At 35.4% G+C, this 72089-nt stretch overlaps 3 protein-coding genes across 3 annotated transcripts; 2 read left to right on the forward strand and 1 right to left on the reverse strand.

Moving 5' to 3' along the window:
- The first annotated feature begins 5996 nt into the window (after nt 1-5996).
- Nucleotides 5997-8431, forward strand: LOC137810696 (transcription factor MYB1R1). Its single transcript, XM_068612095.1, has 3 exons — nt 5997-6810; nt 6934-7142; nt 7484-8431. The coding sequence occupies exons 1-3, from the start codon at nt 6540-6542 to the stop codon at nt 7904-7906; spliced, it is 903 nt and encodes a 300-aa protein (XP_068468196.1). The 5' UTR covers nt 5997-6539; the 3' UTR covers nt 7907-8431.
- Nucleotides 8432-32886: 24455 nt separating this feature from the next.
- LOC137810697 (uncharacterized) lies at nt 32887-36312 on the forward strand. The gene is made up of 4 exons (XM_068612096.1): nt 32887-33085; nt 33232-33376; nt 34121-34429; nt 35996-36312. The coding sequence occupies exons 1-4, from the start codon at nt 33000-33002 to the stop codon at nt 36110-36112; spliced, it is 657 nt and encodes a 218-aa protein (XP_068468197.1). The 5' UTR covers nt 32887-32999; the 3' UTR covers nt 36113-36312.
- Nucleotides 36313-46091: 9779 nt separating this feature from the next.
- On the reverse strand, nt 46092-50387 carry LOC137810698 (serine/threonine-protein phosphatase PP2A catalytic subunit). Its single transcript, XM_068612097.1, has 6 exons — nt 49641-50387; nt 48256-48370; nt 47453-47561; nt 47301-47378; nt 46672-46863; nt 46092-46556 (listed from the first exon to the last, which is right to left on the reverse strand). The coding sequence occupies exons 1-6, from the start codon at nt 49891-49893 to the stop codon at nt 46383-46385; spliced, it is 921 nt and encodes a 306-aa protein (XP_068468198.1). The 5' UTR covers nt 49894-50387; the 3' UTR covers nt 46092-46382.
- Between the last annotated feature and the right edge of the window lie 21702 nt (nt 50388-72089).

Here is a 72089-nt window from a genome sequence, read left to right on the forward strand (position 1 = left end):
TAAAAAGAAAATAAATTAAACATGTGAAGAGAGAGAATAAAAATATATCTTAATTTTCTTTTCCAGTACATTTCATTAGTTTTTTTATTCTTTATTATATTTAATTTTATATTTTAATATTTATTAAAATTAAAATTAACTAAATTATAAACAAATGGAAATCTTTTTACTTTAATTCCCATGAATTCTTATTATATACATGCGCAAAATTTTAAAAGTTTGGCGAACAAGAAGACCAATGATCCCTACAATTCTCCTACTCTCCTCTAACTATCATGGCATGTTGAAATTCTACAATAATTTTAAATCATCATTAAGTTTCCTTTTCATTAATATTTTATATTAATGAAAGTTTAGAATAGTTGTTCAAAACTTACTTTAATTCATCAAGTATTTAAAATACATTGTATTTTGTATAAGAAAATATCTTAAATATTAAAAAATTATAATATATATATAATATACAGTGTGAAAAACATAAGAGTGTCAATATTATATACGAGTAAATTACATAAATTTTGTTGGTGTGAATTAATCTTAAATAATTTTTTTTCTTGTATAGACTGGGAAAGATATCTTCGTCTTTATCTTGTTGATCTAGTTTTCCTACTTGTTGATTTTTTCTCAAGCCTCGATCGAAGTGGGAGTACTTACAAAATATCACTAATACTCAAGTTAGTATTCGGTGATTGGAGTATTCAATGCTATAAAAAACGTAACTCTTACCTGGTGGTTTCAACCTATTTAGAGAGTTGAGTGGGGTACCTTTTGAAGTTAACCTGAATTAACACAACTCTCAAGGTGAACCATGGTTTAATATGATAATACATAATGATTTGATTATTTTAATCGGTTTTAATCATTCTTTATTATTTGTTGTTTTAGGTCCTGGATATGTGTTCGACGAGGTTTTTCGATATAATTTTACTACTAGAAAGTCATTAAATATTAATCAATTTTAGAGACAAAAAATAATTAGTTGTTATGTTAACTAAACTAGATACTATTTTAAAGACTAAAAAAATTGTTGGTATTTAAATTATTTTTTATTATTGATAAATAGTTTCTAAATTAGTATCTAATTAGCTACCTAGGTTTTAACTACCAATTATTTAGATTCTAAAGTTGGTGGATAAAATCTTGGTAGCTAACTAGATATCAATTTAAAAACTATTTATCAATAATAAAAACTAATTTATATATCAATAATTTTTTTAGTCTCTAAAATAGTATCTAATTTAGTCAATATAACAAGTAATTAATTTTGTCTCTAAAACTGATTTCTATTTAATGATTTTCTTGTAATATTTGGTCGTGTTGCTCTTAGTGTGGTTCGTCGAGATGACGTTGGTCAGGCATGATCTTAGTCAAGGTCGATGGTGTCGAATATTAATGGTTTCAACCATTTAGTAAACTAGCCCCTAGGCCTGATGGGATTGATTTTGAAAGTCTTAATTGTTTTTTAAAAAAATTACATTTTTCTTTGGTTGAATAATTTGGTTGATTGAGATATTCACAATCATCTCACCTAGACCCTCAGACTCAAGATCTTATACCGAAGAGTCTTAGAAGGGGTAGGCATAATTAGGGTTGTGATGCCTCCTCCTCTTTCATGATTCATGCTCGATGTGATTTTAACCATTAGTTTGAAAAGATATGACGGTTGGGAGGTGATGGGGTGCGTTGCATGGGTTCCCACACTTCCACTTCTATAAATAGAGGTGAGTCCTTAGTAGTAGGACCAATTGCATATTTTATTGATTCGATAGGTGTAGAGAGTTTGCATATATCTGAGACTAGTGATGTCTTCCTCTTTAAGTGTATCGACGTCTTCGAATGGGTGATCCTCAAGGAATTATGGTTAATCATTCATTATTGTAGGGGGGAGTTTGGCCTATGGGATAGTGGAATATCACGCAGATACTCTCAGTCGAGATAAGATCTTGCTATTGAGAAAGTCGAGAGTGATTTCCCTCTTCAGTTAGGCTATGAGTGGGTAGATACATGAATCACCCAATATTTTTTGAAATATCGGTGATCGTTAATGATATAGTCATATGCGTGAGCGGCCCCATGCTCAAAGGAGATGCATAAGTGGACATAGTTTCTCTTTAGTGATGTGTTGCAATTTTGACAATGTCTGTCATGGCTGGGAGGAACGTCATCTCAGTTCTTCTATATGTAGATGAGTTTACCATGGGTGTGTTGCGCATCCTTAATGTCGCCCCTATGCAAATGCATCCAAATTCACGGGCCTCGTTGCAAGTCTTTCAGTTGGTGTGCGAGATGTTCGACTTACATTCCTTTACTCAAGTATTCCTTCACTATTACAGTGCTTGGCCAATCATCTGGTTGGTTGGGTGTCCCTTGTGGGTCATCCAAGGTCATGTTTGTTTATCCATTATACCTCGTCCTATAAATTTTTTGATCGTTTAGTCTTTATACCTTAGGGAGAGGGAGTGAGTTGAAATATGTGGAAAACTAGTTCACTAATCTTCTAGTATTCCTCTTGTTGAATTTCTGTGAATTCCCAATGATGTTAGAGATCAGGTAACGAGTTCTTGTTGGCGTCTTATCCAATAGTGCTCCTCTACTTGCTCCATCAATAACATTTCTCTCCTTTGGTAAAAAAAAAACCTTTATAACAGTATTGAATTATCAATTGTTCATTTATTTGATGATTTGGGAACATAGCATATATCTTGTTGAACCTTTCCAAATATTCATATAGGTTCCCATTCAGTTGTCTTATACCACTCATTTCTTTTCTGATAGATGTTGTCCTTGAAGCTAAAAAGAATTTGTCAAAAAAAAAGTATTTTTATTTCAGCCCACATGATTATTGGGCTTGACTGTAAATAAAGTCAATCTTTCGCTATGTCATTCAACAAAAATGAAAATTCCTTCATCTTCACCAGATCCTCAGATACATCAGGTGGTTTCATGGTTGATCGTACTACTTGAAATTTCTTGAGATGTTTGTGAGGGTCTTCTCCAACTAGGCCATGTAATTTTGGAAGCAAATGTATTAATCATGATTGGAGTTCATGGTTAAAATTTCCCTCATGCATGATTGGCACCTGAATGCATAATGGTTGATAGCCAACATCTTGGTTAGCAAGCTCTTTCAAGGTTCTTTCTCTGATCACTACCATTGATTCTGGTTCAAGGTGTTCAGAATCAGAGCTTGAAGAAGTAGTATACAAAATTAGATGGCAATCCTCTATTAATTTGTTCAATCTTTTGTAGGTCCTTTCAATATTATGGTTTAAGGGGTATAATATATTTTGTCTATTTCTAGTCATATACCTCATTCACATTGTTCAATCAGTACTTTGTGACATAATTGTTTGGAAAAACAAATATCAAGTAAAGTGTAGGGTAATTATTTATGAAAAAAAAAATCAAATTAAAACAATTTTTTTCACGCAAAGATTTTCAGTTGATACTTTATCTCCCCGACAACAACGACTCTATTTTGATAATTGTTCCGTCGCGTTCAGTTTTTCAAAATAGACATATTAAGTTTTCCCCTAATGTAATATAGGGTCAACCTAGGTCGAATCTCAGAGAAAATATGTTAATTGAAATCCATTGTTTAATATTATGTTTTTAACAAATTAAAAGGGGGGAAATTTGATTTAAATTGCATAATTTAAAGGAAAGTAAAATGCAATATAAAGTGTACACTAGACCATCTAAGAAGACAATTGTCTCATAGTCCATTTAATGACATCGAAAATGTAAATAACTTGAAAGTAAATGGTAAAACATAAATTTAAAGCAAAATTCAGATTATGAATTGGTGGCGTAAACGCAATGAACAGAAACTGAAATTGCGGTTAAGAAAATTCTATCTAAATATTTAGTAAATGTTAAAACGTAAAGAAATGTAAAGTCATAAATGAAATCAAAAGTAAGCTTGATTTTAAACAAAAAAAAATGTAACACAAAATAAAATTTGTAATAGGCTTGGAAACTTAAAACACAGAAAGATAAGTTGAAGAAAAAGTAAATTGCATAAATGTAGAATCTATAAACGTAAAACACGGCATGATGAATTGTAAACTAAGAACGTTTTAGAATGTATTGAAAATGAAAGGGAAATTTAAGCTTCATAAGTAAATGATAGAAATGTAAACAAACATGAATTGAACAAAAAAGCAGTAAAGCAAAACAAAACTCATTTCAGTCATAAAAAATAAGGATCAGAACCATGGTTCAATGTTTTTCTACTTCAAATACAAGGGACCCAAATTTAGATTCCTTGAAAATGAAGAAACATAAAACCATTCAGCTCAAATGTCCTTAAAACTCATTTTCAATCGAAAACATAATTTTGTAAAGATTTTTTAAGAGAAAAATGCTAAAACAGAACATCGTCTGACATGATGTTTGAATCACTGAAACTCATTTTCATAATTGAATTCATTTTGAAAGAAGAACTAAGAAAATGCAAGAATGAAAGAGAAGAAGAAATGCGAATGAAGAAGAACTTGAATAGATTTCTTAGAACTTAAAACGTCAAAAACATAAACCTAAAAAACAAGCGCAGCAACTAACTAAGTATCTTGTATAAAGTAACTAAGTATTTCTATTTATATAGTTTCTACATTGGGATGGATTTTAGCTTTGACAATTAATGAACCTCAATTCTCTCTTATATCCTAACTAACTTCTGCAACTTTCTCTTTTCAAACATTGTTGACTGTCTACTTTCCTATTTACAAGGAAATGTTGACCTTTTAAAGTCCGTTTTTTTTAGTTTTTCATCTTTTTACACCCAATTTTCAAGTCTTCCTTCTTTATTATCTTCTTTCATGATTTGTAGTTTAATTCCATCTCCAAATCACCTCTTCAAAAGGTTGAAACCATTACATTAGATGAATCAAGAAAAATATAAGCTAAAAATGTCAGTTTTAAAACGTTTTTGTATTTTTTTTAGAAAATACAAATATAATATAAAAACATAAAATAAGAAAAAAAAATGCAATTAGTCTAAAAGGTTTCTTCTCAAGATATCAGTTGGAGTAGGAATACTTGCAAAATGTTTCCAGCACTCAATTAATATTCAGTGAAATATTTAATGCTATCAAAAACGTAAATTTTACTTAATAATATCAACTTATTTATAAAAGATAAGTTGAAGTAGGATTATAATAACATAACTCTCAAAATTAACTTTATTAGTTTAATGTAACAATACAAATTAATTAATAGTTTTAATCATTTTTTAATTATTTATCGTTGTAATTCCCCAATATGTATTCGAAGAAGTTATTTTTAAATATTTTGATTTTGTTGTTGCTCACTTATTCCGCCAAGATAATTTTGGTCAAACATTATCATAGTCACATCAATAATCTTACATATTAATGATTTCGATCATGTATATTAATGAATTTTTTAAAGTGCGCAACAAACCATCTATTTGACTGTTAATAATGTGTAAAGAATATTATATCTATGAAATGACTCGACTAAAACGGAGATTTGATTAAGAGGAAACGCGTGAAAATGTTTTAAAGCAACTTAGAGAATATATAAAAAAAAATTGGATAAAATTTAGCTTCAGTGCTACTAGCTTGTACGTGTTAGTAGTACTTTAACCATATCAAAATATACGCTTTATTTATTTCATATCAAAGAGGTAAAATGTGATTATTAGTTTATTCAAGGATTTAGGTGAATTAACAATGTGGTTATTAAAAAACCATTTACAAAACTTTAAACAAAATGAAATACTTAAAAGTAAACTAAAAGTAGCATGAAACAGAAAGGGTAATTAAGACACTAAATTATTTTGTATATAATAAATACATAGGTATATTTTGTTTTTGTTGACAATAATAATACGAAGAAATTTGATGTAATATTTATAATTTTTGGATTACTTAATTTTTTTATTGCATCACTTAATTTATTACGTGTTTTATTTTGTTTTTGTCTGGGTGTGGGAAAGAGTATTTATGGATAATTTTCCTTTCCAGATTTGCAGGGTGTCCATAAATATTATGGGAAATATATTAAATGCTAAACGATGGTAGCACACACGTTTAGGGTCGTGCTTACCGAGGCAAGCCAAACATAGCACAGTAATGGACGGTCCTGATTGATGGATTGTGTCTCCCCAACGAAACAGCACCACCAATACCAGGACGACACCAATCAACGTCCATAATAATTTCTAGTGCCAAACACCCCCCCTTTGGTTTCCCACCGTAGAGTATTAGCAAGTAATAGTAGTAAGTAACCCTAGTAGTAACTTTAGTGTACGGCAGCGCCTACCACAAACACAAACACCAACACCAACACCAACACCACACTTTCAACACTTAAACCCTACCAAAGCAAAACTCTCTATATATCACCCAAACCTCCCTATGTCTCTTTCTTTCTCTCCATCACAAACACAAACACAAACTCAACACCCTCTCATCTTTCAAACCTTTTATTTCTTCACCTTATATCATCATATCCATTAATCTTACACACACACATATATATTGTTAGCCATATTTATTGCATGGACTGTTGAGATGTCTCGCACGTGCTCACAGTGCGGGAACAACGGCCACAACTCACGGACATGCACCGACGGTGGTGCTGCTGTTTCCGGCGCCGCGTCTCCCCGGGAAAACGGCTTCATGCTGTTTGGCGTCCGAGTCACCGAAGGAATTTCCTCCTTCAGGAAGAGCGCTAGCATGAACAACCTCTCTCAGTACGACGCCGAATCCAACGCCGCCGATGCCGGCTACGCCTCCGACGACGTCGTTCACGCCTCCGGCCGCACGCGCGAGCGCAAGCGAGGTAATTAGTTAACAGATTGACAATCATTAACGGATTGTTTAATTGTTCTGATAACTACTTGGCGCTTTTTGGCTTGAGAGACTAGTTAATTGATCGATTGAGTTTTTGGATTGGTTTACGAAGGTGTTCCTTGGACGGAGGAAGAGCACAGACTGTTCCTGCTAGGTTTGCACAAAGTCGGAAAAGGAGATTGGAGAGGAATTTCAAGAAACTTCGTCAAAACTCGCACGCCAACTCAGGTCGCTAGTCACGCTCAGAAGTACTTCCTCCGTCGCCACAACCAGAACCGCCGCCGCCGGAGATCTAGCCTCTTCGACATCACTACCGATACGGTACTTTCAATTTCATTTTCTTCTTTTGCACAATAATGATTTTTTTCCCTAAATTTTGTCACTAAATTTTATTGGTCTAGAATTAATGACAAATTATGTCATTAGATTTTATTACTAATTTATTTTAAATTAAACTACTCAATTGACAATTTTTAAAAACGATCATAAACTAACTCCAATTTAAATCATTAATTAAAAACAAATTTGAGATTCAATTAAATATTTTTAAAATTTGAGAGTAATTAATTAATTTTACCTTTAATTTAGAGAGTAATAAAAATAGGAAATTACATTTTTGCTAATAGGTCTAATTTTAATAGATTTTTATTTTGGAATTTCAGGTGATGGAATCTTCTACAATAATGGAAGAAGAACAAGAAACGGCGGCGGCGCCTATCCGCGCAACATATCCGCCGTCGCATTATGGCGGTTTCCCTGGCGCAGGTTTTCCGATGGGTCTATCTCCAGTTGTCTTGCCGGCGAGCGGTGAGAGGCTAGCCAAGCCGATCAGGCCGACCCCGATTTTGCCGGTGCCACCGTCTTCGAAGATGGCTAGTTTGAACTTGAAAGAGAAAGCTTCTCCGACAAAACTCATAGAGCCTTTACCGTTGTCGTTGAATCTGCCACCGCCGACGCCTCGGTCACACGAACAGTCGCCGACGAATAGTGACCACTCGTCGCCGTCGTCATCTTCATCGGCTTTTCAGGCGATTTCTGCAGGGAAGTTCGGCGGTGGTGGGGACAGTATCATCAGCGTTGCTTGAAATGAAGGAAACCTAAAAATATTAGCGTCATTAAGTTAATATTAATTAAGTACGGTCGTGGATAATTTGGGTATGTAAATTAATTTTACAAAAATTGTTCATGTATCCATTAGGGGGAAATTGAAGATATGTGTTGGAGATTTATTGATTACGAAAAATATCGGTAGTAGGAAGGGGATATTTGAATTAATGAGTACGATCATAATTATGATTTGAAAAAAAAAAAACCAGAGTATGGTTAGGTTATATATATATATATATATATTGGTAATTAGGCATTTAAATTGCTGGTTTGAATTGAATGTACAGGTTTATAAATGAATTAGATAGATGGGTTGTCATATTCTCCAGCTGTCGGGGGATTCTTGTTTCTATTTGTATGGGGGAGTGTGACATTGAAATGATAGGGCACCGGGTACTCTTTATATGCTATTGCTCTCTCTCTATTGCACTGCCATTGGGGTCATTAAAATATCACTACTACCTTAGACAAAGGAATATATATGCTCACCTTTCAATTCTTAACCACATGACACTCATTCATCTTCTTTTACTATTTTTTACTACTTTCTTTCTCTTTGCCTTCCTCTCTTGAGTCACTATTTTTGCTAACTCCCCAATTCCACTTTTAATTACACCCTATGTTTAGCCCTGGGAATCCAACGGAAGAATTACTGCCACAAAAAGCTGTTGCTAAAATAGGAGATGATGTTGTAATATAATGGGAAAAAGAGAGGCAAAATGCCTCATTCTCATATACAACTCTTCTTCAAATGTTTTACTTATCTCCTCTTTCAAAAAGTTAATCCCATATTATGTTAAGGATGTTCCAAACTTAAATATAATTGCTAATGCATAGTCTTTTAAGAAAGATAAAACTAAAAATGAATGCATTATACTCTTAAATATATATTTTAAATAACTATATGATCAAGGTTTATGATTTAATTGAATAGCTGACCTCTTTACTTTTAAAGTTGCAAGTTAAAAATAACAACATTAATAATTCTAGTATTGAAATAACTTTTGGAAAAAAAAGGGGGGGACGGAACCATGTAAATTCGTCCCTCTGCTTGTATTATAGAATAAAGGTGTAAGGAATAATGTGTCATTCAACTTTATTATTACATTACTAGTCTTTGTTCGTAGTTATCTTGTTTACAGAAAATTAGGTGAATTTTAAAATCCTTCCTTGTTGGTATATATTAAAGGAGGGAAATAATTAATGAGGAGAGTAGAAGAGAATAATACTTTTGGTGTTTGGTCAGAGAAGAGAGTACGTGAGGGAATGAGTGAGATCACGAGAAAAAAAAATGTTTTTCCAAGGTAAATATAATTGTTGGATAATCACATTATTGGTATAATTTTATTTAATTTATTGATAATTATTTATTTCAAAAGATATAACTAGTTAAGCTTAAGAAAATCTTGTATCTTAGTTATATTTGTATTGAGAAAACTTTAGAAATGTAGTCTTAACGCTTTGTGGATATATTGTTGAAGGCGGTGATTTGCAAATGAGGCATGTGATTGTAGTTGAAATGCAAGGAAAGTTGTGCGTGACCCATAAGCGTGTATTTCTTGTTTGAAGGGGTTAAATTTGGTGAGAAAGTGAGATTGACTTGGCTGTTTTGCTTTTTCCAGTTAAAGTAGGCTTTAGAATGGAAGAGAACACTTGTGCACTTTAGATACCTTGCTTTTCTCATCAACTCCTTCATCCCCACAACCCATCTCCACTATTTTCAATACTTACATAATTCACTATAAGTATGTCCCTTGCTTAATCGATTACGTAGTTTCTAATATCAATAACACTTGTAACTTTAAGCAATTCGAGATAGGTTAAAAGTTCATTTTTTTTATTTTATAAATTGTATTTATACGATGAATTATATCTTTACTAAAACTATTTATGTGAGTTATTTGAGATTTTTTTATTAAAATGTGATAACTTTATATGTTAATTATCAAAATGGATAAAATTTAAAAAAAAAACTATCAAAATGGATAAAATTTTAAAAAAATTATCAAAATAGACAAGTCGTGTAGAGTTTACACAAATTCACTATGAATAAGTATTGACAAAGTGATACAACTTTAGTTCAACACTTAAGTTGTGTCAATGTGATATAACTTTAATGTAATTAGATTTCAACTAAAATTGTGTCACATTGATATAACTTTTGTATTAGTAAAAATCTTATTACATTGAAATCGTGTTAAAATGGTACGATTATTTAGTAATTTTTTAAAATTTTATTTATTTTAATAATTAAAAATAAAAATTATTCTAGTTTGGTAAAAAAAAATTGTTATTTAGACTAAATTAAACTAATTAAGTAATACATAGTTGATTATGAGTTTATTCTAAAACAAAATTTCAACAACTTTGAGGCAAAGAAAGATAGTTTAAGTATTGATATTTAACTTACCATATAAACTTATTTGAATATAAAGACAATATGTTCATTGCTAATTTTTTTCAAATCAATCATATACCTTTATAAAAAATACTTGTTTTTTTTAGTTTTTAATTTTTTCACTTAATACAAACAATCTTCTTTTTCATTTTTTTATTTTTCATTCCTTATTTTCTATTACTCATCGAAACAAATAATGAGTTATTAAGTTTCTAGATAGTTCTAACACATGCATTTATAAAACAAAATTTAACTACTCGGGTTTCATTACATAATTATCATCCATATATATCTAGGTTTTATTATGATAGGAAATTTTTGTTCATGGAACTAATATATTTATTAGAAATTATAGATAAAAACTAGATAATACTTGGAAACAAATGGTAGCCCATAACGAAACTATTACACTTCACTTAATTTGAGTTAGTCTTTTGTTATTATTGGAAATTAGTTGTATTTGAATCAATAATATATTGGTTAAGGTGAGAGGATTGAAAAAAGAGGGAAAAAAAAAGGGTGTGTGTGTGTTTTTAATTATTCTAATATTAAATATTACAATATAACAAATACAAACAATTAAATAAAAAATTTAATTTATTTTTTCTTATAATTGTAAGGATCTAGAAAATTACCTTAGAATAGAATAGGTATATTTTAAATGATACCTGAATATTTTATTATTAAAATGAAAAGAACATATAAATAAAAAATTCAGTTATTCCAGTTTCATTTCAAAAGAACCACCATCTCTCTAGAAGTTTCATTTTCCTTTCCTCTCCCTTTTCTTTAAGATTCTAACTTTCTCGCGCATCAATTTGATGATCAGAGTTCGTCATTAGACTCCTTGAAGCGAAGACTACAAGATTGCCCGATCAGAATCTCTGATAGAATAAGTTCAATTTTACTCTTCTCTTTGAGTTAAATTTTGAACTTGTAGATCTGTCTCGATCTAAGTTTATGCATGTGACCCTTTTAGCTTTAGGATTAGTCTTTGTTAGCTCATAGTCCTAGCTAGTGGTGTTAAGCTACTCTTGAAGTTTTGGGTAGGTTTGAAGCTCTTAATGAGAATCTGCTCAAGTAAAGGTAAGGGAAGATAGTTTAAATTTTCAATAGTGATATAGTATGACAGATGCAAATCTCTGAGTCTAAGTCAACACACGAGTATTCCGGAGTGTTTATGTGTTGTGAGTCAGTAGAAGTTTGACATGTGAAAGATGGATTATGAAATTTAATAGACACTTGATGGGTTGAGAAATTGTATGAGACTTGATGAATTATGTTTATTAATTTGAAATTGAAATTATATAAAAAAAATTATATAGCTAGCTTACACTGTTATTTGTTTGTGTTTGTTACTTTATCTGTGATGATCGTGTTGAACACGGATGGAAGCATAAGAGATTGCAGGTGATAGAGCTTCTCAGTAAGCAGCTGAAGAATGAGATAACTTTAATTTGAATACGTTTGTTTTGTTTTTAAAACTTTTTATGTATATATTAAAATTCCTATGAAGAGGAATATTTTTTTTAGATAGAATTATGAGATAATTGTATATATTCATATGTTAATTAGATATTGCTTGTTTTACTTTTATTTTATTATATAAAAAATAAAAATTAAGAATGTTACAATAATTATCTATCCAAATAAATCATTTGTTTGTTAATTGTTCTCTTATACTAATTTATAGTGGAAGATTTGAGTTAACATAGTCTCTCATATATGAAATAGTTGTATTTCATTTACATGTTACCTTTTAATATGACAAAACTAAAAACCAGTCAAAAAAGAGATTACATTTCATTTACATTGAGCACCGTGTCCGTATAATTAAGAAGAAAAAGCTTAAATTATCTGTATGCTAAAAAGATTGGAGAGCGAACTTCGATGATGTGACAATTTTTTTATATGAAGTTAATATTTTAAAGATTCAACAACTAAATATAATTTTTAAACCAAATCAATATATTATATTAATACATTACGTAAACTAATTATCTTTAACTAATAGTTAATTACGTAACTTCTTAAGAAAGTCCATTCTTAAATATTCATATATCAAAATCACATTCTGAACAGTTTATTGTGAAAAAAACAATTCTCCACATTTATATAAGGATAATCCAATGAAGGAGAGAGAAGTCATTAACGAGATCAACAGTACATAAGAAGATTATTTTAATAGCAAACAAACTTATGTGAAACAATAATTTTTTGAAAGAGCTTATAAAAAAATATTTTATGTGAAATATGAACAAGTTTTCTCACAACAGTAAATTTTTCATTTTTTTTTTCCATTTTCGTGTTTATTATCATGTCAACTATTAATTATTTTTAGGGTTTCTAATATTTTTGTTATCTCTTGAAGAACGTACCTTTTCCTCACTTAGAAATCTCTTTTATAGGTTGACTTATGGGCCCTTATTGTGCGGGCTGGATAATTAATTGACCATTAATTGATCATAATGTGTGTGCGTCGATTTCCTTCTATCGCGAAGGTGTTTCCAGGTGCATTTATCGCGCATTCAATCTTAGTTGTAACTGCTCCTTTATTGTACATGTATTGTTACTAAATGCACATATTGACCAGGTCTCCGGTCGGTCGGACCCAGACCGGTACATTTGCCTCCCAGGCTCGAAGAGATTTGTCTCTGAAGAGTCGTATATAATGTGGGTGGCAGTTGGCTGCATTAAATGAGTGTCAGAGATGTGCTGCTTGGCAGAACCGCCGCTTTTGTGAAAAATTGTTTCATCAGATGTGTTCAACGGTGGAGATCTCGTGACGCTTCATGTGTCGAATGAATGTGGTCGTTGGATCATGATGGATCTAACGGTGCTAGGTGAGGGGAGAGGAATTCTCTCTCCAAGGTTGTTGGTTATAAATAGCACTGCACTAGTACTTTAGAAAGTTTACGTTTTCTTTCTACTCTCAACCCCTTGTGTCTTTGCTCCAAGTGTCGAGTCCTCCGCTTTCTGTTCAACCTTTGTATTCCAGGTCAGTAATGTCTTCTTCTGTGGATTCCTCTCTGAATTTTGTAGATGTTGAGTCATCCGCGACTTGCACTACATTTGGTGGTGCGAGTCAGTCGTCAGACGATCCAAGTTATGACTGGTTGATCCTTCAGTTATGAAAATCCCCACTAGGTTAAGGGATGCAGATAGTCTAGATAAGTTCCTTGTCGAAAACTCTTTTTTAGCACCCGGCGGCCCGAATGAAGCAATAGTAGTTGATATTTGCAGTGTGACTTACTGTGTATGCCACAGTCGGGAGAATGCCTCGGTTAACTTCTTCTTTGTATATAATACCTTCTTTGCCGACTTACATATAAACTTACCCTTTGATGGTTTTACAATGGGGGTCCTTCGGATTCTCAGCGTAGCTCCTTCACAATTACAATTGAACTCGTAGGCAGCCCTTCAGGCGTTCTGAGTGCTTTGTAGTCTTTTTAAACCCGAGCCAACACCCGAGGCCTTCTTGTATTACTCTAATACCCACCCAAGCCTTCCTGTGAGTCGGTTATCTTTGTCTAGCCGATCGGGGAATATTCGGTTCGCCTCTTTTACCACTTCATACAAAAATTTCAAAGAGAGGTATTTCAAGATTTTTGTGGAGCCGGATGGCCGGGAGTACTTTTACAATGAAGATGGGACAACCAAATTCCCCTTCCACCGGACGGATAAACCCACCCAGCTCGGGAATTGGTTGTGGTCTTCGTTGTCACCTTTTGACAAGGAGATTTTGGTAGTTGTCGACTAGCTGCCTTATAAATTGCCCACCCGTGAGCTGATAAGGCTATATGGGTTGGATAAGAAGTGGGCGAACTTCCATGGTACGTGGATTTCTTGCATTCAATTGTTTATTCATTGTGTTAATGTTATTTAATTGTACTTATGCTTTGCATGGATTATCTTGAGAATGGATCTCGCACTTAGGAAGTTCATGGACAATCTCAAGCGTCAAGCAAGCGCCCGGAAAATTGGGAAGCTAGCCGGGGCGGACAAGGGATTGGCCGTCGCTAAAGAGGTTGCGCCACCCATTGTGGCGATTCCACCGTCTGCCAATCGGAAGAGGGTGCGTTTGACCAAAGTTCACATTGGAGCTGAAGTGGAACCAACCATGCTAAGTCCCTCCCTGCGGGTGGGTCAAACCATGCAGTTTGACCTTTTCCTCGAGGACGAAGGCGTGCTGGCGACCATCCCCACCAAAAAACTGATAAGAGAATGGGTGGAGCTGCAGAGCCGGGCTACCGTTGTGGGCAAGGCTTTGATGGATGAACTAGAGCGAGCCAACACGACAATTGTTCCCAAGCTGAAGGCCGAGTTGGAAGAGTCGGCTAGAAAACTGAAGGCGGCTTTAGAAGTCGCCGAAGCTTGCCGGGAATAAATGCGCCAGCATGACCGACTGGCCAAAGAGGACCAAGAAGGCTTAAAGGCTACTCTTACCAAGTTGACGGCGGAGTGGGATCAACTTCTGAGCGAGAAAGCTAATGCAGCCGCTAAAGAGGAATCTCTTAATGCTGAGTTGGAGAAATGCCAAGGATTCATGTTGCAGGTTAGTGAGGAAAGTTTCAACCAGGGCGTCCGACAAGTTGCTTATTATCATGATGTGCCATCGGATGACCCTCAGTATGACCTATGCATGGACGCGGTAGATGGCAAGCTAATGCCGCTAGGTGGGGGGCCGACAATGCTATGGAAGAGGAGCCACAACGCCTTGAAGTGATTGAGCAGGATAACTCGGTCGACGTCATAGAGTAGATGAAACCTGGTCCCGGGTTGTGGGCTTTGAACAATTTAACTTGTCAACTTTTATCAACTATGGCTGAACGACCGAATGTTTTCTTTTGCTTATATTTGATTATAATTTATCTGCTCTTGTATGAACGACGAAATGGCTTCCTTTATTTATGTTTGATCATGACGATTATTCGCGCGCAATTTACCTTCTAACTGATTGGTTGGTAGGTTGAACATTTAATCGTTAAGCCGATAGATAACATGTAAGCGATTTGCGGACCGATTGAACGGTGAATAACATTTGAGTTATAGTTTGCGGGTCGAATGAATCGGTGAGTAACATTAAGTTATAATTTGCGAACCGACCGAGCGGTGAATAACATTTAAGTTATAGTTTGCGGCCCGAATGAATCGGTGAATAACATTCAAGTTATAATTTGCGGACCGATCAAGCGGTGAATAACATTTAAGTTATAGTTTGCGGGTTGAATGAATCGGTGAATAACATTTAAGTTATAATTTGTGGACCGATCGAGCGGTGAATAACATTTAATTTATAGTTTGCGAGCTGAATGAATCGGTGAATAACATTTAAGTTATAATTTGCAGGCCGAATGAATTGGTGAATAACATTTAAGTTATAATTTATAAGTGTGGACGAAGACGTGCCCATAGTGGTTTTGTTTTTAAAGTGTGTCATTAAAACCTTCTTGGTCGAAAAACCCTCCTTAGGGATAAAATGACCGACCGAGGAAAGAGTACACTAATATTATTCATCAACTATAGTAGAATTTTTTATGCGTGGTATCCTACGTTCTAGGTACACCTTTTCTTGATAAATATTTCAAATCATATGCTCCGCCGGCCGCTGTGTCAGCGACGCGAAACGGACCTTTCCAGTTGCTCGAGAATTTTCCGCTATCCTTTTGGGCATCACTTCTCATCCTCCAGACCAAATCTCCCTTCTGAAAGCTTTGCGAGTTCACCTTTGAATTATATCTCCTTGCTGCTTGTATCTTGCACGTTTCTTCTCGTATCTTGCACTTATCACTAAGCTCATTGATAAGGTCAAGGCCGACCAATAGGCTTTCCATATTTAAACCCAAGTCCAGCGTTTGCCGTCGTAGTGAGGGTTCACATATCTCGATCAGAGTCATGGATTTTGTGTCGTACGTCAAACTATATGAGGTCTCTTGAGTCGTAGACTGAGGCGTACAATGTTTGGCCCAAAGCACCTCGAGAAGCTCGTTGGTCCAATTTCCCTTGACCGGACCAAGTCTCTTTTTCAACTCATTCAGGATAACCTTGTTAGCGGCCTCAGCTTGACCGTTGGTCTGTGGATGCTCGACTTAACTCGTAATGTGCTTGATGCCAAGTTTTTCATAATACTTCGCCAATCCTCGGTTAGTGAACTGCCGACCGTTATCAGTAATGATGACCCGGGGCAATCCGAATCTGCATACGATATTTTTCCATACGAAATTCTGAACGTTTCGTGCGGTTATTGCTGTCAAGGGTTCGGATTCGATCCACTTAGTGAAATAGTCAATGCCGACCAGCAGGAATTTACATTGCCCTTTTTCATGAGCGAAGGGTCCAATTATGTCCATTCCCCATTTCATGAATGGCCATGGGGATAAGATGTAGTGCAGGTTTTCAGGCTTTTGGTGAGACAAAGTGTCATACTCCTGGCATTTTAGGCACTTGCGAACAAACTAAGTGCAGTCACCTTGCATGGTCGACCAATAATAGCCGACTTGCAATACCTTTGCTGCCATAGTCCGTGCCCCTGAATGAGTTCCACACACCCCTTCATGTAGCTCCCTCATGACGTAAATGACTTGGTCGGGAGTAAGACACTTCAAGAGCGGACGGGTATATCCCCGCCTATATAGATCTTGATCGATGAGTATGAATCGGGCGGCCTGCTGCCTCATTGTTTTCTCCAATTTCGGGTCACATACTCCATCTGCCAAGTACTGTTTGATGGGGGTCATCCAATTTGTTTGCGTGTCAGTTGTCATGCATTCCTTCGTGCCGACACTAGGTTTTGCCAAAGTGACGTGGATCACTTACTAGTGAAGTCTTTTCTGTTTGGTGGTTGTCAAAGGTGATAGCGCGTCTACACGAGTATTGTTTTCCCGTCGGACGTGCTGGAAAGATACCTCGTCGAACTTGGTCAATAGATTCTGCACGAAGTGGAAATATTGTTGAAGGAAAGTTTCCCGCACTTCATATTCCCTATTGAGTTGCCCGACCACTAACCATGAATCAGTTTTGCAAGTTAACTTAGTTACTTCCAACTCGGTTGCCAAATGAAGGCCGACTATGAGGGCTTCATATGCTGCTTGATTGTTTGACGCCTTGAATTCAAACTTCAAGGCCTGCTCCACGACAATCTCACCAGGTCCTTCCAGCACCACCCCTGCTTCGCACGATCGACTGTTTGAGGAGCCATCCACATATAAAACCCACCTGGCATGTTCGTTTATGGTTGGTTGGGGGGCAAGTTCGGCTGTGAAATCAGCAAGGGCTTGAGATTTGATTGCACCCCTTGGTTGATATTTAATATGGAATTCTGATAGTTCGATCGCCAACCTATCATGCGTCCGACCAAGTCAAGTTTAGTCAAAATCTTTGCGACAGGAAAATTGGTTTTCACTGTAATCTTGTGATTTTGAAAGTACATCCTCATCCGTCGTGTGGTGATGATTAATGCCAATGCAACTTTCTCGATCATTTGGTATCTTGTTTCGGCGTCGTGGAGTGCTCGGCTAACAAAATACACTGGTCGTTCCTCCCCATCTATCTCCTTCATTAGGGTTGAGCTCACTGCTTTGGTCGAAAGAGTGAGGTAGACGATGATTGGCTCGCGTGCGTTCGACTTTTGTATTACTGGCGAGGATGCCAAAAATGCCTTCAGCTGGAGAAAGATTTGCTCACACTCGATCGTCCATTCGAAATGGGATGCCTTTTTCAGCAATGGAAGATGGGTCTGGTTCGTTCTGCAAGTTTCGGCACAAACCGGGACATGGAGGTGAATCGTCTGACTAACCTATGGATTCCCTTAATGATGTTGGGACTCTGCATCTCTGCAATAGCTTTGCATTTCTCAGGATTCGCTTCTATGCCTCGATGGGTGAGCAAAAAACCTAAGAATTTACCTCCTTTCACGTCGAACACGCATTTGTCGGGGTTCAAACGCATACGATGCTAGTGCAAAGCCTGGAAAACTTCTCTTAAGTCCGAGACATGTTGTTCGCATGAGTAAACCTTAACCGCAATGTCTTCCACATACACCTCGACATTTCTTCCGATCATGTCATGGAAGACGCTATCCATCAAGCGCTGATAAGTGGCTCCAGCGTTCTTGAGGTCGAACGGCATAACCTCATAGTAGAAGTTATCGGAATCTGTTCTGAAAGCTGTTTTCTCTTTGTCCCGAGGGTGCATCAGGATTTGGTTGTACCCAAAGTACGCGTCAAGAAAGCTTAAAATATGATGCCCTGCGGCTCCGTCGACCAGCCGATCGATGGTCAGTAAGGGAGTAGGAATTTTTTGGACATGCTTTATTAAGGTTCGTGTAGTGCACACACATCCGCCACTTGCCGTTGGGCTTTTTGACCATCACCACGTTGGCTAACCATGTGGTGTAGTGGGCTTTTTGAGTGAAGTCGGCCTGTACTAATTTATCAGTCTCTTCTCTAGCGGCTTTACGTCGTTCCTTCCCCAACTTCCTTTTCTTCTAGGCTATTGGTCTAGCCTCTTTATATACAAAGAGACAGTGAGTGATAACATTGGGGTTCACCCCGTCATGTCGACAGTCGTCCAGGCGAAAAGGTTTGTGTTCTTTACTAACGTCGTGTTTATGTCCCCACGGTCGTCCGCCTTTAAGGATGTTCCTATGTATGTCCTGCGGTCATTATCACGAAGAGGTATAGGTTGAAGACCCTCGCCGGAATCCATTTGGGGTTCATCAAGTCGTGGATCTAAATCTACGAGGGCAACCATGTGCTTTTTGGAGTCCTGACCTCTAAGGCGTCTTTTTGGCGACTGTCCTCTTCTGCCTGGAGTTCGGTCGTTCGGTGCCATCGTGTACAACCGTCTAGTAGGTTCAACCTTAAGACTGGCTACATAACATTCCCGCGCGATTTTTTGGTCAACATGCACAATCGCAATGTCATCGGTGGCAGAGGGGAACTTCATTGCCAAGTGAGGGGTCGAAACTATGACTTTCAATCTATTGATGGAAGGGCGACCGAGAAGTATGTTGTATGATGTGTTTGCATTGACTAACAAGTATCGGATGTTGATTGACTTACTGAGGGAGTCGTCTTCCCCGAAGGTTGTAAAAAGGTCAATGTAGCCTTTGGTATCCACCCGTTCTCCCGAAAATCCAACTATTTGTTCGTTGTAGGGTTTTATTTCTGTTTCGGGAATTCGCATCTTCTTGATGGTTTCCCAATACAGAATGTCGACCAAGCTCCCCTAGTCTACTAGGACTTTAGCAATCACAAACTTGTCTATGTCCACCGTGATGACCATAGGATCATCTTGGGCCGGATCACTTGCGGTAAAGTCATCACCCGTAAAAGTTATCGGGGGTATGTGTGGACGCTTACGCGTCAAGGTGGAATGAACATATTGGATTGCCCTTAAATGTTTCTTCCTTGTTGAGTTGGAGCATCCGCCGCCTGCAAAACCTCCAACGATATAATTAAACTCCTGGCTCGGTGCACCAAGGGATACCGGACCAACAATGGTATTGATGACTTCGCAGACTCTTTGTTTGATTTGTTCGTCTCGTTCGGGGCTTTCAATTTGAGGTCGTGTCCTCCGAGCTTTCACTGTGCTTTCGCCTGGTCGTACGACAATCAATGTCGCGGTTTTTGGTGTCCTTTCGTCCAGAACGCTCTCTGTCTCTAGAAGAGTAATCATTGTCACGTTGGGGTAACCGTGTGGTTGCTGTGGATGGTTTGACAAACTTGTGGAGATGACCCGCTTGAACAAGTTCTTCAATCTTGTCTTTCAGTGTTTGACACCCTTCGGTCAAGTGGCCAAAGTTGCGGTGGTATTGGCAACGTTTGGTTGTGTCAGCGTGTCGTGGGGTTTGCGCTGGCTTGGGTACCGGGATGAGCTCGGCCTGCAATGCCTCGTCTAAGACTCTCCCTCTTGGTACTGTCAGAGGGGTGTAGTTTTGAAAGCGAGGGCCTTGGTTCTGCCGGTATCGGTCGACACCCGTCATGGGAGGGCGAATGCCCTTCTTTCTCCCTGAGGTTTCCGTCTGCATCTTCCTATGGTAATCAATGTGCTTTTCAATCTGCATGAACTTGGTGGCTTTGGTTCTCAACTCGTCCATGTCTTGCGGCGGCCGCTTGATAAGGCTTTCCGTGAAACGACCTAGAAGTATGATCGAGAGATCAGGTGATGCATTGCTATCTCCGGGTTTAGATTTCTGATTCCCATGCGCACTTTACTGAACCTATCCATGAAGGTTTGCAAGGACTCTCCCTTTTCTTGTTTTATGTTAAGGAGGGACATGGAGGACGTACGGTGGGGTCTGCTTGTGGCGTACTGCATGAGAAATTTTGTTTCCAGAACCTTGAAATTGGGTACAGAGTTCTCAGCGAGTCCGGTGAACCACCCTAAGGGGTCTTCCCGAAGAGAGGTGGGGAAAACCTGGCACCATACCGTCTGATCCGTCGTGTACAAAGTCATCTGAGTCTTGAAAATGTTCAAGTGTTCGTCTGGGTCAGTTGAACTGTTGTAAAGGTTCATCTTTAAGCCTCTCCATTTGTCAGGGAGAGGCGCAACAATTACGTCGTCTATGAAGGGGTGGCCCTTCACTGCTTCATCATCGAACACACTTTTGGAACCTTGGTGAGTCTGACGCGTCTGATGCATTGGTTGTAGTGTCTTGGACAGATGGGGTTGAGGTGTCGGTGTTGGCGCGTGTGAATGCGCCTCTCCTCCAGCTTCACCCAGTCGTTCCAGCAATCGCTTATTTTGTTCCTTCAGCTCGACCACCTCTATTGCCTGTTGTCGTCGTTCCTCTTCTTGCTTACGCTAGTTTTCCTCAAGACGCTGCTGATCCGCAACCCCCTTTCTCCACAAATCCTCCATCTGGGCTTGGAGGGTCTGGATCATTGCTGCTTGTCCTTCTACTGCACGGTCGTTGTTTCACGTTGTTCCTGGTAGAGACCATTGTTGCTTGCTGAAATCTTCGCTCTTCGTAAGGTTGGAATTTACCTTCGGCCTCACGGTGGGCGCCAATTGTACTTGTACGGTTGTCTGGGCCCAGGCAATACTGGTCCACTGGGTACACAATTTGCTGACGTGCCGGTTGTCTCATGGTTTCCTCAAGTCCTTTCCTCTCGTTGAGAGTGCTCCGTCGGTCGGGGGTACCTGTGATTGCACTCTGACGCTTAAGTCAGTGTTAGGGTTTCTGATATTTTTGTTATCTCTTGAAGAACGTACCTTTCTCTCCCTTAGAAATTTCTTTTATAGGTTGACTTATGGGCCCTTATGGTGCAGGTTGGATAATTAATTGACCATTAATTGATCATAATGTGTGCGCGTCGATTTCATTCTATCGCGGAGGTGTGTTCAGGTGCATTTATCATGCATTCAATCTTAGCTATAACTGCTCCTATTGTACATTTATTGTTACTAAATGCACATATTAACCAGGTCATTGACCAGGTCTCCGGTCGATCGGGCCCCGACCGGTACAAGGGTGACCTCTATAGCATACAAAGTCGAGAGGGATGGCCTTAGAGAACTTTTAGATGCATTGTGGCCTTTCCTTTAACTACAAGGGTCTCCCTGCTCTTTAAACTTTGGTATGTATTGATGTTGTTTCCATTTAACCTGCAACACTACACCAGAAACATTCCTCAAATAATTTGGGCTACATCTTGGTTATCTTGCTTATGTTCAAATAAGTGAATGAGTGAAACAAGTAGTGCCAAGCACAGAGGAAGTAAACCAAATATGACCAGATAAAGAAAGTGTAGCTATATGAGTGATTTTAAGTATTGAATCAGATTCAAGACCCAATCAGAAAAGGAAAAACTAATAGCATAATGTTTATTCTTCAACCATGACCAAGACTTAATTTGGGCCATATGAAAAACTTTTTATGCATTTATTGTTCCCTGATTAAAGACAATTGTACTTCTATGAACCCATAAACTACAAACAATTGATGTCCACATACCTTTCCATATCATATTTTGTTTATGATTTATAAGGGAGATATAAAATTGATCAAAATGATTATAAATATTATTATGTTGGGAAAATTGAATACCTCTCCAGCTAAAATAGAAGTTCTAGGCTGCCAGTGCTATTTCACATTCAAGGAACAAGAGATTTACAGATTCTTCTTGTTGATGGCAGAGAGGACAAAAAATACTTTCTAGGGTGACCCCTTTATTGACTAGGTTGGCACTCATGGATACTTTACCCAATAGTACCCTTCATGTAAGGATTTGAGCATTGAGATTGACTTTAACAAACCAGAAAGTGTAAAGGAATATACTATTTTCATCCCTGGTGCAATTTGTTAGTATTTTGCAGGTTGATCTTACTAAATAATTTCCTTCTTCTTCACCTAGCCATGTCCATGTGTCACCTATTTCCCTATTAAGAGTTACATTTTTAATTTGGCTAAGAAATTTTGCTTCTCCATTACATATTTTAATTCCATTCTATTTCTGACCAACTTACTAGTTCCCCCATACTCTTCCCACGATCCTTTGAGATAGAATACAACTTAGGAAAGCTATATATGAAACTTGCATCTCCTATCCATTACATCCCTTAGGGATTGTTCCCAAGCTCTGAAAAATAGTTGAAGTTGAAGTTGAAGTTTCTCCTTCCACCATTGAGGTAGTTCCGAAATCTGATGCGTTTCCCATTTTTCTCTAAAACTTGTTTGGTTTCGAAACTTGAGTTTCCCATTTTTTCTCTTTTTTTAATCCCTAAATACTTGTTCTCCTTCATGCAGTGTTCATGGTACGTTTATATTAGCTATTTCTCCTTCTCCTTGAAGCTTCGTGCAGTGAAATTTACTTATGTTTATATTTTATAATGCAAATTTTGTGTGTTTACTTATGTTCATTTTGTATAATGTAATATTTGTATTTTTTTTCTTCCTTTTAGTCTATTTCATTTGCATTTAATATTTGTTTGAACAAAGATATGATTGATCCAAATTATGCACTCCCTCACTCACAAGGTAGGTTTCAAAGTTAACTACCTACCTAGAAAAAGGGTAGACGTGCGACTAGGCTAAGAGACTTGACTGTTAGTTGTAGTGCTGATCAAAGATTTTCCATCGAATTTGATATGAATACGGGAAAAGTTTTGGGAGAGCATAGCACAAAATTCACTAGCTATGTGGCCTTGTTTGGTAATAGTAGGGTTAATATTCTTATTGATGATTGAGACCATGTTCCAGAGACATTGAAGAATCAAATATGGCATACTAATATGTAAGTAAAACTTATCGATCATTATATTCATCAATTCACCGTAAAATATCTAAGAAAATATAATTTAAAACATTTATAGCTAGAAGAAAGCGTGTTAATATGCATACCAAACTTAGTAGTCCACCGCTCCACAAATAAGAGCTCAATTTAAGACCTCCAAGTTACCATTAGGTTTCTTTTTAATCATATACCTTTTTCTTCTTCTTTTTTATAACTATATAAACATTTACAAGGTTTTCTCTTAATCATGTTGAACCATAGCTTGATACATGGAATTGTAGAGTGGGAATATTTCTTCTTTGGGTCTGAAAGACAGCATGTTCTTTAATTACACACCAGTTGATACAACAAAAATGAAATTAAACAAAAGTGTACGTATGTACATGCATATTTCTTGTTTCACAGCACCCTAAGTAGAATCAAAATCTTTCCGAATCTTTCCGTGAATTTTGTTGGTATACTTCTCAACATTTTCACTGATATCGTTTAGTTGGTGTCACAAAGTTTGGTACCCTCAATTTGTATAGCTTCATTAGGTAGAAATCTACGTGTCTTTTTGGTTCTCTCCATCATTTGTTGTGATCTTTGGCTCTTCTCGAAAAGCATTGTTGCAAGTTAAGTTATATTTGCCCACATGGGGGTTCCAATCTTGTGGTGGTAGTTTTGTGGTGAAACATAGCCTCTGACAGATAACATGTTCATAACATTTCCCACTTGCCACTAACAACAATGATATCTCTTAGGTTTTGTTGTCCTACCTTGTAGCCACCACAATAGGCCTGGAAGCTAACAACTATTTTTCTATATATATGCAAGAAATTCAAAAAGATGACTAGGAATGAGAATCTAAATACTTCATAAATCATAAGTGAAAGCTTTAGAAACTATATGTTTGGAAAAAAAAACACATTTAATCATGTCATACGTAATAGTTTGAATAAGCATTACCATAGACAATAATCTTTGTCTGGCTAAAGGGGTTGAAGAAATCTGGTTAGAAGAAATTAAAAAGAAGTGTTGGCATGATTTTGTCTTGTTGTGTTGGAGAGAGAGTGAACCAAAACAGTGGAAGCATTGATTCCCTCTGCCTCAAGTTCTTGAGCTATCTTTGTTTTCCTTATATGGATGAAACCAAATGCAGAAGCACATGGGAAGTGCAGCAATTCAGAAATACTGAATTTGTGGGCAAAGTTGTAGTAGTGTGTTCATTCTTCTTCTATTTGAGCCTTTTTATTAGTTTCATTTGGTTTGTTCACATGCTTTTTTTTTACCTTTTCATCCACTACAGATAAAGCCACCCCTTTTGGGCTAAAGTATGCGTCACAATCTCTGTAGTTTTGGGCGTGATTTTAAACAGTGGTTGGGATATTTTGCATTTTAACATCTACATTGCCTTTTTCAATCATTTTCCAGTTCCATCACCTTAAAAACAACGCAACAAACACTTCAAACTGGATCTAAAATTTGTCTTCTTTTGCTCGGGAACACCAACTCTACACCTTTTTTATTCTTTTCAGAGACAAAACTACACTTAACTTCAAAAATAATATTTCTTGAAATAACCTAAATTAATTTCTTTTAACGTTGAATGGGATTGTTGGAAAGTTTAGTTAATTTATTTTTTACATTAAAAAATTAAATTAAATATTTATATTTCTTTAGAAGTTTCGTATTAATCGGCAATAAAATTAATACTTTCGGTTAACATATAACTTTTCCTTAAAAAATAATGATAAAAAGAATAAAAAATAATAAAAACAAAGGGTTTGAATAACTTAGTGCTAGTTGGATGGTTAAATAAGAAATAATATAAGGATAAGATAAAAAATTATAAAATAAAAATAAGATAAGTATTAATTATGTCTAATGTTTCGTGAAACAAGGATTATATATGGTACTAATAGTGAGAAATATTATAATAAATAATAATAAAAAGATGATGATTGTGATAATTATTGAGGTGATATAAAAAAAAAACTTTAAATGATAAAAATGGTTATAACAATTTTGTGATGTTTATTGAAAAATAATGATAATAATAAAGATAATATATATGAAAATTAGAGTGAAAAGGGTAATGAAAGTGATAGGTGTGACAATAATGACAATAATAGTGATATGAATACATGAAAGACAAGGTTAAAGAAAAAGAACATTAACAAGGATAGTTTGTTTGTTTTATGCACTTGTAAAACTTGTTATGCATGTAGTCAAATTTGACAAAGAAAAGAATAGGTGAGAGGGTGAGGGTTGAAATGGAGATGTATGGGAGTAGTAGGAAAAAGAAGGTTGGAAAGATGGTAATAGATAGGGTAAATGAAGCAAATATATAACATCATTAATATAATGATAAATTTGTTACTAATAGTAAAATAAAATAACAAAAGATAGTAATATTTATTCATTTATAAATGAGCTCCCCTTTACAATAAGAAATATTTGAGATAAATTATAAAGATAAAAAAAAATCACATATGTTAGTGCATTAAACAATTTTATTAGAGAAAAATGGGATAATTATCCTATTATATATATATCATGATAACAAAGAGAACCTCAAACTTTATGATGAAATAGTGAGTTGGGGACATACTATAAACACTAACATCTCTTCATATTTACTCAAATTACATTCATACCTCAATTCTTTTTACAAATTTTACTCAATCATCCCTTTGTTTTAAAAACATCACATTATCTGTTTTTTACATTATCATGAACCTCCATAATTTTTTAAAATATTACATTTGTCTCCCATCCCTTAAATTATAATAAAAAAAAACTTAAACGCGAATTTCGTATAGTTTACGATAAAAATAAATTGGACACCTTTATTTTATTTATATTATTTAAATCAACAGTTATATTTTAATTTGCTCTAATAAATATGCATGTATGTTTTTTAACCTTTTCTCTAAATATAACAAATATATAGAAAATCATTATGTCATGACTGGAACCAAATTATATGTTACATTTATTTATTTGTTTATTGTGTCTAACCAATGAAAAATTGACACAAGAATATATATATATATATATATATATTAAATATAATTAGTTATTCATAAACCTATTTTCCTCACAAAATTAACTAGTTATATAAAATTTCATTGAAAGAGAGTATAGAGAAAATTTAAAATAAATATATTTGAATTTATATGTGAATTTTGATTCGTGAAATAGTACTAGACAGAAATAAATGTGACAGGGTTGATTGATATCCAATATAGAGAAAGGGAATATTTGCAAAATACATAAACATACGAATCTGTTTCATTAGAAACAATGTTCCAACATAATTGTAAGCATCGGATCTATTTCAATATAATCTAACGGTTCATTTTTCGGAAACAGAGGATCGTTTCCCAAGTTCACCGTGTTACATGAATGGAAAATATCGTTATCTGCGTGTTAGTTTATTTTTTTGAAAAAAAAAACTCAAATATGCAAATATATATATATATATATATATTAATAATTTTTTTTTAATTCAACTTAATATATAGTGTTTTATTTGATAAAAAAATAGTTTTTTAAGTCCAATTTAATTCAACTTTTTAATATTTCAGTTTGAAATAGTTGTCTTAATACTCTTAGTTACAAGTAATACTTATTTTTTGTGTGGGCTTATTAATTTGGCCCAATTAAAAATGGCATTCAATATACACACGCACTGTACCAATCTTGCCATCTAAATTTCCGGGATCACTTTTTGCATCCTCATAATTGCTGTAACTACATGTTAGTGTTAGTGTTGGAAAGGTCTAAAATTATGTCTTAGATTTTTGGATTGTGAAATTTATGTTTTGAATTAAACAATTTAAATGTACTTTTAAATATGAAATACATTTTGAATTGTGTAATTAGAGATGTATTTTAGATTATATAATTTCTTGAAAATTAATTATAATGTATTTTGTAGATTATGTAATTTAAAATGTATTTTTGAATTTTATAATTTAGAATAGATTTATAGATTACATCTTTCAAAATATATTTTTTTAATTTTAAGATTACTTAATCTGAAATGCATTTATAGATTACGTAATCTGAAATGCATTTTCAGAATTCATAATCTGAAATGCATTTTGGATTCCATAATTTGAAATGCATTTCTAGATTCCGTAATTAGGCATGGAATTTTTGGATTATGCAATATAGAATATATTGTGAATTGTATAATTTGAAATGAATTTTTAAATTAGGTAATCTAAAATACATTTTTAAATTTATAAATATATTATTGATTGTACATCTCCAAATTTTGTATCTGATTATAGAAAGGAAAATGGGTTTCATAAAAAAATAACATCTCGTGTCAGAAAAATATTCTTCTGATTCGTATCAAATAGAGTAAAATCTTTTACTCATCTTTGTAACCTAGAGAAACACATCTTTTAGCTCTAGAACTATGCTTTGTTATTTGAACACCACTAGTAATAGCGAAAGCTAGATAACCAAAATTGTTTTATATGAGACAAATTTAGTATTACATTATAAATCATTTGATATGGTGATGTATCATGGAAAAGAGGAGTAAGATTTTTATTGATTAAATGAACATAGTGCTTGACAACACATGACCAAAAACAAAGAAACAATTAAGACTGAAAATCAATGCATGAGTGACATTAAAATATGTTTATGTTTATGTTCAACAACACTGTTCTCTTGAGGTGTTTTCGCACACCTAGTTTGATAAACAATATATTTTTCTATTAAATAAATCAATCATAAGAAACTCAGGGTCGTTATCACTTCTTAGTACTTTTAAATGAGTATTGAACTGATTTTCAAACATGTTGATGAAATTTTATAAACGTGTGTGTGTTTCAAATTTAGTTTTCATTAGACAACTCCATGTATATCAAGTAAAATCATCTACAAATTTTTTAAAATATATATATATCTTTCAACAAAAACATGATTCAAAGAACCACATATGTCATCATGAAGCAAATAAAAAAAAATGACTTCATTTAGTAAATCTAGAAGGAAAATAGTCTCTTTCGTTAAGCAAAATGACATATACCACAAGGATAAACAAAACCTATAGAAATATTTTGATAATATGAAGACAAAATTTTCAACCTATCACAAATGTCCCATTCTAAAATGCCAAAGTTTAGCATTATCAGTATCTACACAAGATTTATTGATGTTAACAGTCTTATTAGGAATAGATGAAATCTGAATATCAATTCTACTCATCTCAATTTTGTTTTGTAACACCCGATAGATACTCAAAGTCCTCACATGATAAAGGTTGTGTGATCTCTCAGTTGTACCAATCACTCTTCATGGTTGTGTCTGAACGATGAAACAAAAAGGTTGAAAATGGTTAAAAATTTGTGATTTATGGTCAATCTTGAAACAAAGATCAATTTGACTTGGAATGAAGGTGCATATAAAGCATTGGCCAAGATGAGCGAGGGAGAGATTTTAAATATACCAGACTAATTGACACTCAATTGATTTCCATTAGTTAAAAATACTAATATAGGTGAAATACTATAAACGGAGAAGAAAATATCTTTATTGTAGCATATATGATTCATAGCCTCTGTGTCTAATACGCAGTGACTACAAAACATACTTGATTTGAATGAATTGAGATGTATTGATATGATTCAAAGAGTTTGAGAAGATGATTGTTAGATCAAAGCCATTAAATTGTTGTATTGTTCTTAAGAAACTTGAATGTTAAGAATTGGACTTTAAGCCTAACTCAACCTAACAAAATGGGCTTGTAAGGTGAGGTTTGCACCCACTTATGTACTATGAATTGTCTTTATATCTCTAGTTGATGTGGGATCTCCAACACACCTCCCTCATGCCGAGACTACCAAGGTCCAATTTAATTTGTCAAAATGGTCATCTCGATCTTGGACAATTCTGAGAGTTTTGTTTGTAACCTAATAATCTTGAGCTTTGCCTTTTCAAGTTCCTTCTTCACTTCTTGCGCCTTTTGAAGTTGCATAACCTTAAGCATAATTTCTTCAAGTTCTTTCCTTGTTGGTATTGGTTGAGGTCCACTTTGGCACGAACAGAGTTGATTGATTCAATTCACTTAGAATCTTGGAGGGTACATAAGGTATTGGTGGATCAAAGAAGTTTGGCAAATGTGCTTTTTTGGATGCTTTTATAGGCTTGGGAATTCCTTTGGACGAGTTAGAGCCTTTTGAGGGAGTTTTGATAGGTGTCTCGGGAGAATAGGTACAAGTGCATGGACATTTGGAGGCACAAACTACTTTTGGTGACCTGTTTATGGTCTTCTATCGTTGTAGGTTAGGAGTTTAAGGATCTTCTATAGCGAGGGCTCTTTGTTTAGGGGGGGCCTCTAGATATAATGTAGTAAGTATTTGTCTCTTTCTAATCGTTAGGTCGTCATGGCAATATCATTTTTCTAATATCATGTCCCGAAACATGATGAAAATCACACCACAAAAGTGTTGTCAAACATTTCTTCATTCAGTTGGTGAATGCATTCAGACAGGGTTAGATCCTCTCGAAATCATCATTTTGTGCTTGGAAGGCCTTGATATGGTTTTCTAGGTCCCTTGATCCTAAAATGTAGTGTGGAGGGATTGCCTTGTCCATGGTTTCTTCGAGGAAAAGGTTGTGTATCTTCGTGGAAAAGGTTGTTTGTCCCTAGCGGGTGGCTTGTTGAAGCTCCACATTAGCCTTTTGTATCTCTTTGTGAACTTTTAAGGTCTCTTCCATCCATCATTGGGAGACCTCTACTTCCTACCCCAGCCTTTCTTGTCTGTCTTGGCTTTTTCTAAGTGTCTCCTGCTTTCCTCATTCTCGCATCTCAAATCCTGAATGGTGTCTAGGATTTGTTGCAAAGTGAGCATATCGCCATCTTCTCCTTATTGCACCACGTTTCGTTGGTTCCTCATGGTTTAGGTAGAAGTAGGATTAATTTTACCTAGTTCATGGTAGACGCCAAAATGTTGTGATTTAAAATAAAGTGACCTCAAACTTGAGAGTTCAAATGTGTTTTTCAATCTAGGGTGTGTCGAATTTATAGGAGTTCAACCCCCAAATGCTTTTGTTGAATAATTTTAATTATTAGAAAATTAATCTGAAAGGCAAAAGGATTCAAGATATTGAAAAAAACATGTTCTAGGATCCTCAAATTTAGAGATTTCTCAAATTTTCGATAATAAAACATCATTTTCATTAATCTTACTACCTTCAATAAATTGTCTTATAATCACATATCATATTCATAGCATAAAGGATATACTACCTTTATTTAATACATACTCATTTCTAATACTTACCTTATTTGTGAAGTACCCATTTATTACACATTTTAATATTTAATCGATCATAAGTCAATTTTTAATTTCGAGACAACCCAAATTATAAAACTTATATTAGTTATTTTTATATGATTATGTTTACACAAATATTAGGGGTGACAATGTGAGTTGGCCCACCCTGCGCAAGGAGTGTGGACTCATTTCACTGGTCCGTCCCGCATAAGAGATAGCCTGCGGGCCCGCATGCATAAGAAAAATATTTTAAAAAAGAAATTAAAGTTTTATTAATTATAAAAAAAATCTATTTCTGTTGCTGGAAAATTAAAATTTTATTATCTTAATTAATTCAATTAAGATAAAAATATGAATTCATATATGAGGGTAGTTAGAAGGTTTGATTAAAAATAATTAAAGTTTTGTTTTATATTTATTTTTTATTTTCCCTATATATGTATGTAAATGTATCAAAGTATCTTATCAAAATTTTGCTACAAAATATTTTAATGAAGATGACTAATTTTTTAACAAGTATCTTATTGAAATCTCTTCTTTATATTAACAAATTTTAAATATAAGACTTTACTTATTAAAACTAAATTCAGTGTCACTCTTAATATTAGCTTCTTTAGCTGATTAAACTAAAATATTCATTTTTTTAGTACATTAAGTTCAATGTTTTTAAAATAAAATAAAACAAAACAAATGTCACATTGTAATAATGAGTTAGTGGGGTATGATTTTTTTTACAGAAAAAAATAAAATAATTATTTTTTATTTATGCGAGTCAACGAGCCAACCCGTCTCGTCCGGCTGTTGGCCCGCACGGACTGCGGGTTATGCGAGACGGGTTAGCGGGCTAGCTTAGTGAACCCGCCACACACTTTTTGATAGTGGACTATGATCGGCCAGCATGGTCCGTCCCGCATTATCATTCCTAAAAAAAATATCTTTTATCAATGATTTTTTTGTTCAATAAACAATAAATATAATATATTAATATATTATACATTTTAGAAATTTAATCATAAAGAACATTTCATAAACTTTATTTTGATTATTTTACATGCATAACCAATAAAAATTAACATAATGAATATATTAATAATGAGATATATTAAAACATAAAATTTAAAAATGAATAAAAATATGTCTCATTCGTATTGTATCGGTATGGACGAGGCCGAGAACTAGTCAACCTGACCGAGGCCTGGTCAACCTGACCGAGACTAAGAGAGACCTAGTTAAACTTGGCCGAACGACGAGGCCGACGACCCACTTGGCCGAGACCTCAGAAGACACGACCGAAACCTCAAAAGACTCGGTCGAAACCTGAGAAGACCTGGCCGAGACGACCGAGACCATGGGAATCTGGCCGATGGCCAACCCATACCAGGGAAACCTGGCTAATGGCCAACCCCTATCACCGTTAACGCTCAAACCAAGGTCAGCGAAGTTAATCCATCATTAAGAATTAGGTAATGCAACCCTAAGCGATATTCATCTCGATAAACGGGTCCAACAAGGTAGGCCCATTAGAATAATATAAATAGCACACATATCAAGGAATAAGGTATGTCATTTATTACTGTTCACCTACCTGAGAGCTGACCACCCGCTTTACTGACTTGAGCGTCGGAGTGCCTTCGCAGGTACCCCACAATCCGGTGTTCACCCGAGATCAAGTGCCGAAGGAAAAGCAGGAGGACGAGGGGAATCCCAGCTCATCATCCAGTAACCTGACCGACCGAAGGAAGGAGAAGAAGACTTCAATAGTTTTCTAAATCTCATCTCCCTAGTAGGAACACGTATTAAAGGTAATATTAGGAAAAAATATAATTTAATATAAATTTAATTTTATTAACCAATTCTCATTCGTATTCTGTTAATTTAATATATTAACTGAGTATTATAAAAAAAAAACATTAGCGAGAATAATTAAACTAAAATAATCTATAACCAGTGATATCGAGAAATAAAATAAAATTAAGAAAATATAAAATAATAACATGATTTACGTAAATACTTAACTGAACTTCTGATAATGAAACGTGTTTTAAAGAGTGATGAGGAGAAATGCAGTATTTAATATTAATGAATAAAACAGATTTGGTTTCATATTCATGAAAAGAAAAGAGAGAAGAGGAAAAGCACAGAGTAAGCAATGAATTTTGCAAATTCCCAATTCCTTCTTCCACTCTTCTTCTTCTTCTTCTCCATTTCTGCGTTTCCTGCTTTAGGGCAACAAACGTAAGCTCCAATCTCTCTCTCTCTCTCTGCATCTATGGTTTTGTATAAAGTTCGCATCTTGAGTTCCTGATTGGTGATCCATAAAACTGGTTTGATCTAGTTTCTCTTAAAGTTGGAATCTTTTGTTCGTTGTTTGAACTGGGCAGGGATTGGGATAGAGAAGAGACTCAACATGGAAATGGAGTTGGGCGCAGAGTTCTTCTGAGTTTCAAAGAAAAACCCTCAGGAACTAATATTACCTTCGAATGTTCTCCTTCCGGCCCCTGTGTCCCCTGCCTCTACTCTGAGAAGGTTCTCTTTTCCCCCCTTCAAATTGGGGTGTGATCTTATACTAGTTGCAATTGCTATAAGATAATTGGAGTTTCTCATAAACATGGGTTTGACACTGAGTATTTGATTTTATTTATTGTCATTTCTGGGTTTGGCGTATATAGTGTTTGATTGTTTGCTGTCTTACTGCTGTTGTTGATAGAGAATTGTACGGTGTATAAGTGCAGTCCTTTCATTTTGCAACTACCTAGATCATCTAGCTTTCTTAATGAGATTGAAGGTTGATGCAATATATATATATATATATATATTTATATATATGTATGAATAGCCTATGTATTCCGATCTGGATACAGTTTTTGTTGTATTCTATCAAGTTATTTGTTGATTTAGGATTACTGTAACATAACGGATTTGAGGAGATTGTATATCTTTGTACAGGCTTGTTCACAAGGCCTTGCTTTTGAACATAAATGTTGATGTGATGTGAAAGGACTAGAGAATGAATGGGTTCGTGTTCATCAAAGAAATGAGATTCAACTTCTTAATATTGAGTTTTCCTAATCCGTAAGAAGTTTTGTGAAGTGAAGTGTTTTAAAAATTTAAACCTCTTTTTATGTCTATGTTTGGGATTGCTCGTTAGCTCTTCATTGCATGTTTCTTGGTCTTTCTTACTTGCTGTTATCTACATTATATGTTATATGCTTTGTTGTTTTTCATGGCCTCTTTATTTTTATCTGCAAGCTTTTATTGGGGGGCTTGTAGGGTGACAGCAAATATCGCTGCAGTGAGACTGGCTACCGAATCCCATTCAAATGTGTAGAAATTAAAGATTCAACAAAGGATGCAAAGAAAACAAAGTCTCGAAAAGGTAGGTCTTCTTTAGAAATTCCTGATGGTACTGCCGAATCTCAGAAAGTGTCACATGTTGCTGGACAGTCCACTCATTCACAATCAGATAGAAGATTAGCCGACGACTCATCATCTTCAGATAATAGTTCCCAGGCTTACATCACTTATAGAAGCTGTATAACCCCAGTTAATGAGGAGAAGTTGTCAGTGCTCAATTTTGAGGTAATCTTAAGCTTTTAGCTTACACTTATTCTTATATTTGCTTAGTAGCTTAGCTTCGGAACTAGGTTGATTGGAAAAATAAAATAATATGGTGTGCAGTTTATTCTGATGATCTAATATTATACCTTAGAGGATTAACTTTTGCTGTCACTGTCAGTTGCTGTGATGTGTTTGATTCCCTAAATTTCTGGGAATATTAGGTACTTCAAACTATGTGTATGATATTAATCAGAGGACTGTTGAATGTATGAGGTTCTGACCTAGTGGTGTCTTTAGAGGTTAGAGGCATGCAACCTTATCCCTTGAAGTAGTGAGGTTGGATTTAGGATTTGTATCTGTGACCTTCACATTATAGGCAATACCTCAAAGTTGCACCAGGACTTACTGTCTTGTGTGTGACATTAATATGCATAATAAGTTTTTATAAAAATCACTATCATCTTGAGTTTATCTGCTGGAAAAGCCTTCTGTTTTCAACATCTTTAAGGTCTCTTTCGGAACAATTCTCCACAAGAGAAAAATAAGAAGAAAAATTTGAGATTAGTTTCCCCATAAGTTAAGCTTAGTTTATGCATAAGCTAATTTGTAAAACCTCTCCGAATTCTTACTTTTAATTTGTACATGAGCTAATTTTAACTTCGAGATACTCATAATTTTTTCCTTCTATTTTTCTCTTCTAGAAGTGTTTATGGAAAAACTTGTCGAAACAGACCTTAATATGAAGGTCTGGTGGCAAGTGTATGAACTAGCTCAAAAAAGTGCTATTATTAGGTCCTGAACTGCATTCTTCAGATTCCACTAGAAAATAGTTCCTATCAGCATGTACTCGTAAAGTGTCCCGTTGGGTTTAGAAAATTAGAATGAGGCATATATTAGAAGTCATTTGGTAGATATTAGAGCCTCTAATGATTTTCCTGGTGTGCCGTAGACTTATTTAATAACTATCCATCCTACTTGAATTGGCATTATAAGGAATCTGAGAGTGCTTCATATTGTTCTTGAATTGGCATTATACAGAATGCATATAATGAACTTATAAATTTATATTCATCTCATTTTTAGTAACCATCCATCCTACTTTATTCTACTTTTCTGTTTTATGGTACTCTTAAGTCAGCATTTCCTACATATTCCCTCATATAGATTTATGCCAAATGAAATATCCTCAAGAAGCATCGAAGGGACTCTATTGTTCCTGAATATCAAAATACAATTGAAATGAAAAATACTATTACTGTGTCACATCCATGTGGTGTTTGAGTTGTCTTTGTTATTTCTTAGAAAATAAATGAAGTTAGCAGAAACGTTTTTCAAAGGCTTCTATTATTTTTCCTTGTACATTTTTTATGTCAACTTATCATGATGGTTTAAACATGAGTTTGTGTATACATGGTTGTGAGAATATGTAATGCAACCAGTGTCCAAATTTGAAGTAAGCATAAGAATGTTTCTGTTTTCAATGTTGTGGTGCATAGATTTGTATAACCTTTACATGATTGAACTACATATGATAAACAAGGTTTTGTGTTAAAATATTGATGTTTTCATGTGAAAAACTTTGTACAGGGGGTGGTGATTTTTTTGTTACTAATCAGTGGTTCAATCATGTACCTAAGAAAAAGGAAGGCAGCATCCATGTCTGGTTATGTAGCTGGAAGGGGTCAAAACAACTCTCGATTTTGAAATTGAAGACTCCATTATGATTGTAATTGCAATGATTTACTGTAGTATATAGTTTCACTGGCCTTCTGTTTCAACTTGTTAAGTCATGGATGGATTCATTGCATTTTGAGGCTATATAGTTTGGGTCAATTTTAGCTAATTTATTGGAACAGAGTATTTTTAGGATATTTTTCCCCACTAATCAGCAATTTTTTCTTGTATCCAGTAATATATATTTTTTTATTCTTGAATGTTATTATCGAAAGCTAGTTGATTCCAATTTAAATTAAAATTTTAATATTTATACATTATATCAAATTAAGAGATATGCATTGACTTGAATAATTTGTTTTTTAAATATTATCTTTGCTTTATTAAAACTTATTGCTCCTATGTCATAGAATATAATTTTTTTGAGCAAACAGTGGATGCATTAGTTGAAACATTGTCACTCAATCACAAATCGTCATAGTAAATTTGTTGATTTTCACAATAATTATTTTCAAAATTATACCAATGATTTTCTTGTACTATTTGTTTACAGTTTTAAATTATAGCATTGAGATATAATTAAAGCTTTATTCTTTAAAATAACCGTATAAAAATTATTCTCCATTTGTTTATTGATGCTAAATGAATTTTATTACTTTTTTTTTGTTTAATTTTTATGCATCATTAGTTTAGAAAACTTTACACTATCAACTAGTTGGAAATCATAGAAATTATTGTTAAAGTTATCATAGAAGTTAATAAACTAGTTCATGTACCAGTAATACAGGCACATTTCAATTAATCGCAGTAAATAATAAATAGGATTACTGCTAACATTTTAAAACTTGTATTTAAAAATGGTATCAATACTTTTGCTGTGTTTTTTATTAGTTCTTCTGGGAGTTCCAAATAAAAATTAATATTAGAGTATCTGCGTAATAATATATAATAAATTTATTGATTTTGTGTTGTTTATAGTGTTAGAATGGATGATTTTAAACTAGAGGGGGTGAATTGTTTAAAGAGGGTTTTTGCAAACTTTTAAGTCAAGAATGAAATTATCTCGAGATTAAGGATAGAGAGAATGCACACAGATGTTTATACTGGTTCACTATAAACCCAGAGCTACATCCAGTCTTCTCAGAAACCACTGAGGAATTCCACTAAGCAATCAAATCTAGATCACTTACAATACAACCAAGAAAGTGACATTGATCCCCTCAAGAAACACATTTCTCTTGGCCAACACACCAACACTAAGAATGCTCCTCAAGAACACACAACACTTCTTAGCAAACACACAAAGATTCTTGTTCAACAAATACAAGGATTACACTTGTTACAGAAGCAATTTTGAAATCAATACAAGCAGAAATCCTATCTCACACTCTTTCATCAATCTCAATCTCTAAGCAATCTCAACTCTTTGGAAAACTCAAAATCTTGTGTTAGTTTTTTTTTTTTTTTAAACTCAAATATGTTTTTCTGAATATATTCAAAGATGTTGTTTGTTATCAAATCTTAACAAACTATTCATTGCATTTAAAGATTGGTCAAAGCATTAAAAACTGGAACTTAAACAATTAGAAAATCATTTAATGCCCAGTCAAAGCAAAAAACAGTTTTCTGTTATGGTACCAAAACAAAAAATCGGTTGTTTCCACGAATCAATCGGTTGTTTTGGTTTTGACAACAAGTCAACCATAAAAACAGTTTTCAATCTTTTCTAAAAACACATAAGTATAAAACAATCGGTTGTTTCGACAAAACAATCGGTTGTTTTTCACTTAGTTTAAAAACACTTTTCTTTTAAAAAGATTGAGAATGCCTATGCTTTGGATTCAATCAAGAGTGGATTACAAAACTCAATCTACCCCAGATCCTATTTAAGACAGCTCAGCAACAGCAAGCACAGCTTAACCTTCAACATCCTTCAAAGGGTTTGGATTCTTCAAAGCTTGAACACCACTTGGTTCAACAATCTCCCCCTATTTGATGAAGACAAATCCCTGATGCTTATGTTGTACCTGATTGAATCTGAAGCAGTTCCTGCAAAGCACAGTTTTAAGCAAAACACAGAACTTCTGATATTTGGTTAGCACATAAACAAATATAGAGGTTATGAACATAATATCAGAGCAAAGAGCAAACAACAAACAAATATAGGAGCAAAAACCTATAAGGTTTCACTCATCCAAACTGTTTTGCAGAAAATAAAAACTGAAATCAAACACAACATATATCTCCCCCTATTTGTCTTCACAAATAGACAAAAAGAAGAGATGAAAAAGATAATTGTTCTTAATACATCAGATTTAAAACAACAAAAAACATAAAATAAAAAAACTGATACAACCACAAAAAACAATTGGTTGTTTTGATACATCAACCGGTTGTTTTTCTTCATTCATCATCATCAGCATATTGAAGATCACTGCCTCAATCTGTTCATCTAGGGTCATGAAACGTGCATCCATGCTGTCAAACCTATTATCAATCCTCTGGAAATTGCTGACACATAGATCATGGAGATTCCTTTGATTCTCTGCAAAACTATCAAGCCTATTAATCATGAGTTCCTCAAAAGAAGACATGGATTGCATTCTTTCTTCTTAATTTCCAGCACCAGCACTAGGTCCAACATCTTGATGTGCTTTAGGTAGATCTTCATGTTGAAAAATCATATTTGCAGCAGGTTCATCTTGTTCATGATCAGCAGCAACACTAGATGAGGCTCCAAAGTCACCATCTTTGCTAATCCATTTGCCACCTACTTTGGTGAAACCCATTTTGCTGAGAGATCCATTGTTCAACTCTTGAGTTGACTTGACCAACTCAGATGTTTCATCCTCTAGGTTCACTTCAAAATAGAGTAGAATTTAGAAATCAAAACAGCATATGGATAATGATAGTCATTTAACCTCATTGCCTTTTGCATGTGCTCTTTTATGATGTGTATCCAATTAATTCTGATCTTCTTCATAATACAGAAGATGTACACCAGATCCTCCTCAATAAGCACTGAGTGATTGCTCCCCATGGAGTTAGAATCCAAGTCACAATGAGGGCTAGCAACATCTCGTCAAGCCTTAAGCCACCAACCGAACAAGTCCTAACTTGTGCATTTTGGTTCTTCAAGCAGCTCTTGTAGTATTGAACTTTGTTGAAGTCCTCCACTACACCAAGGTTCCCCTTGTTAATTCTGAGGCCTGAGTACTTTAGACCAGCTACAGCAGTTCACACTTCATGTGTAATCTCCATATCTACACCTTTTACATGAGAAACAAGGCTGTTTCCCTCCAACTTGAGATTTGTGTAGAAAACTCTTATCAAATCTGGATAGATATTCCCTTTCATCTCCAAGAACTTTCTAAGGGACTGATCTTTGAGAAGCCTTCTGACATTGTCTAGCTTTTGGCTTTTCAGCCAATCAAAGCAAACAACTTTAGGGTTGTTTATCACTTTGGTGCTAGTCTCAAATCTATATCTCTCAATAAGATCATTATCACCAGAAAACCATCCTTCAAGCCTTTCTCCAGACCTCACTGCTCTGGATTTGACTCTTCTTGAGGTGGGAGGAGTTGAGTCCATGATGGCAGAGATGAAAAGCAAAGAAAAGCTCACTCACAGATTTTGCAAGAGATGTTGCAATTGGTTGTTCTTGTGGAAGATCAGCTGCAACAGATTTTATAGCATAAACAGAATCATAAAGCATTTAATGACATGAGTGGGTACCAGATTTTTCAGAGATAGAGGATCTGACCATGCCCTGCACGGAAAACGTTAGAAAAAGCAGAAAATCACATGGTCTTCACATGTGATCTTTGACTAGTGATTAAGGCTCCTGACTTTCCAAGATTTTGGAATATATTCCTTTATGACTGTTGTAACTTCTTTCTGAGCGTAATCAACTTTCAACACAGGTTCAATGACCAAGGATTCTCTCTTTAATTTGATCTGCAACGGATAGAAATTCAAAATAGAAATTAAATTGATTTCTTCACAGTGTTGTCAGACTCAAAACAATCGGTTGTTTCTAGAAAACAATCGGTTGTTTTTCTACAGCAGTAAACTCATTTTGAATTTTTTAAGCATGAGCAGAAATAGATCAAAGCAGATGAAATTGAACACTTTAAGGAGGTTATACAAACATAAAAAAAAAAACTTAAAAATAGAGATTAATAACAGAGATAAGGTATGTCTTATCCTTTGTGTTGTTCTTTCAATGAGCCATGTGCTTTGAGATCAAGAAGCCTTATTTTAACTGTTGAGGGCTTTTGGACAAATGCAAAACATTGATTCAGCTTCAATGTTAGCCTTTTTCTTCAAAGAACTTAATCAGATGACTCAGTCCTTCACACTTCTTTAGATTTCCTGCACAAGTATGAGTTCAAGCAACAAGATTTGGTCCCTTTACAAATGTGGGTCCAATTGGTTTCTTTTTCTCATTTGGAACCTCACATCCTTTAGGAATCCATTTCATGTAGCCTCTAGGAATAGAAAACTTTCTTATTTTGCAGAATCTAACCGAATGACCCTTCTTCATGCAATAAAAGCATGTAACAACCAGTTGTTTCGATTTAACAATCGGTTGTTTTATTGGCTTTCTTAAATATTTTTTTGAAAACTTATCTTGTTGGTTTTGTGGATTGAAACCTAAACCAGCATTTCCAAAAACACAACTTTGAGATGCCAAGACATTCTCAAAGTTAGATTTCCCTTTTGAAAGCTTGTCCATAGTGTCAACAAGATAATGCACCTTTTTCTCAAGATTTTCACAATTTTCACAAATGAGAGTGTCACACTTGCAAGAAGAATTTTTGAAATGATTTTCCATATTTTTGAAATCATTTTTAGATTTTTTAAATATCATCTTCAAGTGATTTCACTCCCTTTTCCAACCAGCTGTTAAGTTCTTTCAATCGGTTGTTTGAAAGCATCAATCGATTAGCTTCATCGTGAGTTTCTTGAAAAGCTTCAAGTAATTCACTATAATTTTATTCATTTAAAGAAGCACATGAACTTACCTCACTTGAGCTACATGATTCATCATCATCTTCAGCAATCAAACAGATGTTTGCTTTCTCATCTTCACTTGATGATGATACCTCATTTTCATCCCACGCTATGTAGGCTCTTTTTGTCTTGCCCTTCTTTTCCTTGTAGCTAGGATTTTTCTCCTTGCTTTTGTTTGGACAATCTGCCTTTATATGACCTTGCTCACCACAACCAAAACAGGTATAGTTATTGGAATTAAAATCATTAGATTTATTGTTTCCATACCTATCTTTGTTGTTGTCCTTGTTGCGGTTCCTCTTCAAGAATTTGCTACACTTTCTTGATAGCAAGCTAATGTTTTCCTCATCACTATCATCACTGGATTCTTGTTTGCCTTTATGCTTGGAAGCTTTTAAGGCTATGCTCCTTACGTGCTTGTCTTCGCTTTCTTGAACATTGAGTCGATTCATCTCTAACTCATGTTCCCTAAGCTTTCCAAACAAAGAAGCCGTAGTCAAGGATGTTAAGTCTTTAGATTCGGAAATAGCAGTTACCTTTGGTTGCCATGCTCTATCAAGACATTTCAAGATCTTGATGTTTAGCTCTTCCTTTTCAAAGGTCTTGTCAAGGCTCATAAGATGATTGATGATGTGCGTTAATATTTTCTGCACCTCAGCAATTGTTTCACCTTTAAGCATTCTGAACATCTCATACTCTTGGATTAGAGTATGCTTCCTAGCTCTCTTCACCTCATTTGTACCTTCATGAGTTACCTCCAAGGTGTCCCACATTTCTTTTGATGATTTGCATTAAGAGACCCTGAAAAACTCATCTGAATTTAAAGCAAAGGTTATTATATTTTTGGCAATGCAATCGAATTTGGCCTTCTTTCTTTCTGAATCAGTCCATTGAGACCAAGGTTTTTCAATGAAAGATCCATCTTTTTCAAACTTTGGGACAAAAGGACCATTTTCAATTGCATCCCAAAATCCTTTGTCAAGTGATTCCATAAAGATTTTCATTCTCACTTTCCAAAATTGGTAGTTCAAACCACAAAACAGAGGTGGTTTGTTGATTGAAGCACCTTCCCCAAAAGGTAGTCTATCAACCATCAAAAACAGTTTTAGGATCACACTTGAATAAATTTCAAGAATGGATGGCTTTAAACTAAAGGAGGGGGGGGGGGTGAATTGTTTAAAGAGGGTTTTTCGCAAACTTTTAAGTCAAGAATGAAATTATCTCGAGAATCAATTGATAAAGAATTCAGTTTGCCAAAACACAAAGCAAAAACAACAACACCAGAAAAACAATTGGTTGTTTCGCAGAAACAATCGGTTGTTTATACCAGTTTGCAAATATCAAAACTGAATTTAAAGAGATTAATGATAGAGAGAATGCACACAAATGTTTATACTGGTTCACTCTAAACCCATAGCTACATCCAGTCTTCTCAGAAACCACTGAGGAATTCCACTAAGCAATCAAACCTAGATCACTTACAACACAACCAAGAAAGTGACCTTGATCCCCTCAAGAAACACACTTCTTTTGGCCAACACACCAACACTAAGAATGTTGATCTTGATCCCCTCAAGAACACACAACATTTCTCAGCAAACACACAAATATTCTTGTTCAACAGATACAAGGATTACACTTGTTACAGAAGCAATTCTGAAATCAATACAAGCAGAAATTCTATCTCACACTCTTTGATCAATCTCAATCTCTGAGCAATCTCAACTCTTTGAAAAACTCAAAATCTTATGTTAGTTTCTTCTTTTTTTTAAATCTCAAATATGTTTTTTTGAATATATTCAAAGATGTTGTTTGTTATCAAATCTTAACAAACTATTCATTGCATTTAAAGATTGGTCAAAGCATTAAAAACTGGAACGTAAACAGTTAGAAAATCATTTAATACTCAGTCAAAGCACAAAATAGTTTTCTGTTATGGTACCAAAACAAACAATCGGTTGTTTCCACGAATCAATCGGTTGTTTTGGTTTTGACAACAAGTCAACCATAAAAACAGTTTTCAATCTTTTCTAGAAACACTTAAGTATAAAACAATCAGTTGTTTTTCACTTAATTTGAAAAACACTTTTCTTTTAAAAAGATTGAGAATGCCTATGCTTTGGATTCAATCAAGATTGGATTACAAAACTCAATCTACCCCATATCCTATCTAAGACAGCTCAGCAACAGCAAGCACAACTTAGCCTTCAACATCCTTCAAAGGGTTTGAATTCTTCAAAGTTTGAACACCACTTGGTTCAACATATAATTTATTAATAAAATCATAGTGAAGGAGCTTTAAAAAATATTTATCCCCTCAAAATTAACCAACTTAGCTAATTGGCTTATGAATTCAATGTATGATTTGATGAAAATAAGTTAACTTAGCTAGGATCATATATTATTATAAATTTGGAGATCTCATCTTAAAAAATGTGATAAACTTGATGTGTCCTCAGCCAGTGTTTCCTACGTTATGAAATGTATATAATGATGTTATAAATTAAATTAATTTTCTTATCTCTTTAATTTGTTCTTCTGTAGAAACATAGTTATCTAAAATAATTTTATGAATGCCCATTTATTTAATGAACAATAGGTAGAATTATTTGGTGAGTATAGAAAAAAAGAATGAAGACTGGGTGCTGAAAAGTGCACACATTTCTAAGGGACCCAAAATCCTTACTCCACGCCACTTTTCCCTCCCTCAAATCATTCTATTCTAAATCAACAAATATCCACTATTACCCCACTAATAACACCAAACAATCCATTTCCAATGACATGGTAAAGACTGATTCTTCGTCACTTCTTCTACCACCTCCATAAATTTTTAAATTTTCAATAAAAAAATAAAATAAAAATATTTTTTTACAATATAGATTACATAATTCAAAAGTAAAAAATTACAACTTTTAGATTACGTAATAAGAATCTATTTGCCAGATTATCTAATCTGAAACTTATTTAAAAAAATAAGGTTTACGTAATTCAAAAGTAAAAAATTATCACTTATTTAGTATTGTTAGTTTATAATTTTTTACTTTTAGATTACATAATTTGATAGATTTATTTTCTTAAAAAATCATGTAATATTATTTTGTGTTTTGTTAAATAAGTTATGGATAATGTAATTTAAAAATTATAACTTTTGAGGATTACGTAATCTCTGAAACTTGTAATTTTTCACTTCTAAAGTTACGTAAATATTGCTTTTATTTTTTTTATTTTTTTTACTGAAAGGTAATTTTGGAAATTTAAAAATTATATGAAGGTGGCTGAAGAAGTGATAAAACTTCAGAGTCCATGGTAAATAAAGTCTAAAGAAAGAAAACCAAAGACAGTGCAAAAAATTTAAAATTAATTCTCCAGATTGTATTTCAATTTTAAATATTTGCCTAGCCTTTTAGTTTCTATGTTTTTAATTTTGTTATCAGTCCTAACTTTACAAAATTAAGATTTTTTGAATTTTTAATGAAAATCAATAAAAAAATAAAGTAAAAGAAAACTAAATTTAATTTCTTTCCATTTTCGAGGACTAATTTAAAAGTGAATGGACTCGGGAAATGGAAAGGAAAACAACTTTAATTATCCAGCTTCTTTTATAGCCTTCTGCAATTCTGCTCTATTTTCTGTTCTTACCGTTTTTATTAATTATACCTATAATCTTACGAAATTTGTAAAGTTAATCTACGTTCATAATATGACGAGCAGTGTTGTAAAACTTCACGTGGTTGAAATCTTAGCCCAATGGATCAAAATTGGAACTAATCATCATTGACTGATAAAATTGATCCAACTTATATTAAAAATTAAAAATATTTTAATACATTTAATATAATTTGATAAATTTAAACTTAATTTATTTTTTATCATAATAAAATACTAACATATAAAATAATAAATAAACTTCAAAACTATATAATTTTATTGACATTTCATAAATTGATGTAAAATAACTAAGATTCAAAAACAGAATTTTGAATAACAAATCCATAAATAAAAGATTAAATAACAACGATAAAAGTTAAACAAACAATCATTAAAATTTGAAAACATTTAATCGACAATGGACCGTTTGGGATTTTATAGTATGATAACCGTACTAGATCCTGACCCTATCACATCCTCTAACTCAATATTGCAAAATCAACAACTTTGCAAGTTTTTATAAAAAAATAAAACTGATACACATTATATGTCACTTCTCTAATATAACAATCCAAGACAAGACTGCCAGAAAAATTGCATATCTGACGTTACTTTTTTCATAAAGAAAGATAATAACAAACCACTTTTAAATACGACTAAAACTTTTTAAATATTACAGAATTGGGAAATCACGTCATTATTTAATCAATTTCACCCATAATTTTATAACTTGTAACAAAATTTTAACTAATCATAAAATCGTTTAAAAATGAACTACAAACAATAAAAAATAATCAATTGCTTCATGAATAAAAAAATTTAAATAATTCAAGTCAAAATATAAAGAGAATAGCATGAAACAGATAACAATTAAATAGTTAAGTATAAACAAAATTTTAAGATAAATAAACAACGGTACACGTCAATGGTTCCATTTAATTTTCAGTGAATAAATAAGATTTACTAACATACATAACAAGTCTTTTTATGTTGTCTTTGAATTATTTTCATTTTTACTTTTAGTTAATGTTTCCGTCGACAATTACCAAAAACATCACTTATTCTATGTTTCTTATTCTTAAGATGTTGTAAAGAAAGAATTTTCTCCACGAAATCTTAAAAATAGAAAATAAGAATAGAGCAATGCTTTTATAATTACTAATGAAATGTGCTAAAGGAAAAACACACAACCTTAGCTCCCTATTCCTGGTGTGTGGGAACAATCATTTCCACTCAACCCTCTACCCCCTCTTACCACATTATTATCCGTGGATTATGTAAAAAAAGTTCAACACCTGCACTTTGTCACCATCAAACAGTCTTAAATGAACATGATGGTCAGTACTAAAAAATCTGCTCTCTAACTTGAGAATTAATTTTAAAAAAAATACAGCACAGAATATACCATGTTATTGCCGCTTCCTCCTATAATAATATACAACACCAATTGTGTCAATTCTATTTGTTTCTTTGTCGAAATAAGACGGCAGCAGCGGCAACAGTAGACAAACTCCAAAAGAAAGAATTATGTTGATGAAAACCGTCCACTTAAACAGTGAAACTTCTCTCTCCTTAAAGACACATCTACAGTAACAGCAGAAAGCAGTAACTACAAACAAAGGGATATATGAAGTTACAAAAAATAATCTGGAGTCTTTCGTGTAGTGTCAGGCTCAATTTGTCTGGGAGCTGGATCAAACTGCAGAAAATTCTGATCCATATTCTCTCCAATTTCCAGTATGGCAGCCATGTTCCCACATCGGTAACAATAATTAGGTGCACTAAAAACAGTCACCACATTCTTGTCCTTAAAGAGTCATCCAAATAATATTCATCAATAAAGAGAAATGTAATAGGTATCCCTGAAGTGAAAAAGGAAAACAATACTCATACTGAATCTAAATATTAGATCAGTCAGTCACCTGGCACCAATTGTATCCTTCCATGACTAGCTGGTGAGCTCTAGATATCAGGGATAGACCATTGGTATGATTGAACTGAGAAGCTATGTCCTGTCCAAATGTATATCCTGCACCACGTGGAGATATTCCCCAACCACAGCGATCATCTGGATCAGACCACAATAGGTCACACATTGGTCCTTCGTGTGGAACCTACATTGTGGTTACAGTTGTCATTTGTCAGGCAAGAAATCTAATTAATTTTCTTGGTGCAGATTAGACAAGACAGATATACAGAAATGAAATTCCAAAAAGGGAACAAAAGACAAGACATCCTAAAAGCCCCCCGGAAAGCTGAAATAAAACACTTCATTGATAATTTGACCATATAGAAAGAGAAAGAAGGCATCATTGTAAACCCTAGAAAAATTGAGACATTTCCAATGAAAAACGAAAAATTGAGACATTTCCAATGAAAAACAAGTGCTAAAAACTACAAAAAATAATTTCAACATCAAACAATTTAAAATACTTCTCAAACCATGTTTTAGAAAGATTTTAACTAAAAAAAAGGTGCGTTTTGCATAAAATGTTCTTCACAGAAAACAATTCAGAATGCAAGAGTTTCCAATAACAATTTAAAAACAAACCTCCTGTATGCGATCCAACGCCCGGATATTATCCAGTGTATCCAAAGATGGTGAGAGACCTCCATGCAAGCAGAAAATCTATAATAAACATGGATGTTAGACACCCTCAAAAAGTTCTCAAAGAAACATTCTGCAACATATTTAACTCAAACCTGACTCTCAATAAGGGCAGTCAAAGGCAAATAATCAAACAGGTCGGTAAAGAATTTCCAGACATTAGCATTTCCATATTTTCTCAAACATTCATCGTAGAAGCCATACCTGAAAACATGTGAAAGATATAGACAAAAAGGTTAGTAAATAAACTATTTTCAGAGTAAAATTCCTAGTATTTCTTGTGTTCAGAGATTTTTTCCACTGTCAAATCCCTTCACAAACCACTCATAAATATGCATTCACAGGCATAAAATGGTGTTACTCCTCTCTACTCATTTCTTCAAATGCAAGTTACAAGCTAGCTCTAACATTTTATTTAAACAATCCACCGTATCCATCTACAAACCCACTTCAATTTGAGCATGATTTTATCATCCAGTCACACCATACGCTTCACTGCCGTTTCTATATGGTAAAAAATGACTATAATACTAGCATCTGCAATCAGAATGATAGACTGCAGAAATTCATCAGCAACAAAATACATCTATTTGCATTCTAAAGCATTTGTATTTATAGTGTCCTATCCAAGAAATAAAAGAATGCATAATATATTATCACAAAATCAGGCTGCTCCCCCCAAGATAACCGTCAGTGTGAATATTGAGGTACATGAAGCCCGTGGGCAATTTCTCATAAAATCAACGAATACAAGAGTCAGGACTGCACACCCTCAACTTATTCTCAAACTTTAAGCTGGATATATCCTAAAATGTTGCTTAAACATGACACATATTTACATATAGAAATTACAATGAGCTTTTATGAAAAACACATAATGTGAAGAAAATGTTCTTACACTTGAGTGATTTGACGACTCTCATGATTTCCCCTAAGGATTGTAATTCTATCTCTATAACGAACTTTCAAGGCCACCAAAAGTGTAACAGTCTCCACTGAATAGTAGCCACGATCTGCATAAATTTTGCCAGTATCATCATCATGAAAAGTGCCCACATATACAAAGTCCAATCTGAACATCATTAAAAGCAGCATGACAGAAAAAATAAAAGATGATAATTGCCATAGTTGGCAGCTTTTTTACATCTGCAACTGTAGCATCCTCATATATTGAAGTGTCAAGCATCATGTCCTTCCCTATTATAACAACAACCACTGTTGATACCTTGATACAAACAGGTTAATAACTTCTGATAGTTTTTATGTTCCCAGCAAATGCTGTTAAAGGACTGGCTAATTAAAGACATTATGACTTTCAGTCCTAGAAAATCCTTTCATATCCTTACAAAATTCAATTTTATTTGTCCATTAACAGTTATATAAACAATTTGTCCCTTCTGTGAACACTCTTCTGACATGCAAACACTGTAGTATCAAGAATTTATTTAATATTTAGTGTTTACACCAACATCTCAACACTTCATTCAGTTGCACCAACCTACTCCACACAGTAACAAAAACCAAACCCCGTAACAATATCCAACAACTACATTTCTAATTACAAACCAAGCATTAGCAAAATTTTATCACTGACATGTGGCAATCATCCCAGAAGATAAACAGGAAGGGGCCAGGAGAATAACAAGCTGCACCTAACAATTCTACTTCCAAAAAATACTAATTTAGCGCATAACCAAAATGAGGAGATTTAAACTCAATATTTATATAGAATCAACAGCGGAATCAATGTTACACACACAAACAAAACCCAGACACAAAATCAAGTGCATTTCACAATTTACACAAGTCAAACATTAACCATTTAGAATAAGAAAACCCACAAAATGTAACAACCATATGACATCTCGGGAAAACCTTTGAAAAGCCGATTCCAACTAGTTGATGACAGCACATCCCTAAAAATATATACGTGACCAATAACTACTTAAACTTCCAATTACCCCAACCAAGCAATCAGTCTCTAGCAGTTAACTTTCAAACCGATTCGACCAGCTAAAAAAACCTTAAAATACGCTACTCAAAGTCTATAGCAGATAAAAACGGCATAAAAAATACGAAAGAATAATCGTAACGTAAAATCAAAAACAAAAATTTCATTCTCGAAATCCAACACCACGACATGTAATAAATTCAATTATAACACATCACAAAGCATTTCGCGCTATAACGAAACAAGCCAAGCCCTATCTACATCTAATTCAGCTCACGGAATTAATTAATCAAACAAAAAGTAGAGAGATAATCTCAGAAGAGGAAACTCACCTACATAATCGCCCATAAAAAGGTAGTTGGTATCGGGAGCGTTTCCTCCTATCCGAAAAAGCTCGATGAGATCGTAAAACTGGCCGTGAATGTCGCCGCAGACGGTGACGGGACACTTCACCGGTTGAACGTTCCACTCTTCGACGAGAATTGCCCTGGCCTGATCGCAAAGCGCTTTGACCTCCGCCTCCGGCAGAGGCTTGCACTCCATGAGGTGCTCGATCTGCCGGTCCAGATCCGCGTGAGACGGCATCGTTTCGGTCGGTCAGATCCGAGATCCGAAGTTCCTAACAGATCGGTGGTGTTCGGTTCGGGCTATTCCAACCGAGTAGCCGGCGACGACGACCGGAGGATCGTCGCGAAAGAGATGGTTCCGATGCGAAGAGAGGAGGGCAAAACGAACCGTTTTGGGGGCGATGGGGTTTGGTTCTTTTTCTTCGCTCTCTTCTCAATCATTTCATTTGGTTCCGCACCGCTCCGTGTTTGTTTCTGTCTTTTTCTTTTCTTTTTTGTTTCCCTCAGATTTCTTTTTTCAATTTTATGTGTGCAAAACACAAAAACAATAAACAATCCATGGAGACCTAGAAAATAAAATTATAAGAAACAAAAAATAACACTTTTTAAATTCTTTTTTATGTTATTTGGTTTTAATTTATTTAATTAATAATCTGTGAATGGGAGAAAGGAGGAGGGAAATTGCCGCGAAGGTGGGGAACCTGCCATCCACAACCTAACGAAATGAAACTTAAACGCAAATGAAATTACATCAAATTTTGTGAAAATAATTTTTCAATGCGTGTCTCCATTTGTTTTAAAGCTACTGTCTCTACTTCATAAAAAAATATAATATTAATCAATTCAAAACTATTGTTGATGTGATTTTTTAAATAAGTATTACAAAGGTTAATACATTTATTTAACTTTTTTAAAAATATTATTTTGTTAACTTGTAAATATTTCATTTGAACATTTAAGTAGGTCCAACTTATGTTTGAGTGTGTAGTTGGTATGAATTAAAAAAAAGTGACAAAATTTATTTATTGTACTAAAAAAAGTGTAGACTTGGCATTAGAAGCAAAGTATAGACTAATGTCAGTTACAGTAAAAATAATCAATTTGTATTGAATATTTGCTAGAAACTGGTCAGTTCAAATAAGTCACATATCCTTTTATGGGAATTTATCTCTCTTTAAATATATGTACAATAAATGTAGTACACTCTATTTTACTTTTCACTTTTGTTTTACTTTTTTTCCCACTAATTTTACCTTTGCACTACATACTCTAGTCTTCATCTATATTTTAATATGATATACTAATTTCAGATAAGTTTATACAAAATTAAATCTTTTTTTACTAAATAAAATAACAAATGCATTATCCAAAAATAGAAGAGGAAAATACATTTTTTTTTAACAAAATATAATAATTGTTTATTTTTTAATTTATCTAAGTTATGAGAATTAATTATTTTCTTGTAAATGAAATTAAAAATAAAGAAAAAAAACACAATTAGACAATTCTACTGAATAAAATGTTAGTGATTTGATAGACGTAAACATTGTTGCATTAACACATAATAATTATAATATTTTGAGTCAATTAAATTTAATCTTACATGAAGATAAGATGGTTGACTTTTTCGTTGGTTGATTCTAATGACAAGCACTAACTCCTTTTGTTTCTTCATGAATCTGTTCTATTTTTTACTACTCTGGAACGTAGCTCTGTTGAAACAGAGGGGGTCTTACCTGTTGATTGCACTTTGATTATCAAGTCAGTACATGGTTTATAAGAATTTAAGAAGTAATAAGTTTCAATCTTAGAAACAACGTACCTTAACATGGGGTCTCAAGCCCCTTTTATAGCTTACCTCTTGCAACAACTTTTTATCACAAGAATCTCATCTCAACTGAAAACATACTCAACTGGAAAATATTATGTTCAATGGCACACTCTCAGGGTGCTACAACCGAACAAAATATTTCCTTTAGGGAGTGCATAAAATAATAACAGAATAACCACCAGGGTACCAACTCATGTACCAACATCAGGGGTCCAGTCTGTTTACGTAGGCACCATCAACATGGCGCTACGCTCCTTCTCATCATACATGCACCCCTATGTCCATAATTACCCCTCGCCAGCCGCCTAGGCCTTATGCATGAAGGATTACCTTAAGTATACAAAAATGAACTTATACATACATCTGGGGCCCAATTACATAGCTCGCTATTTTGGCCCAAAAGCCGATCTGACCTGTCTATGATAGGTTTCGAGGTCCGACTACCGAGTGTTGAGCTTTGAGCGCTCTGGTCTAGTACACAAGCCCCCCAGTCTCGAGCCGAGCTTGCTTCAACGAAGGGACTACTTGCACGCCCTTGACAGCTTACGTGCCCTTCTCGTAATGGTGGGTGTGGCGCGACGCACGAAGTGTCTCTAAGATGACGTCTCACCATACTCCATCGCAAGCATACACGTGGCTTTCATCAACGATTGGAAGGAAATGTCGCTTTCCCTATCTCAAACTCTTTGCACCTCCTTCCTCATCCTGGGAACCTCCTCACCTCGACTCGTTCTCTAAACATAGGTACCTCCTTCCCCTCAACTCATGACTATGTACTGACATCATTATCTAATTGACACTTTCATCATGATCATACTGGCAAAATTGTAGATGAGTAGCATTTCTTTGTAACCACCACCCTTTGTGGCCTTTTGAACAATTTTAAACCTTCTAATGTCTTGTATGTATTAGTACATTGATTTACTTATTTAACTCCCTTAGTCTCGGCGCACCTTGACTAGTATATTTATAATGCATGCCTTGGTGAAAAGTTGTTAGAATGGATGACTTTAAACTAGAGGGGGGGGGGGGGGTGAATGGTCTAAAGAGGGTTTTCGCAAACTTTTAAAACAAGAATGAAATTATCTCAAGAAACAATTGATAAGAAATTCAGTTTGCCAAAACAGCAATAAAAAACAGCAGTACCAGAAAAACAATCGGTTGTTTCACAAAAACATTCGGTTATTTATACCAGCAAACAACAAACAAAACTGAATTTAAAGAGTTAGGGATAGAGAGATTGCACACAGATGTTTATACTGGTTCACTCCAAACCCAGAGCTACATCCAGTCTTCTCAGAAACCCTGTGGAATTCCACTAAGCAATCACACCTTGATCACTTACACCACAACCAAGAAAGTGACCTTGAACACCTCAAGACACACACTCTTCTTGGCCAACACACCAACACTAAAATTGTTGATCTTGATCCCCTCAAGAACACACCGCCAATCTCAGTAAACACAGAAATAAAAACTTGTTTCACAGAGTACAAGGATTACACTTGTTACAGAAGATAATCTGAAATCAATACAAGCATAATCCTATTTCACAAACTTTGATCAATCACAAACTTTCAGCAATCTCAGCTCTTTGAAAAACTCAAAAACTCTTAGCAAAAAAATTGTCAAAAATTAATTCTCAAATTTGTTTTTCTGAATATATTCAAAGATGTAGTTTGTTATCAAATCTTAACAAACTCTTAAATTGCATTAAAAGATTGGTCAAAGCATTTAATGACTGAAGCGTAAGCAGTTAAATCATTTAAAGCTCAGTCAAAGATAAAACAGTTTTTTTGTTATGGTCCAAAAACAAACAATCGGTTGTTTCCTCGAATCAATCGGTTGTTTTGGTTCTAACAGATCAACCATTTGAAAAACAGTTTTCAATCTTTTCTTAAAACATCTAAGTTTAAACAATCGGTTGTTTCGACAAAACAATTGGTTGTTTTAACTTAGTTTGAAAACATTTTACTTTCACAAAGATTGAGAATGCCTATGCTTTAGATTCGATCAAGGGGTGGATTACAACACTCAAACTACCCCAGAACTAGACTAAACCAGCACAGCAACAACAAGCACAATCAAGGCTTCAACATCCTTAAAAGGGTTTTGGATTCTTCAAAGCTTGAACATCACTTGGTTCAACAATCTCCCCCTATTTGATGAAGACAAATCCCTGATGCTTGTGTTGTACCTGGTTGAATCTGAAGCAGTTCCTGCAAGATACAGTTTTGAACAAAGGATAAAACTTTTGATATTTGGTTAGCACAAAAAAAAAAATTAAACTTCAGAGCTAAATTAAAAACAAATACTACTCATCCAAATTGTTCTAACAATATATATAAACACAACAACATATATATCTCCCCCTATTTGTCTTCACAAATAGACAAAGAGAAGATATAAAACAAAATATTGTCTTGATTACATCAGAATTAAAGTAGCAACAGGAGAAAGAAAGAGAATTTTAAAAAAATATAACCACAAAAAACAATCGGTTGTTTCGATACATCAACCGATTGTTTTTCCTCATTCATCATCATCAACAAACTGAAGATCAAAGATTTGGTTCTGGACAGCTTCAATCTGTTCATCTAGAGTCATGAAGCGTGCATCCATGTTGTCAAACCTGTTGTCAATCCTCTGGAAATTACTAACACAGAGATCATGAAGGTTTCTTTGATTCTCCCCAAAGCTATCAAGCCTATTCATCATGAGTCTCTCAAAAGGAGACATGGTTTGCATCCTTTCTTCTTGATTTCCAGCACCAGCACTAGGTCAAGCATCTTGATAATCTTCAGGTGAATCTTCATGTTGAATATCCATATCAGCAGGTTCATCTTGTTCAAGATCAGCAGCACCACTAGATGAGGCACCAAGGTCACCATCCTTGTTAATCCATTTGCCACCTACTTTGGTAAAACCCATTTTGCTGAGTGATCCATTGTTCAACTCTTGAGTTGACTTGACCAACTCTGATGTTTCATCTTCAAGATTCACTTCAAAATAGAGTAAAAATTTAGATACCAAAACAACATATGGATAGTGATAGTCACATAACCTCATAGCCTTTTGCATGTGCTCTTTGATGATGTGGATCCAATTGATTTTGATTTTCTTCATGATGCAGAAGATATATACCAGATCTTCCTCAGTAAGAACAGAATGATTACTCCCCCTTGGAGTTAAAATCCAAGTCACAATGAGAGCAAACAATCTTTCATCAAGCTTTAGACCTCCAACCGAGCATGTTCTCACTTGAGCATGTTGATTCTTCAAGCAACTCTTGTAGTATTGGATTTTGTTAAAATCCTCCACCACTCCAAGATTTCCCTTGTTGATTCTAAGGCCAGAGAACTTGAGACCAGCAACAACAGTCCATACTTCATGAGTTATCTCCATTTCTACACCTTTCACATGAGAAACTAGATTGTTTCCTTCAAACTTTAAATTTGTGTAGAACACCCTTACCAAATCTGGATAAATGTTTCCCTTCATCTCCAGGAACTTTCTGAGAGATTGATCCTTGAGCATCCTTCTTACATTGTCAAGCTTTTGACTTTTCAGCCAATCAAAGCATACAACCTTGGGGTTGTTTATCTTTTTGATACTTGTTTCATACCTATATCTCTCAATAAGATCATTGTCTCCAGAAAACCAGTGTTCTAGCCTTCCTCCAAACCTTACAACCCTGGTTTTGACTCTCTTTGAGGTGGGAGGAGTTGATTCCATGATGGCAGATAAGAAAACAGAGAAGAGCTCACTTCACAGATTTTTGCAAGAGATGTTGCAAGAGATGTTGCAATTGGTTGTTCTTGTGGAAGAGATCAGCTGCACCAGATTTTATAGCAAAAAAAAAATCAATTAGCATTCAATTTTATTTAGTGGGTACCTGATTTTTCAGAGAGAGACGACTTGACTCTGCCCTGCACAGAAAACGTCAGGAAAAGCTGAAAATCACATGGTCTTCACATGTGATCTTTGACTAGTCATTAAGGCTCTTGAATTTCCAAGATTTTGGAATATTTTCCTTTATGACAGTTGTAACTTCTCTCTGAACATGATCAGCTTTCAATCACAGGTTCTTTGACCAAGATTCTCTCTTTGAATTGATCTGCAACGGATAGAAATTCAAAATAGCAATTAAAAGGATTTCTTCATAGTGCTGTCAGACCTAAAACAATCGGTTGTTTCAAAGAAACAAACGGTTGTTTTTCTGCAGCTGTTAAAACTGATTTTGAATTTTACCTATGAGCAGAAAACGTTCAAAGAAAATGATATTAAGCATATTAAAAAGATTTTTATCCATGAGAAAGAACTATAAATCACAAATTAAGAACAAATAAAGGAAAGTCTTATACTTATGTTAATTCTTCAATGAGCCATGTGCTTTATGATCAAGAAGCCTCTTTTCACTGTTGAGGTCCTTTGGACAGATGCATAGCATTGATTCAGCTTCAATACTATCTTTTTCTTCCAAGGATTTGATCACATGACTTAGTTCTTCACACTTCTTTAGAATTCCTGCACAAACATGAATTCAAGCAACAAGATTTAGTCCCTTCACAAATGTGGGTCCAATAGATTTCTTTTTCTCATTTGGAACCTCACATCCTTTCGGAATCCATTTCATGTAGCCTCTAGGAACAGAAAATTTTCTTATTTTGCAGAATCTAACCGAATGGCCATTTTTCATGCAATAAAAGCATGTAACAACCGGTTGTTTCGATTTAACAATCGGTTGTTTCACTGGCTTTCTTAAATTCTTTTTTGAAAACTTATTTTGTTGGGTCTGTGGATTGAAACCCAAACCAGCCTTTCCAAAAACACAGCTTTGAGATGCCAAGACATTCTCAAAGTTAGATTTCCCCTTTGAAAGCTTGTCCACAATTTCAACAAGGTAGTGAACCTTTTTCCCAAGATTTTCACAATTTTCGCAAATGAGAGTGTCACACTTTCAAGAAGCATTTTTGAAATGGTTTTAGAGATTTTTGAAATCATTTTTAGATTTTTCAATCTCATCTTCAAGTGATTTCACTCTCTTTTCTAGCCAGTTGTTAAGATCTTTCAATCGGTTGTTTGAAAGAACCAATCGATTAGCTTCATCATGAGTTTCTTGAAAAGCTTCAAGTAATTCACTGTAATTTTGTTCATTCAAGGAAGCACATGAACTTACGTCACTTGAGCTGCAAGATTCATCATCATCTTTAGCAACCAAGCAGATGTTTTCTTTCTCCTCTTCACTTGATGAAGAACTTGATGATGATACCTCATTTTCATCCCAAGATATGTAGGCTCTTTTTGTCTTGTCTTTCTTTTCCTTGTAGCTAGACTTTTTCTCCTTGCTTTTGTTTGGACAATCTGCCTTTATATGACCTTGCTCACCACAACCAAAACAAGTATAGTTATTGGAATTGAAATCATTGGATTTCTTATTTCCATACCTTTCTTTGTTGTTGTCTTTGTTGCGGTTTCTCTTTAGGAATTTGCTGAACTTTCTTGACAGCAAGCTAAGGTTTTTCTCATCACTTTCATCACTGGATTCTTGTTTTCCTTTGTGCTTGGAAGCTTTTAAGGCTATGCTCCTTGTGTGTTTGTCTTCACTCTCTTGAACATTGAGTCTATTTATCTCTAACTCATGTTCCCTAAGCTTTCCAAACAAAGAAGCAACACTTAATGATGTTAGATCTTTAGATTCGGAAATAGCAGTTACCTTGGGTTGCCATGCTCTATCAAGACATTTTAAGATCTTGATGTTCAACTCTTCTTTATCAAAGGTCTTGTCAAGACCTATGAGATGATTGATGATATGCATGAATCTTTTCTGCACCTCAGCAATTGTTTCTCCTTTAAGCATTCTGAACATCTCATATTCTTGAATTAGAGCATGCTTCCTAGCTCTCTTCACCTCATTTGTTCCTTCATGAATGACTTCTAAGGTGTCCCACATTTCTTTTGATGATTTGCATTGCAAGACCCTGAAAAACTCATCAGAATTTAAAGCAGAGGTTATAATATTTTTGGCAATGCAATCGAATTTGGCCTTTTTGCTTTCTGCATCAGTCCATTGAGACCATGGCTTCTCAATGACAGATCCATCTTTTTCAAACTTTGGGACAAAAGGACCATTTTCAATTGCATCCCAAATTTCTTTGTCAAGTGATTCCATAAATATTTTCATTCTCACTTTCCAAAATTGGTAGTTCAAACCACAAAACAGAGGTGGTCTGCTAATTGAAGCACCTTCCCCAAAAGGTAGTCTATCAGCCATTTTAAAAACAGTTTTAGGATCAACTTGAATAACTTTCAAGAACCAAGCTCTTGATTCCAATTGTTAGAATGGATGGCTTTAAACTAGGGGGGGTGAATGGTTTAAAGAGGGTTTTCGCAAACTTTTAAAACAAGAATGAAATTATCTCAAGAAACAATTGATAAGAAATTCAGTTTGCAAAAACAGCAATAAAAAACAGCAGTACCATAAAAACAATCGGTTGTTTCACAAAAACAATCGATTGTTTATACCAGCAAACAACAAACAAAACTGAATTTAAAGAGTTAGGGATAGAGAGATTGCACACAGATGTTTATACTGGTTCACTCCAAACCCAGAGCTACATCCAGTCTTCTTAGAAACCCTGAGGAATTCCACTAAGCAATCACACCTTGATCACTTACACCACAACCAAGAAAGTGACATTGAACACCTCAAGACACACACTCTTCTTGGCCAATACACCAACACTAAAATTGTTGATCTTGATCCCCTCAAGAACACACCGCCAATCTCAGTAAACACAGAAACGAAAACTTGTTTCACAAAGTACAAGGATTACACTTGTTACAGAAGATAATCTGAAATCAATACAAGCAGAATCCTATTCCACAAACTTTCAGCAATCTCAACTCTTTGAAAAACTCAAAAACTTAGCATAAAACTTGTTAAAAAATTAATTCTCAAATCTATTTTTCTGAATATATTCAAAGATGTAGTTTGTTATCAAATCTTAACAAACTCTTAAATTGCATTAAAAGATTGGTCAAAGCATTTAATGACTGGAGCGTAAGCAGTTAAATCATTTAAAGCTCAGGCAAAGATAAAACAGTTTTTCTGTTATGGTCCCAAAACAAATCGTCGGTTGTTTCCTCGAATCAATCGGTTGTTTTGGTTCTAACAGATCAACCATTTGAAAAACAGTTTTCAATCTTTTTTTAAAACATCTAAGTATAAACAATCGCTTGTTTCGACAAAACAATCAGTTATTTTAACTTAGTTTGAAAACATTTTACTTTCACAAAGATTGAGAATGCCTATGCTTTAGATTCGATCATGGGATGGATTACAACACTCAAACTACCCTGAAAAACTCATCAGAATTTAAAGCAGAGGTTATAATATTTTTGGCAATGCAATCGAATTTGGCCTTTTTGCTTTCTGCATCAGTCCATTGAGACCATGGCTTCTCAATGACAGATCCATCTTTTTCAAACTTTGGGACAAAAGGACCATTTTCAATTGCATCCCAAATTTCTTTGTCAAGTGATTCCATAAATATTTTCATTCTCACTTTCCAAAATTGGTAGTTCAAACCACAAAACAGAGGTGGTCTGCTAATTGAAGCACCTTCCCCAAAAGGTAGTCTATCAGCCATTTTAAAAACAGTTTTAGGATCAACTTGAATAACTTTCAAGAACCAAGCTCTTGATTCCAATTGTTAGAATGGATGGCTTTAAACTAGGGGGGGTGAATGGTTTAAAGAGGGTTTTCGCAAACTTTTAAAACAAGAATGAAATTATCTCAAGAAACAATTGATAAGAAATTCAGTTTGCAAAAACAGCAATAAAAAACAGCAGTACCATAAAAACAATCGGTTGTTTCACAAAAACAATCGATTGTTTATACCAGCAAACAACAAACAAAACTGAATTTAAAGAGTTAGGGATAGAGAGATTGCACACAGATGTTTATACTGGTTCACTCCAAACCCAGAGCTACATCCAGTCTTCTTAGAAACCCTGAGGAATTCCACTAAGCAATCACACCTTGATCACTTACACCACAACCAAGAAAGTGACATTGAACACCTCAAGACACACACTCTTCTTGGCCAATACACCAACACTAAAATTGTTGATCTTGATCCCCTCAAGAACACACCGCCAATCTCAGTAAACACAGAAACGAAAACTTGTTTCACAAAGTACAAGGATTACACTTGTTACAGAAGATAATCTGAAATCAATACAAGCAGAATCCTATTCCACAAACTTTCAGCAATCTCAACTCTTTGAAAAACTCAAAAACTTAGCATAAAACTTGTTAAAAAATTAATTCTCAAATCTATTTTTCTGAATATATTCAAAGATGTAGTTTGTTATCAAATCTTAACAAACTCTTAAATTGCATTAAAAGATTGGTCAAAGCATTTAATGACTGGAGCGTAAGCAGTTAAATCATTTAAAGCTCAGGCAAAGATAAAACAGTTTTTCTGTTATGGTCCCAAAACAAATCGTCGGTTGTTTCCTCGAATCAATCGGTTGTTTTGGTTCTAACAGATCAACCATTTGAAAAACAGTTTTCAATCTTTTTTTAAAACATCTAAGTATAAACAATCGCTTGTTTCGACAAAACAATCAGTTATTTTAACTTAGTTTGAAAACATTTTACTTTCACAAAGATTGAGAATGCCTATGCTTTAGATTCGATCATGGGATGGATTACAACACTCAAACTACCCCAAAACTAGACTAAACCAGCGCAGCAACAGCAAGCACAGCCAAGGCTTCAACATCCTTCAAAGGGTTTTGGATTCTTCAAAGCTTGAACATCACTTGGTTCAACAAAAGCGACTAGTATAAACTTAGCATTTGGTGGTAATATAGCTAACTACCTTAACAACGTAATGCATCAACCAAGTACAGGAAATCACAATGTTGTCGAGGTAACCTGTGGGTGACTCATACCCCCTGGATGTGAAGAACGTCTTATTCGCTCGAGCGTTAATTGATTGTGTGAGCAAGGATCAGGTCTCTCGATCTTGTTGAACAGGATCTGCGTGCTTAGAAGGACCATCCGCTTTCTGAGCACGCTCTTCCCCAACGTTGAGGCCGACTTGAGTATCTAACTTGGGTGTTAATCTCTACCTCAAGTCTACTCTTAAGTAATTGCCTTTCTTTGCTTGGAGTATCAGACTTGGGTGTTGGCTTACATACCAAGTCCACTCTTCACACCTTCGTAGGGCACCGCTACCCCGCAGGGTTAACCTTATGATATGATTCCATTAACAAGATGTAGATGATTCTTTGACATTTTATGGAATCAACTTGAGTTGGAGATTGATAGGCACTTTTATAGAAATTGATTAATGTTTTCTGTTTCAAGAACTCACCAAAACTTGCACCAATACACCAAAACTCATATGGAAGCCCATTTCTTGTCAATTGAACCGATTAAATTGCCTTAAAAATGAAATGAACCGAACAAAGTCTTAGAAAAGGAAGATGAACCGATTATATTCAGCAAAGAAGAAGATGAACCGAACAAATCAACAAATGAAGCTAAAACACCGAATAGAATTGCAAGAAAAGGCCTAAGACATGTTTAAGGAGTTCATATGGACATGGAAATGGAAGAAATAGATGGAGAAGAAAGAAGACTTATGTGGTTGTAGTTCTTGGTTGATGAACACGCCACTTGAAGTGTGAACTCCAAGATAAGTGTGAATTGTCGCCACTTGAGGAACCAAGGCACTCAAGATGAGACTAGGAAGAGGAGAAGGAAAGTTCTCACTCACTTAATCTCCAATTTGGGAGAGTTTTGTTACTTCAAAAATCAATTCTATTATTTGAAGGACCTAAGCCCTCCTTTTATAGGAGCAAGGGCCGGTCATAAAGCTACAAAGCTTGCACTACAAGCTAACCAAAGGTCCCCTTTCACTCACTCCTAACGCCTATTAGTGAGTCATGAAAAGTCACCTTCAAGAAAATTCTAAACTAAAGCCTAAAGATGCTTTACAAAAGAGGTATTTAATGTTTCCCTCCAAGCACCTTTCTAAAAACTATATATTTAAACATTCTACAAAAGACACTATAAAAAGAGAAAACATTCTACCACTACTTCCTAATTCTTTAAACTTGCTCCTTGTAAGCCTTTGAGGTAGGCTAATGTCTTCTTGAGCCTCTTCAACTTCGGCCTCTACCTCTTCTTGATCTTGATCTTCGGCCTCTACTTCTACTTGATCTTGATCTCCATTATACTCCCCGAGTTGGAGAGAATTCGACCACGAATTCTGGAGACCTACAGAAAAAGGAATTAGATCACTGATATTAAATGGATGACTACCAAGGTATGTATCAGGCATATCTAACTCATAAGCATTATCATTAATCCTCTTTAGGACTTGGAAAGGTCCATCACCGCGAGGCATTAGTTTGGACTTCCTTTGAGTAGGAAAATGATCTTTCCTCAAATGAAGCCAAACCCAATCACCTTCATCAAATAACAATGCTTTTCTCCTTTTGTTGGCAATTTCAGCATACTTGCCAACCTTCTCAATTCTCAACTTGATGTCTTTATGAAAAATTTTCACAAAAGAAGCCTTTTTATCCCCATCTTTGCACAAGACATCATCAAGTATGGGAATAGGAAGAAGATCAAGAGGTGTTAAGGGATTAAACCCATAGACAACCTCAAAAGGAGAATGTGAGGTGGTAGAATTTACTACACGATTATAAGCAAATTCAACATGTGGTAGTAAATTCTCCCAAACTCTAGGATTCCCGGAAATAAAGCATCACAACATTTGTCCCAAAGTTCTATTTACCACTTCGGTTTGACCATCGGTTTGTGGGTGACAAGTGGTAGAAAATAAAAGCTTAGTACCAAGCTTACCCCACAAGGTCTTCCAAAAGTGACTCAAGAACTTGGAATCCCTATCGGACACAATAGTTCTAGGAATACCATGTAAACGAACCACTTCTTGAAAGAAGAGGTTTGCAATATGACATGCATCATCCACTTTGTGGCAAGGAATAAAGTGAGCCATCTTTGGAAAACGATCCACTACCACAAAAATGGAATTCTTTCCCTTGGATGTCTTGGGTAATCCTAAGATGAAATCCATAGAAATGTCAACCCAAGGCATGGAAGGGATAGGAAGAGGAGTATATAAACCATGGGGATGCAATCTAGATTTAGCTTTACGGCAAGCTATGCATTTTTCACACAAACTATGAACATGTTTATGCATATGAGGCCAAAAGAAATGTTCATGTAACACATCCAAAGTTTTTGCAACCCCAAAATGACCTATTAATCCTCCCTCATGTGCTTCTCTAACAAGAGATAATCTAATGGAGCTTTGAGGAACACAAAGACGTTTTCCTTTAAAAAGACAACCATCTTGTATAAAAAAATCTTTGTGTCCTCCTTTGATACACTCTTGATAGATAAGAGAAAAATCAAAGTCATCATGATAAAGATCCTTAATGTGATCACAGCCAAGAAATTGAGAACCCAAAAGATTTAGCAAGGCATAGCGTCTAGAAAGTGCATCGACCACAACATTATTTTTGCCTTGCTTATGCTTGATCACATAAGGAAATTGCAAAAGGAATTCCACCCACTTAGCATGCCTCTTGTTAAGTTTGTTTTGGCTTTTCAAATATTTAAGAGATTCATGATCACTATGAATCACAAACTCTTTAGGAAAAAGATAATGTTGTCAAGTAAACAAAGCTCTAACAAGTGCATACAATTCTTTATCATAAGTGGAATAGTTGAGATGACTTCCTTTCAATTTTTCACTAAAATAAGCTATGGGTGGCCCTCTTGAAGGAGAACAGCCCCAATGCCTATACTTGAAGCATCACATTCAATCTCAAATGTTTTAGCAAAATTAGGAAGGGCTAAGATGGGGGCATTAGTCAATTTTTCTTTTAAAACATCAAAAGCTTTTTGTTGTGCTTCCCCCCACTTAAAAACCACATCCTTTTTTACTATATCATTGAGAGGTGCAGCTATGGTACCGAAGTTGGGTACAAATCTTCTATAAAAAGAAGCAAGACCATGGAAACTTCGGACATCATTCACATTGGTAGGTGTTGGCCAATTTTGAATGGCCACTACCTTAGATTGATCTACATGCACCCCTTGTTTACTCACAACAAATCCTAGGAATTCTATATGATCAAGTGCAAACATACATTTAGCAAGGTTAACATACAAATGTTCTTTCCTAAGGGTTTCCAAGACTTGTCTAACATGCATCCTATGGTCACACAAAGACAAGCTATAAATGAAGATATCATCAAAATAAACAACAACAAACTTGCCAATGAATGGTCTTAAAACATGATGCATGAGGCGCATGAAAGTACTTGGAGCATTAGTTAAGCCAAATGGCATAACCAACCACTCATACAAACCAAAGTTGGTCTTAAAGGCCGTCTTCCATTCATCACCCGGTTTTATACGGATTTGATTGTAGCCACTTTTAAGATCAATCTTTGTAAAAAATTTTGAACCATGCAATTCATCCAACAAATCATCAAGCCAAGGTATGGGATGCCTATACTTAATTGTAATGTTATTTATAGCCCTACAATCCGAACACATCCTCCATGTGCCATCTTTCTTAGGGACAAGGATAATAGGCATAGCACAAGGGCTCATGCTATCTTGAACCCAACCTTTAGCAATTAATTCCTTAATTTGTTGGCGAATTTCCCTAGTTTCACTTGGATTTGTCCTATAGGCCGGACGATTGGGTAAAGAAGATCCCGGAATCAAATCAATTTGGTGCTCAATCCCTCTCAAAGGTGGAAGTCCATTTGGAGGATCTTGAAACATATCATGAAACTCCTTTACCAAATTATCCAAACAATGAGGACTATCTACAAGTGGTTCTATCTTAAGAGGTCTAGAAATAGCTAAAAAAATAGGATTGTGAGCCACTATATCCCTTTGGACCTCATGCCTAGACACAAGAAGCGTAGGCTTAGAACTTTTTACTTTTTCATTCTCCCTCTTTTTTTTCATAAGAATTTGGTCCTCATGGACTTCTCTTGGAGAGAGAGATTTCAAAATGACCTTGTGACCATGGAAATCAAAAGAGAGTTTATTGGTAAAGCCATCATGAAAAACTTTTCTATCATATTGCCAAGGCCTTCCCAAAAGAACATGTGTTGCCTCCATGGGTACAACATCACATAAAACCTCATCCTTGTATTTTCCAATAGAGAAATTAATGAGGACTTACTTATTCACAATGATTTCGCCTCCTTCACTAAGCCATTGCAATTTGTAGGGCTTTGTATGAGAGATAGTAGGCAATCCAAGCTTATCTACTACTCTTGTACTAGCCACATTAGCACAACTACCACCATCCACTATTAAAGAACAAATGTTTTTTTGAATAAGACATATTGTATGAAAAATATTTTCCCTTTGACTTTCATCAAAAGGTTGTAAAACTTGTCCAAGAAGTCTTCTCACAACCAACAAATCTCCTTGAAGTGGACTCTCACTCTCATGCTCACTAGATGATCTAGAATGTGAAGAATGCTTAGGTGAATCCGAATCATGCTCACTAACTACAATGCCATTATGCACAAACATATTCCTCTGAGAAGGACAATTAGCCGCAATGTGACCATAACCCATACACTTAAAGCATTTCTTACTAGACGATTTAATTGGAGATTTAGGGGTAGAAGTCGAAGGCCTAGATTCCTTAGGTTTGAAAGAAGACTCTTTAGAAGGATTTTTGGAAAAAGATTATCTAGTTTTCCAAGAGTTGTTGTCGTAACCATCATTGGGAGAATTTTTAAAAGCATTTCTTTTAGCAATTTGGGCCTCAACCTTCATTGCAAGATGAACCAAAGATCCCAAAGATGAATACTCTTGAAGCTCAACAACATCTTGAATATCCCTCCTTAGACCACTTACAAACCTAGCTATCAAGGCTTCCTCACTCTCTCTCAAATCAACCTTAAGCAAAAGCGTTTCCAATTCTTTGAAATATGCATCCACACTTAGCGTGCCTTGTTGAAACCATTGGAGCTTCAACATGAGGTCTTTCCTAAAGTGTGGTGGTACAAACCTAAAGCGCATACACTCAACCAAATTGTTCCAAGAGACCACGAGAGGTCTCTTGTTATAGCAAATGTCCGTTACATAACTATGCCACCATTTCATGGCATAATCAACAAATTCTAGGGTGGCTATCTTCACCTTTTGGTCCTCCTCAACCTCATAGGTGTTAAAGATTTGTTCACATTTACCCTCCCAATCTAGATATACATTAGGATCACTATCCCCATTAAAACTAGGAACTTTTACAAAAGGAACTTGAGGCTTGGACTCTTGGTGAAGTCTTTGGTTACGGTGATGGTTTCTTTCATTGGAATGAGAATGATGCCTCCTTCGTCTATGATCATCCTTAGAACCGTGAGCAGATGCAGAACCTTTTGAAGAATGTTTAGGAGAAGGTTGCCTCTCATGCAAAGAATGGACAACTCCTTCTTGTTGCAATTCAATCTTAGCCAACCGTGCTTCTAATTTGTGCAATTCGTCATCCTTTTGAGCAAGAGCCTTTCTTGCTTCTTTCAATTCATTAAGAACATAAGCTCTATGAGTAGAGCGTGGCTTTGAAGATTCCTCCCTTGAATAGGTATCCATTAGAAAAGAAAACAGCAAACGCAAGAACAAACAATGTTAAGAAAACAAAGTTAGCAACAATTATATCAAAATGCCGAAGTGAAGTGTCACTTAAAGTACTCCAAAGAAAGAATACTCCCCTTTTCCAATCTGATCTTGAGGCCTTTAGTAACCTCAAATGAAAGATGTCAAAGCAATAGCACACAATCTCAAAGTTAATCACCACAAAACCAAAGAATCAATGAAGGACAAACAAGAAAAGGTATAAACAATAAAAGGCTATAACAAAAGAAATACAAGATGTATGACAAACTCAAAGATTAGTGAATAAAAGACAAGCAAGAAAATAAGGTACTCAATGAAAAAGAAGGCACACAAAAGAGACCTAAAGAAAAACACTAGAGTAGATGAAGAAAACAAAAACATAACTACTGGAAAATATTTTTGTGCAAACTGTGCGTGATGTTTACAGATTTATCTGGAATGATATAAAGCGAACTGGATTATGAAATTGTAACCACAGAAAGTTCAAGATCTTATCTCAATAATGGCACTGGAATTACTCAAAAACAGTTAGCCAATTAATTGTGATAAATTTTCTAAAATCACTACCAGATTACCATATTTTTTTCGGCAGAATTATACACTGTTTGTATTTCATTTATAATTTTTTTTTTGTACTTTGAATTTTGAAGTACTTATTTTTTCTACTTTTTTATAACACTTTGACAAACACAAATCCAGAATTTCAGAAATTTCCAGTAAGTAAATCAATTGCAATAAGGCAAAACAGTTAGCACGTTTTCTGGAAAACAGAGGAATCCTAATAGGAATAAAAAACAGAATTAAGAACTAGCAAAGACATAATATAAATGATGTTTAAGAACTTGTATAGGTCTAATACACAAGTATAACTCAAAACTAAACAGAAAATGCATCAAAGGATCAAGAAACAAACTCAGAAAACTGCATTACACAAAAACAAGAAACAAAAAATTACAACAAAAGGACCACAAAGAATTGATAACATTCTTGGAAAAACATGACTATGACAAAACTTATAAGGATTCAAAAATTAAAAAGACACAAACACAAAGTAAGAGCAAAAGGAAAACAGCAAGAGAACTCAAAAATAACCTAAAAACAGAAAGGAAACAACAAGAATTGAAAGTTCTTGAATTAAAGAGCCTACAAACAACTCAGAAAACAAACAAGAACAAACCTAAGACTCATGATACCACATGATATGATTCCAATAACAAGATGTAGATGATTCTTTGACATTTTATGGAATCAACTTAAGTTGGAGATTGAATAGGCACTTTTATAGAAATGGATCAATGTTCTATGTTTCAAGAACTCACCAAAACTTGCACCAATACACAAAAACTCATATGGAAGCCCATTTCTTGTCAATTGAACCGATTAAAATGTATCAGAATTGAAATGAACCGATTAAATTGCCTTAAAAATGAAATGAACCGAACAAACTCTTCCTTCAAAGCGCCCAAGCTCGAGCGGTTTCATTAACGCTGAGGTGGGTTGCATTTCCTTCATTTAGTTACACATTCTTAGTTATAGCTAATCGTGGCCTAGTACTTCTGGACTCAGAATCTTACTGAGAGCGTACTACCTCATGGTGGATACTTAGGGTGCTTGAACTCAGAGTCTTACCAAGACAGGTCATCTTCCCCATCTTAACCTGAACAATCTTAGTTACGACAAACAAAACTTTTAGGACACCTGAACTCATAATCTTACTGAGATAAGGTTGTCCTACCTCATAGTACGAGTTCAGGACACCTGAACTTAGAATCTTACCAACGCACGTCAACTTCCCGACTTAAACCAAACAATTTTTGTTATGGTAAATGAACTTTGGGAACATGTGAGCTCAGAATCTTACTAAGATAAGGTCGTCTTCCCTTATAGTACATACTAGGGCACCTGGTCTCATAGTCTTATCAAGACAGGTCGTCTTTTCCGACATAATACAAACATTTAGTTATGGCTAAACATGATTCTGGGCCCCAGAACTCATAATCTTACTGAGAAAAAGTCATTCCATCTGAATCACCATGAACTTTAGAACACCCAGATTTGGAATCTTACCAAGGAAGTAATTTCTCTTGCCTTAGAGCATTTGACTTGGGTGTTGGCTTACATCGACTCAACTCTTTGATACTGAGGTAGGTTGGCTTACATGCCTTATGTTGTCAAACAGTCTTGAGCCAATTCTGGGTGCCTGAACTCAGAGTCTTACTAAGAAGAGGTTATCCCATCTGAATTATGTAGACTTCGAGACACCTAATCTTGGAATCTTCCCAAGGGTACAATTCCTTTCGCTTTAAAGTTTCTAACTTGGGTGTTGGCTTACACCGAGTCAACTCTTTGATGCTGAGGCAGGTTGGCTTACTTGCGCTCAGTCAAACAACCCTAAGCCAATTCTGGGTGCCTAGGCTTAGAATCTTACTGAGCAGAGGCTTCCCCATCTGAATTGTGTGGACATTGAGACACTTAAGCTTGGAATCTTACCAAGGAAATAGGTTGCCTCGTTTAATATTCTTGTGACTAAGTATACACACATGATGCTTACTCGGATAATTCACTGGCCAAGTAGCCTTATCGTGTGCCAACAAATAATTCTGGTAACTCATTTTTCAAGAACAATTCTTCATTGGGCGACCTCATTAAAAAACCCTCGTAAGGAAAAAAGAGTGTCCTCTTAATTATTCGAATTGTTCATAAAACATTTACATGATACATAAACTGAAATAACACTTGAGGTTAGCCCCATTCCACGTCCGAGGTATAGCTCCACCCTCTAGAGTCTCAAGCAAGCAGGCTCCATTTTCGAGCACCTCCACCACGTGGAATGGGTCAGTCCATTTGGTAGATAACTTATTCTCCAGCTGGTAAGGATGACCCTTCTGCATAACTAAGTTAGCAAACTAGAACTGCCGAGGTCTCAGCTTGGACTTTTGCTTTAGCTCTACCCTTCTCTTCAAATTTTCAGTTTTTACGCGTGCTTGCTCTTGCACCTCATTGAGTAGGTCTAGGTTTACCTTCCTCCCTTCGTTAGACTCTTCTATTATGAAGTTTTGGAATCGCAAAAAGCTCTCCTGGATCTCTACGGGTATCATGGTATCTGACCCATACACCAAACTGAAGGGCGTCTCCTTCATGGTGAATTGAGGAGTGGTGTGGTAGGCCCACAAGATTCGAGGTACTTCTTCTGCCTAGGTCCCTTTAGCTTTTTCCAATCTCCTCTTCAATCCTTTGAGCAAGATTCTATTGGCAGACTCCACCTGACCATTCATCTGAGGATGCTCCACCGAGGCAAACATCTGTTTGATCCCGAGCTTCGTGCACAACTTGCACAACTGCTGACTTGCAAACTGGGTACCATTATCGGACACCAAATGTCTTGGGATCCCAAAATGGCAGACAATGTTTCTCCACACGGAGTGTTGAACATTGTGGGCGGTTATCTGCGCAACTGGTTCAACTTCTATCCACTTAGTGAAGTACTCAATCACCACCACGAGATACTTCATCTGACGAATTGCCAAGGGGAAATGACCCAAGATGTCTATCCCCCAGGTATGGAAAGGCCAGGGGCTATGTATTGATCGCAACTCCTCGGGGGGTGCGTGCTGCAAATCAACATGCTTCTGACACTGCTCGCCTCTTTCTAATAGTTGGCCAATAGTACCTAGCTCAAACAACCTTCAAAGAAAGAGCTCGCCCTTCGACATGGCTTTCACAAATGCCTTCATGGAGCTTTGCCATAATACGGGTACACTGATCCCCACTTACAAAGGTGAGGATAGGATGACTGTAGCTATGTCGGAACCGCTTTCCGTCCATAAGGGTATACCTTCATGCGTTCCTTTTAACCACCCTTGCCTCTACGGGCTCTAGCGGGAGCATACCATCAGTGAGGTAGCGCTGATATGGCGTCATCCAGGTCTCTACCACAACGAGTTGTAAGACCTCCAACGACTTTTCCCCCGACAAGCCATAAAAGCTTATCTTGGACACCTTCAACGTCTCATGTGTCAATGATCGGTGCCTCCTACCTTTCACCGAGCTGGCTTCCAAGGTCTCCACATGACTGACCTCTACCGCTCCATTTGCAGTGGTTCTTGGTGACTTTAGGGTCTCCTAGATAACTGACCTCTGTCAACCTCCCTTGCCTGAGCTCGCCAATTTAGCCAACTGGTCTGCTCGGGCATTCTGCTCCCTTGGAACTTGCACCAGCTCGAATGTGGGAAAGATTTCCCTTAAAAGTATAACATACCTCAAATACGAGGCATTTGCGGATCTTTGGCCTGGTACTCACATGTGACTTGCCTGGTTACCAACAATGAGTTACTTTTTACCAACAAACTTTGAGCGCCCAACTCTTTGTCCAATAGCATCTTAGCTACCAGGGTTTCATACTCAGCCTGGTTATTGTTGGCCTTAAAGGTGAACCTAAGGGCTTGCTCAATCAATAGTCCGTTAGGTCCTTCCAAAATAATACTAGCATCGCTACCTTGCTGGTTAAAGGATCCGTCCATTGAAAGTCTCCACCGTCCACTTGGGTGGCTTCTAAAGATAGCTCTACCACGAAATCAGCATACACCTGGCCCTTGATAGGTCCTTTGGGCTCGTACTACACGTCGAACTCAGATAACTCGACTGCCCAACGCACCATCCGACCTGTCACATCGGGCTTCTGGAGGACCTTGCGGATAGGGAGATCGGTCATTACGATCACAATGAAACTCTGAAAATAGTGACGAAGTCACCGAGCTGCAAATACCACTGCCAATGTTGCCTTTTTAATGGCCTGATATCGTACCTCCGATCCTTGTAGTACCTTGCTCACGAAGTATATAGGCCTCTGAGCCTGATCCTGCTCTTGCACAATGACCGGGCTGATTTCCCGATTTGTAACTACAAAATAGAGACGAAGGGGAGTACCTGGTAGTGGCTTACAAAGAACAAGCGGGCTGGCCAGGTACTCCTTCAACTTAAGGAACGCCTTTCACACTCGGGATTCCGTGTTAAGCGGTTGTTCTTCTTCAAACACTAAAAGTAAGGGTACCCCTTATCTCTTCCTGCTGATAGGAACCTGGACAAGGCAACCATCTGCTCAGTCAGTTGTTGCACTTCCTTCACAGTGGCGAGGCTCCTCATCTCTTTGATTGCTGCACACTTGTCCGAGTTCGCTTCTATCCCCCGTTCTTTGAGCAGGAACCCCAGGAACTTCCCTGCCTTACCCCAAACACACTTCTCTGGGTTTAATTTTAGATTGTACTTAGCTATTGTAGTGAATAACTATTCTAGGTTAGCAACGTGTTGATCCTTTTCTTCCGAAGTGACGACCATGTCATCCACATAGGCTTGCACATTTCGCCCAATCATGGGGGCTATAATCCTATCCATCAGCCACTGATAGGTAGTGTCGGCGTTCTTCAACCCAAAAGGCATGACTCTATAACAATAGCTGGAGAGCTCCGTCATGAATGTGGTCTTGCACTTATCGCAGGTGTGTATGCGAATTTAATTGTACCCCGAAAATGCGTATAGAAAGCTCAGATGTTGGCACCTTGAAGTGTTGTCCACCAAGGAATCAATGATGGGCAGCGGATACGAATCCTTAGGAAAGACCTTATGTAGGTCTGTAAAGTTGACGCACATTCTCCACCTTCTGTTTGCTTTCTTCACCAATACCACGTTCACCAACCACTCATGGTACTGGATTTCCCTTATGTGGCCAACTTTCAAGAGCTTCTAGGTTTCCTCTTTGACGACTGGGTGTCTCTCCTCATTGAGCTTCCTTCTCCTTTGTATCACTGGCCTAACCTTCTCATCCATAGTAAGTCTATGACTCAAGAAGTCAGGATCTATGTCGGGGCATGTCTGCAAAAGACCATGCAAAAGCATTCATGTG

Source organism: Phaseolus vulgaris, chromosome 2 (assembly GCF_000499845.2).
Source record: "Phaseolus vulgaris cultivar G19833 chromosome 2, P. vulgaris v2.0, whole genome shotgun sequence".
Lineage (NCBI taxonomy): Eukaryota > Viridiplantae > Streptophyta > Magnoliopsida > Fabales > Fabaceae > Phaseolus > Phaseolus vulgaris.

Bases quoted from the DNA above. Each gene is read 5' to 3' on its own strand.
- LOC137810696 (XM_068612095.1), top strand. From the start codon at position 6,540: ATGTCTCGCACGTGCTCACAGTGCGGGAACAACGGCCACAACTCACGG. The intron at 6,811-6,933 runs GTAATTAGTTAA...TGGTTTACGAAG, and splicing joins CACGCGCGAGCGCAAGCGAG to GTGTTCCTTGGACGGAGGAA. The intron at 7,143-7,483 runs GTACTTTCAATT...TTGGAATTTCAG, and splicing joins TCGACATCACTACCGATACG to GTGATGGAATCTTCTACAAT.
- LOC137810697 (XM_068612096.1), top strand. From the start codon at position 33,000: ATGAATTTTGCAAATTCCCAATTCCTTCTTCCACTCTTCTTCTTCTTC. The intron at 33,086-33,231 runs GTAAGCTCCAAT...TGAACTGGGCAG, and splicing joins CCTGCTTTAGGGCAACAAAC to GGATTGGGATAGAGAAGAGA. The intron at 33,377-34,120 runs GTTCTCTTTTCC...GGGGGCTTGTAG, and splicing joins CCTGCCTCTACTCTGAGAAG to GGTGACAGCAAATATCGCTG.
- LOC137810698 (XM_068612097.1), bottom strand. From the start codon at position 49,893: ATGCCGTCTCACGCGGATCTGGACCGGCAGATCGAGCACCTCATGGAG. The intron at 47,379-47,452 runs GTTTGAGTTAAA...TGTTTATTATAG, and splicing joins CTGCCCTTATTGAGAGTCAG to ATTTTCTGCTTGCATGGAGG. The intron at 46,864-47,300 runs GTTTGTTTTTAA...ACCACAATGTAG, and splicing joins CGTTGGATCGCATACAGGAG to GTTCCACACGAAGGACCAAT.